This window comes from Gossypium raimondii, chromosome 11 (assembly GCF_025698545.1).
Source record: "Gossypium raimondii isolate GPD5lz chromosome 11, ASM2569854v1, whole genome shotgun sequence".
NCBI lineage: Eukaryota > Viridiplantae > Streptophyta > Magnoliopsida > Malvales > Malvaceae > Gossypium > Gossypium raimondii.
Window position 1 is genome coordinate 16,647,410 of NC_068575.1, and position 72,089 is coordinate 16,719,498.

Sequence of the window (72,089 nt, forward strand, 5' to 3'; positions counted from 1 at the left end):
AACATAATTCTTCAAAAAAAAATTAAACATAAAATATATTATTTTTTATTTTACATTTTTACCCTTTTAATTGTTCATATATACAAAGATAAAATGATACTTTCATATAGTTGAGCGGGGCGGGGCAAGCAATTATCATATCCACTCCATACCCATTATCCAAAAGAAAAAATTCACCTTGCACCACCTTGCATTTTTTATTAAAAAAAATCCACTCCATTAGAAGCTGGTCGATTTAAAATCTATTGGGTGGGTCGTATTTTGTCATCCCTAAGAGAAATAGAGATGGAAATTAATGAGTGAGAGAAGATGAGAAATGAACGAGAGAAAAAATAAAAAAAATATTTATGCCAAAAATTAAATTAAATATCATATAAACTTTTAATACTTTTAACACATAGTTTTAATAAGTTTGGAAACATTTTGGTTTAATTTATTACTTATATTTAATTATATTTAGTAATAAATATAATAATAAATTAATACAATATATTATTGACCAAAAAGTAATACAATATTTAAAGATAAATTTTTATCAAAATTATATCATTTAATTAAATGATATAACCATTTATAAAATTGTTTATATTTATATTTTTTATTAATTATAATTAAGTTAATTTTATATAAAGTTAGAAAATGCAAATAAAATATTATTAGTTTAGTTAAAGAATAATAATGTCATCCCAGTGAACTGAATTAAGCCAATCTAATTGAATTTTTAAGGCATTTTTTTAAAAAAAATTAATAAAATGAAGACTAGTAATCTGATTGTTTTTATTTTGGGTCTGAAATTGAGATGGAGTTTTAGTCGAGCTTCAATTTCACATCAATCTAAAAAAACATAATACTGCAATTTGAGGTCTCGTCTTTTAAGGCAGAAAACTTAAAAACAGAAAAAAGAGTGAGAGTGCAGAATGCTAACATGAATTACAGCTTCTTTTTCCTTTTCCTGAGCTGAAAACCAAATCTAGAAGGCTTGAAAATTACAACACAATACCCTCTACTAATCAAAGAATAATATTGTAAACAAAACCTCAAATCAAATACACCACAATACCCAAAACTGAACACAACTTTGTGCACTCTACCACAAGAATCTCCACCCGATGAAACATTGTTACAAGGCATCCGATGAGATGCCATGCGACCTTAACACCATAAATTTCCATCTTACACTGCAATTCCATCCTGCACACCAACAAAATTAAAGGCATGATTAGCATGGAACGTGACCGTTGTTTCTTAGGTTCAGAGTGCTACTGGAATGACATACCTTGGCTGTCAAGTTTGACATGGCTAGGTTGAACTTTTCTTTGGTTTTTGTACCAGCAACCTGCCCAGCCTTTGCAACTTTGCTGAACGCACCGTTTAGCCAAGCTGTACCGGCAGTTATGTACCTGTCCAGAATAAACCGAAGTACCTCGATGTTATGATAACACAGGGACAAAGCTGGTTAGAAGGATTGTAACCCCCTTTTTCCCTCATTATTGTCTTTGAACTTGCATGGTTTTGGGAAGGAGAAATCGTACCTGCTAGATTTGACGGCTGATCCCGTGTCATTTATTTTCCTCTCTGCTGCAAATATTGCAGCCATTGTTTTATCCGACACCTGCAACCTTTGATCCACTGATTTTACTTTCTCATTAACCACTGAGATTCCTACAGTCAGTTTCTCAGTCAGCCCGACTCTCCGGTCAAACGACATGACCTTGGCAGATGCACTGGCTCTCAATTGATGTTTCTCATCGAAAGCCTTAGCTTTGTTAACTGCATCTTGTCGTATGGCAGAACCTTTGGCCAACATGCTAGCAACAACATCCTGCGCCCTACTAACATACATTCTTCCACTGCCAGGTGGACTCGTTCTGCCCTGCTGAAATAGACCGACAACCCAAGTCGTAAACTAAACTATTAATTTCAGATTCAAACGGCAAAAATCTAGTTAAAGAAACCACTTGCTCTGACTTAGTTAAACATGGCAGAAAGGGTGGGCAAAGACAGGAATTTGATATATCTTCGGTTGACCTCCTTCCGTATCATTGTGGCAGTAGAGGGTTATCAAGTGCACGAAAGTTCCGGATTGCATTTTCTTTAATCCGGTAGTTTTTGTGAGAACTTGAAAGTTAAAATCTACTTGATTCAGCTAAACAACTAGTCACAATATCATATTAAACCAGCTATATACATCAAAACGAATTGAGCACGACACATCGACCTGTTTTTCCTGTCTCTTTACCGTACTTAGCAAGCCCATGCAACTAGGAAATATTTCTATGCAATATAAATTTAAAATCTGTACCTCATCATTTGATGCACTATGCCCAGCAGGAGCAATAGACACAATGTTGTCCGCTGCTCTTGATTCCTAGACAAGTTGCAATAAAAAAAATATATGAATTTCACTAAATGCAATTAAAAATAGAAAGCAAAACCTCTCTGTCAACTTACATGAATCTCAAGTTTTGGTACATAATTTTCAACAGAAATTATCGTCACAATCTTGTCAACGATTGTTGCCCCCTGCAGCAACAAGATTTACAAATGTCACTTCCTACAGTCATTTGTGCAGAAAACACAAACACGGAAAATCTTAATAAATGCACACCATACATCAAAGAGTCATACAGCTGATGGGATGAAAGAGTATGTTCAGAAATTTGAAAACAAGAAGGAAAGGATTTCAATTTGTTCTGACATGGCTAATGTATCCGATAAAAAAGAGGGAACCAATGGGGGACTTGTCTTACTAGGGGCATCCGAATTTATTTATTTCTTATCAAACAAGTTTAGCTCGAATCCAACCATGAAAATGCATCATTATTTCTTATAATATAGATCATCCTGTGAGGAAAAATTAACTTCAAGGATATTAAATCAGGCAACTTTTCCAACTTGACATTGCTTTATTATTTAAGAATTACTTTAGAAGCTACTTATTGCAATTCAACCAGTTCTAATACTTTATTTACTTTAAGAAGGCATAAGCAACCTACTTTTGGGATAACTTCAGCAATCTCGGTTCAAACAACGAAATTAAAGGAAAGGCATTGCTTGATAATGTAACCAATATTTGAGTATTACAAAGGCAAGAAGAAAAGTAAATCCATTCATCAATAGCACTCTATTTAACAAAAGGAAAAGTTAAACCGGATTAAGCACGAACCGATAATAACAAGGCGATTTCAAGAGCTTTCGGATCCTTGAATTTAACATATGCAGTCTTTGATTGACCAGCTTCACTGCAATAACCATAAAACAACACAGCAACCTAAATTAACCAGAAAACCCCTACTTCTTGCCCATTTAGCCTTTAAGAACACCCAAAGAAACCCCAAATTTTGTTTCAAATTTCTTCCCTTGAACTTATCCAAAAACATGGAAAAAAAATTGCAACAAAAAATGAAAATTAAAAAAAAATCCAAAGCTGCCCTTACCTACCAGGTTAGTTGACATAGAATAAACAATAAAAGAGAGTCAAAATTCAACAAAAGTTTTTGTTTTTATTTTTTGAAGTTCAATTTTAAAAAAAACATAAACTTTGGCCCACAAAAGGGAGACTTAAGATCCAAAATTCCAACTTTCTTTCATCTTCTCACATTTTCTCAGCCACCAAACACATTCATTACTCAACAACCCTTTCATAGAAGAAAAACCAGAAAAAAAGAAGAGAAAAGAAAGGAAAGAATGACATACCTTATGATATCAACGTGCTCAATTTCACCAGAGAAAGAAAAGAACTCGTGAATCTCCCTCTCAGTAGCTAGATCTGACAGGTTCTTCACTTGTACAGTTCTTGTCTGAAAAACCCAACATCAGAAACACAACAAAGAAAACATTTTTAATTCAGAATAACGAAAAAGAACCAGTTTTTAGATTCATTAAACACAGAAGACATGAAGAGAAGAAGAAATTTAGCTTACCTGCATTGTTAAAGAAAAGCTGATGCAGAGAATGAGTTGTTAAAATGGTAAGAGAGAGAAGCAGACAACTATGAGAGAGAGAGACAAAAATATGCGAGCAAGAAAGAATGTATATAACATGATTGAGTTATTTTATAATGACTTTTCATAAATGCCCTTCGTTTTTCTTTGAATTTTCCAGCATTTAATTTACCTTATTACCTTTTCTATTATGATAAATTATATAGTTGAGCACCCAACTTTCATAAAGTTTCATTTTGGTCACTAAAATTTTTTGCAAATAGGGCATTGTCGATACAAAATGTTTTCATTTTAGCGCCCGTCGCTAATTTGGTGTTAGTTAATATTATTGTACACCCATTTAGTGACTTAAGTAAAATTTCATTTTAGCCACTCATTTTCTTCTTTATTTTTTCAAAATTAATTTATTTTTTCGAAAAAGAAAAACTTGAGTTTTAAGAAAATTGAGTTAATCAACCACAAAGATGAAACTCCAAGTTTTATCTTTAACTGATTTCCTTGTAAAACTCATTTTCATTTCTGAACTCATGGTTATAAAAGTTATAATATTTTTCCATCTAAAATCCTATGTTTTTGTAAAACTCAATTTAAAAAAATTAAATTTTAAAAATAAGTGATCAAAATGAAAATTTAGTAATGTTAAGTGACTAAAATGAGTATATAGAAACGTTGCTTAATCCCAAATTAACGACAGGTGCCCTATTTGGAATTTTTTTTGTAAATAAAATGAAAATTTGATCACCAAACATTATATAAAATATTATTTTCCTTTTATAATTTTAAAAATAGAAATAAATTTGTTTTGATAAATTGAATTTGAAAAATAACCTAAATTGATATGATTTAAATAAATTTAAAACTTTAATGCTAAAATGAGTTTAAAAATGGAAATAAATTAAAGTAAATATTTTGTTGGACTTTCAATTATAAATATGTGTAAGAAAAAGGAAATGGATGCTTGACCTCACATCACAATGAAGAGTGAAATTCACAAATACACAAAATAATGAAAGTGAAAGAACAACAACCTCATTATTTAAGCAGAAAAGGGTAAAAGAGTAAACTCAGAAAAAAGGTAATATAGATAATTGCCAAAATCCCAAGTGATTCTCTTTGTTTGGTCAAAATATATGTGATCAATGCTGGACTTTGCAAGCGCCGAATATGACCTTACTTGGACTGCCTTCAATTTTTAATTATTATATCCGACATTGCTCTTTTTTGGATCCTTATTTTATGTAACTTTATAGAGCAATGTAATTTGACAGTCAAGCATTCCGTTTTATATTAAATAATAATAATAAATTTAACCTCAAATTTTAAATAATAATATATAATTTCAAAAATATAAGAATTAATTTAAATTTTATATTAATATTAAATAAAACCTCTCACCACCCCCACCCCATCGGATCTCCTCCCAAATATTATTTTTGAAAATATTTATGTATTTATATATATTATTTTGAGTTTTTAGAATTAAGATCAAATTGAGACGATTTGTAAATTTTAAGGTTTTCTTAATAATTGATATAATATATAAAAATTAAGGACCAAACTTATTATTATATTAAATGATATAATATGTGTGTTTAAATTATAAACTTTTTTTTATTTTGAATGCCTAAAATGAATTTTTTTATAATTTGATGATAATATGTATAATTGACCCATAATTTTTGATAATCATATCAACTTAAACCAATTAATTCAACGTTTTTTTGTTGATGGGTTTATCGATGTATAAAGCAAAGGAATTTAAGATTCCCATGTGCATTGTCCTTCAATTTTTCATGTAACATGCAACATGCCCAGTTTGGGGGGTTAACTTTTCATCCTACAAATTTTCCAATCATTTTCTTACAAACTATATTTGGGGGTTAACTTGATAATTTAAAAAAGTTGGATCATCAACGGTCATAATTCATCAATCCCTTCAAACACACATATCTCATTAATTACTATTAAAATGATTCAATTTATATTAGTTTATCTAGTTAAATAAATAAAATGAGCAAAATTTTAAGACTTATTTATTAAACAAACCAAAGGCAAATGAAAATTATTCAGTTTATTTATGTTTATAAATTAATTTGTTTAAAACTCGTTTAAACCTTATTTATTATTTAGTTATTATTGTTTGTGTGCTCATTTTATTTATTTATATTTTTATTTGATTATTTCATATCTAAAAGGATAATATATATGTTTGTTTATTGTTTATTTATTATCCATAAACATTGTTTGTAAACAGAGGTGTGCATTGGCCGGGCCGAGCTCAACTAAAAATTTAGGTTCGTTTGCTAGGCTCAGACCCGACCCGAAAAATGGGCCTAAAATTTTACCCAAGCCCGACCCGAATAAAAATATTAAAACCTGGGCCCGACCTGGCCCGCCATATTAATTTTATATTATTTTTTATATAGTCTTAAATTATATATAATACATAAAAAATACTAAAAACATCAAAACAAATATTTCCCAATAAATTGAAAATAAAATTTTAAAAATATATATTTAAATAACACAAAGATATATGCAACTTAATAAGTAAATGCCTCTAAAATAATAACAAAATTAACAAATGTCTTTAAAATAATAGCAAAATTAACAATAAAATAAGTTTTATACAATATCCAAACAATAACAAAAAAAAAATAGTAGCAACATAATAGTAAAATTGTACCAAAATAGGGAGAAAACAATAAGAAAATAATATTAAAAAAAAACAAATTTTTTGGTCCTTTAGTGAATTCGGGCCGGGCCGGGCCCTTGCCAAAAATGTCTTACCCAAGGCCCGAAACTTTTTAAAACAGGCATTTTTTTTTGTCTAAACTTATTTTTTGGGTCTATATTTTTGCCCAACCCCTCCCACATTTCGGGCAGACCTTCAAGTCGGTCCGAGTGGCCTGACTCATGAATAGGTCTATTTGTAAATATGTTTGTTTAATGTTTACGAACATGACTTAAACAAATAAACATCAACACATAAATTTAAATAAATGGATACGTACACAGTTTAAAATAGTTAACGAGCATGAACCAAACACAAATAAATTTAAAAATAAACAAAGAAAAAAAATTATTTTATCAAACCCAATTTAGTTATAACATTAATTTTCATACAGTGTGACCAATTAAAAAAAAAAACTATTAGAATTCTCCCTATTATCAATCTTAGCCCTTCATTTCTAGTAGCACCTTGAAACATCAATTTGAAGCATCCAATCCAATCAAAATTTCATTCAATGGCTAATTTTGCATCCTCCATGAATCATACAAGATCATCTGGTGCATTTTGTTACCTAAAACACCTATCTTTTACACTTCCAAATATGAGTTTCATCCCATTATATATCAAATATTTTCTTAATCCATTAATTCAACAATGAATCCCTACCATAAAATTTTGACGACAATAACAATTGTGTGACAGCTACTACACAACTATCAATGCTACTCATTAGTACTTTCATACCATAAAAACCCCAAAACACAATCAACTAATAATCTGCATGACTCTACTTCCTGTTATAAGACTCTCATATCTATCAAACTCCATACTAAATCGTCCAGTTACATTACTACTCCACCAATATTCTGCTCGTCTCAATATTCACCATTTTGCTTAGAAAAAAAAAAAGCGAGATAAAAATCTTATTGATAAACAACCTTGATTGATTGTAAATACACCACCGCGCTTTATAGTTTATCATCCACCCATAAGTAGTAGTAGAAAGCAACCTAAGTTTTGGGCCTATCGTTTATTTCTTCTAACTAGATCAATCCTCCCAAGCCGTAGAGACTTTCATTCCATGCTTTGTTGCTTTTTGATAGGTGTTCAAATGGTATATATATTTTAGTTAAACTACACTTGTTTTAAGTAAAATGGCTAGGTTTGATATGTTGGAATGTGTAGGTGAAGAGGACCGCGCCATGGAGTGGTGACGAAGTCAGTAAGTTGAGGCACGAGCCAAGGTTGAGTAAGTTGCGACCATTGCTACTGAGTTGAGACTGAAATTATGGATTGCAGGGAGAATAACGCAACACAATGAGGAAGTCGCTTTGTGTGTCATTAATTCTAGAAGAAGTGAGTCGTTAATTAGTGCATTTTATATTGTGTTTGTGTGGTAAAAGTAACACAAAATTCCATATATTATACCTTGGATTGCATTGATAAAATGGGCAAATCATCTCTTGTATGTTAGATTATTAGTGAGAACAACAGCCCTCCTTTAAAATTAGGTGTTTATATATAAGGTATAATAATAAATTTAGCTTTCAATTTTACACATTTATTCAATTTGACCTCTACAGTTTTATTGGAAGTAAATTACAAAATTTTGAAACTAATAAGACTAAAGGGTCAAAAAGCCTTAGTAACAAATTTAAAAAAATCAATTAAGTCCTTTTAAAATTTAAAATCAAAAATTTATAAAAAATTATAAAATTATAATTTTTATTAAATAATAACAATATCAACTCGATAAAAATAGTAGGGTCAGTATTTTTAAAATTTTATAACCATTAGATTTTAATGGGTCGTTATATTTATTTTCTAATAAAAATTTTAATTTTAACTTTAATTTTTATAACTTTTTAATAAAATTTGTTTAAAATTTTCTTTTTTATCATTTTAAATTTTAAAAGGACTTAATTGATTTTTTTAAATTTGTTATTAAGATCGTTTTGATCTTTTAGCCTTACTAGTTTAAAAAGTTATAATTTACTTCCAATAAAAGTATAAGGGTCAAATTAAATAAACGTGTAAAGGTTGAGAGTTAAATTTGTTATTATATCTTATATATAAACACTAAAATTTAATGAAGGAGTTGTTTTACTCATTCATTTAACGTACAAAGACTAATTTATTCCTTTTTCAATAGAGGTATTAAAATACAATTTAAGATATGGTAAGGGGGTTTGTGTGTTTTTGAATTTTAGTTAAGACTTGTTTGTTGTTTAGCCTGAATATGCATTTTAGATAATTTTGTGCGATTATTGCATATTATTGTGGAAGTTTGCAATAGGTGATTTTATTTGAGTTTTGGGAATTGAGATTTTTAGTGCCATTAAACTTGGAAATTGGGAAAACTTTAAGGTACCTTAGAAAGTCCAAATTAGTGGTGGAAACTTCTAGTCTTAATTTAACCATGAGCCTCGCGATTACGCAAAGCCAAATCTAAAAGGAGTACAAAGTAGCATTAGAATATCTAAACTACCCACTAATAATTTCGAAATTAAGGCAACTATAATAGAAATGATACATATTTGGCTATTTAAGAATTTATTCAAAACTTGAAATTATATGAAATTGAAGGGAAAAGTAGTAGAGGGACTAAAATGGAAAAATGGCTAATTTTTAATTGAAATTCGTTGAAGGACTATAGTTGAGATTTTACCTTTGTGAAAGAATTTACATAAAGTAAGAATGAACATACTATTTTCTACGAATAAACCTTGAGAAGAATTCTTGATTGATTGAGAACTTAAGAGGAGTATTTATACACATACAAGTAGATACAAACTACTACTAACCAACCAAGCTAATAAACTAAATCTGTTACAACAACTTAACACACTCTAATATTCACCCATCTACTATTACATTGTGATTTGGAGTTTCTCTCAGAACCGACAAAAATTAGAAGTGGACAATGGTTTGGTGAGAATATCGGCAATCTGATCACATGCTAGAACTTCACCAACAATCAACGACTCATCTACAACCTTCTCACGAAAAAAGAAAAGATCAAGTTCAACATGCTTGAATTTAGAGTGGAGAATGAGATTGGCCGCAACAACCACTGTACTGGAATTATCACACCAAATAATAGGTCGATCATCAGAAGAAAACTGAAGTTCCCGTAGTAACAATTCAAGCCCTGTGATGTCAATGGCTGCAATAGCTACACCTCGATACTCTACTTCAACCATCAATCAAGAAATAACCTGTTGTTTCTTGGAGCACCATGAGATGGGATTCCCACCAAAGTACACACAATACCCAGTGGTGGACCAATGATCGTCAAAATCTAAACCCCAATTCGCATTAGCATACGCAACTAAAGACAATCGCTCAGAAGGTCAAATCTATAACCCATAGTCAATAGTAGCACAGAGGTAGCGTAAGATGCATTTGATGACAACATAATGTACAACAGTTAGAGCGTGCATGAATTGACATGTTTTATTTACGGTATAGGCAATATCAGGTTAAGTAAGAACCACATATTGTAACGTTCCGGCAATACTTCGATATTCACGTGGATCAATAAGAGGTGTTTCCATGTGTTTGGATAGAGAACAAAAACTAACCATAGGTGTAGGTACTCCTTTAGCTTTGTCCATATGACATCGTTCTAACAAGTCTAGAATGTATTTCCTTTGAAAAAGACGAAAGCACCAGTTGGGAGACAAGTCACCTCAACACTTAAAAAATAGTGAAGAAAACCTATGTCCTTGAGTGAAAACTCAGTGTGAAGTCGGTGAACAAATATATCAATCTTGATGCTAGAGTCATTGGTAATAATAATATCATTTACATAAACTAATATATATATATATATATGAGACTCATTAGTAATACAAATGAATAAAAATGCACCGGACTTGGAAAGTATAAAACCAATGGAAACAATAAAAGCCTTCAAGTTATTGAACCAGGCCCTTAGAGCTTGCCGCAATTCGTACAATGCTTTGTTTAATTGACATACAAAAGATTGTCCATTCTCATCTGTTTGAACATAACCGGGAGGTTGTTGCATATACACCTCTTCGGTCAATTCACAATTAAGGAAAGCATTATTAACATCAACTTGTCGTAATGGCCACTATTTAAATACAACAATAGAGAGAATGGTGCAAATTGTAGTGGGTTTGACCACTAGACTGAATGTTTCACGAAAATCACACCCAAGAACTTGAGAACACCCTTTACCAACCAATCTACCTTTTCAGTGAGCCACTATCCCATTATGATTCCATTTTATCTTAAAGAGTCATTTTCAACCAATTGCCTTCCGACCCAGTGGTAAGAGAACTAAAGTCTAAGTGTTGTTACAAAGCAAAGCATCATACTCCTCCTTAGCAGCCATCATACACTCAATGTTTGCAAAGGCTTTGTCAATATTACGAGGTTCGTGATCGGCAAGTTTAACCTTTAGCACATTCAGTTTAAAAGTACCAGCTTTCGAGTGATTGACCACTGAATAAGTATTGATGGATGAAAGCGAAGAGGATTAATAGGAATGTGAACTTCTTGTGGAGGAGAGAAAGGGCTGGAGCTACTGTGACCACAAAGACTAGTATTATCGGCATCAGGAGTTAAGACCGGATCAGACATGTTCAAAATAAGGTCGAAGGAGAAAATCGACGTGGGAATCAAAGAAGCAGTATTTGAAGATGGTAGATTTAGGGACGAGGTGCAGATGATAGGCAAAACAGTGGTAACCCGGTCTGATGCCGAGAGTCAGATAGTGTACTCAAAGAAGCAAACAAGAAGTGATCCTCATCGAATGCCACATGTCGAGAAATAAACACCCGTCCATCCGAAGTAAGACACTAATAACCTTTATGATGAGAGCAGTAGTCAATACAAGTACACAGTTGAGACCGAAAGTCCAACTTATACTGATTAAATGGTCGGAGATACGGATAGCAATAACACCAAAAAACACGAAGATGGTCATATTCTGGAGGAGTATCATAAAGCACTAAATACGGATATTGATTTTGAAAAATTAGAGTGGGCAACCGATATATCAAATGAACAATACATGAAAAGACATATCCCCAATACTTTATTGGCAAATGGGCTTGAGCTAGTAATATGAGTCCAACTTTCACTATATGATGGTGCTTTCTTTCGACAATCCCATTTTGCTCGAATGTATGTAGGCACTTAACACGATGGAGAATTCCATGCTGAGCCAATAAGGAAGTAAATGAGCAAAATTCACCACCCCAGTCACTCTGAAACTACTTTATATCTTTGCCAAACTGAACTTTAACCTTTTTCTGAAAACGAACAAAACAATCAATAGCTTGAGACTTCTTTTGGATAAAGAAATAGCTATGTAAACCGACTATAAACATCAACAAATGAAACATAATACCAGCTAGTCCCAGAATTAACAGAAGTAGGTCCCTATAGATCTGAAACAACTAAATTAAATGGATGATGATACACAGTGGTGAAAGTCGAAAGTGGTAACTTGTATGACTTCCCTTATTGATAAGTAGAACATACATGTTGTAACTTTTTAGTATCAACAAAACATTACAAGTTTTTAAAACGAATTGACAATATTCAACGATGCCACAACTCAAAAAATTTACACTTAGAAGGAAAAGAAGAGCGAGTGCCCAACTCTGTATTGTGAAGAGACATGTCAGTGCCTCGAACGAATCTCATATTGATGGAAGATAACACTAGAGAAAACCGATACAATCCTTCATGTGTGTGGCCTCAAAGCAAATTTTTTTGGGTCTGTATATCTTTTACAAGACAATGAGATGGGTGAAACTCGAAAAACACATTATTATCCCAAGCAAATTGAGAAACCGAGAGCAAATTTTTTTGAATCTTAGGTACATGTAACACATTTGTTAAATACAATAATTTACGAGAAGTAGAAATCGTGCTATGACCCATACTTACAATATTAGCACACGTACCATCACCCATAAGCAGAGGAATTTTACTTGAATATCTAGTCAAATTATTCAAGGTAGAGGCCTCTTGACATACATGATTGGTGGCACCAGAGTCGGGGTACCAAACGGATATTTCAAGAGAGGCATGTGTCAAAGAAACAGATGGCCCAGCAGAAATTTCATTGTGCAAAGTAGGCCTGACAGAATGAATAGGAGCATTAGGCGACCCAAAAACAGCAGGCCTAACTGAAGTATATGTGGTGGACAGAAACGCAAGCCGAGCAGTAGACACAAAAGCACATGTGACAAATGAGACACCTGATGGACTGAAGATCCAAACAAGTCAAAACGGGAAAATCCAAACACGGGCCCAGCAGCAGATGTATACCCATAGTGTAGTGGCCCATTCAAATAGGACAAATGAGACACCTGATGGACTAAAGCAGATGGGCTATTGAAGAGTAGGGCCCAGCGGACATACCATGAAGTAAAGACCCATAAGGCGAGGGAGTAAAAATTTCATGAGCAGAGAATGGATTAAGGTTCTAGCTAGCCACCGAAACCCTTTCAGAATGCCATAAGAGAGACGAAGCCAAAGGATCAAAGAACGACGCCGGAGGATTGAAAGACGACACCGGAGGACCATTAACTGAGTGGTCGAACCTATAATAGCACCGTTGAGCTAGATGTCTAAGATGACTGTAGATCTGACATTGAGGGCGACCACGATTTCTCCGGCCACGACCGTAGTAAAAACTGCGACCACCATGAGATAATGAGCTCGTTGATCGAGACTCAAATATTGAAACCATTGGAGGAGCCATCGTTGAATCCCTTAAAGTAGGCAAATGATGAACTATATTTGATTGGAGAGGGATCTTCAAAACAAACATTCGCTGCTGACTTTCGCAATCTAACAATATATCCACAAGGTGATCCATCATCAAAGGTTCTGGTGAAAAAGACGCAACAGTAAGGACCGAATTGAACTCTGCTGAAAGATCAGTAAGGATTATAATGACTTGCTCATTAGTGGAGACGAGATGGCCAGAAGCACCAAGGAGATCACGGGTACTCTTGATTTTGGCTAAATATTCCTTTATTGTTATGTGCCTTTTCTTCAATGAATGAATCTCATATTTTAACCAAGAAACCTTGGCATTAAAAGTTGCGGCAAATAAGTGGCACACCTTGCTCCAAACGTCATGGGTGATGTTAACACCTGTAAAACAGGACAAAAGATTGCCACTAACCGTGGATAAGAGTCAAGAGGCAAAGAGTTTATCTTGTTTTTGGTAAGCTACAAAATTCGGGTTAGAGATTAACTTCCCTTCTTGAGCTGGCACAAATTAGGACGGGATTGAAAGAGTAAAAATGGCATAATCCGTAAGAGCATATCCATCAATAATTAGCTTTAGTTGATGCTGCCATTGGCCAAAATTATCTTTGTTAAGCTTTACTGTGTCATGTTTAGGAAAAGATTGAACAATGCGATAAGGCCTTTCTCCATCGGAAAAACATGGCGATGGAGAACTGTGGACAAGAGCAGAGGTTCTTGGAGACATCATGTCATTGGCGGATACATCAAGTGAAGTTGCAGCCATTGAGTACAGTGAAAAACACCCCAGAAAAGGGCAACTGATACCATGAAAGAATTTACACAAAGTAAGAATAAACACATTGTTTTCTATGAATAAACCTTGAGAAGAATGCTTGATTGATTAAGAACTTGAGAGGAGTACTTATAGACATACAACTAGATAGAAACTGCTGCTAACCTAGTTAATAAACTGAATCTGTTACAACAGCTTAACAGACTCTAATACTTTGAAAGTTGAGGATTACTTTATAATCATTGTATGATTTTATAAGTAATTAATGAGGGAGGGTTTGAACCAATGCTATTTGAACTAGATTAGTCGATCGGACCGGTTGGATTGGGAATTGAACGAGGGATCAGTCCGAATAGTGGCTTTGAATTAGTTAGATCGAGATTTGGTACGAACTGATTGAACAGGTTAAAAACCCAGTTGAAGTGGTTAGACCAGTGAACTAGTGGTTTGATCTTGAAAAACATTGGTTCAACCAAAATGTTGAGTGTAGTGGTAACACACATTGTATTTCTAAAAGAAAATATGAGTTTGAATTTGGGAGAGAATATCATTGAAAGAGATAATTACAAACCCCGAATATAAATTGTAAAACAGATATGGGAAATAAAATGATGAACTTTTCACCAGCTTTATTATTAAGATTATTATTTAGAATTTAGAAATTATAAGGTTAAATATAGTCCATTCGATTCACAATTATTTGGTCACTCAAAAACAGAACAAAATAAAATGAGAAAAGGGTAAAAGGGTAAAATCCAAAAAGGTAATATAGACAATTGTCAAAATCCCAAGTGATTCCTTGTATTTAAAATATATGTGTGATAAATGCTGGACTTTGTGAGCGCTGAATCAGGCCTTCTTTTATTTTTTTGCCAATAATAATAATAATAATAAAAATAATAATAATAATTAAACAATACTAGGCCTAGGCTTCAAACATAATAGCATGCATTGAGGTGAAAGAACTAATCCATGTGATAATATTTTGTAATTTTGTATGGTAGGGATACTCAAAAATGCATTGACAGCTAAATCTATGTTTTACTCTCTACAATTAAATGGGATATATTATTAATTTCTTATAGTGTTTGTTCACATTCGAATGGTGGAGTTTTTTTTTTGCTTTTTATTTGTTTTTGAAATTAGTTTAGTTGATATTCAAATGGTGGATATTATTTGGTTTTTTATCCGTTTATATTTTTAATGTATTTTGAAATAATAAATAATTTTATGAGTTTATTTTGATTTATTTAGTTTGTTGATATTCAATGGGTGGTTCTTAGTTGGTCTTTTTATCTGCTTTTTGTTTTGGCAGCATTTGAAAATAATAAATAGTTCTATTTATCAGTTTAGACTCGTATTGTCTTAAATTTTATGTGATTTTTTTGTTGTTTCTCATTGTTTAATAAGTCTTTATTTTTCCCACGAAAGTGGTGAAAGTTTTTTTGTTTCGTTTTGTACAAGTTTTAGTTTTGCTCATGCAAGTAGTCTTGTTTTTGTTAGTTTTTAAGGATGAATTTGTTGTAGTCATCTTTAGTATGGTGGATGCTCAGTTCTTTTGATGATTTTACCTGCTGTTTTGGATCTTTCAGAGTTGGTTTTCTTATCATTATAGATACTTGCAATTATCCTAAACATGTTGTGCTTAACTGTGACAAAATTTATTGTCAACATGCTTTAACATTTTTTTTTTGTCAAAGTTGAAGCGACGAAACTTATCATTTACCATTGTTGTTATTTTTTCACGGATTGTAAAGTACCATTCATGACATTCTTATTTTGTTTTGCCCACAAAATTTTTTTTATTTGTTAAAATCTTTTAAATATATGTTTTGATTACTTTTTGTCCGTATCATAAGTAGCAGGTGTAATGCCTAAAAACTGTGGTACATTTCGCACTATTTTGGGATTGAACACAAGGAATTATTTATAGAAATATGAAAATGAGTCAAAAGAAAAAAAGGAAATTCAATCTAAAAATTGTGAATGTAAAAATGTGGAAAAGAATCAAATAGGAGAATGAAATAGAATTTGATGAAATTAAAAAATATATAAGATATTAATGATTATTTGCAAAGATGTTTGAAATTAGGCAGATAATCAGTCTGGAAAGTAGAAAAAGAATCATTTGAATTGAGAACCTGAGAAAAATCGCAGTTGAACTACAAACCAAAATAATCAGTAAAAATTTGAGCTTCTTCAGGCTGGGCTAAGCCAGGAAAGAAGCCTCGACCCAATTTTTTGAATTCAGCCCAATAATAAAAATAAAAATAAGGGTCCGTTTGTTTGGCAGTAAAATATTTTCCGTAAAATGATTTTTGGAAAATGTTTTACTTTTCTATAAAATGATTTACTGGAAAATATTTTCTGATGTTTGATGAATCTGTATAAATATTTTCTGCTGTTTGGCAGATTTCTTGAAAATATTTTCCAAAAAAGTTGTTTTTACATATATTAATATATATTAATAAATTTTTATATTTTAAATTGTTTTTACATATATTGCAATGATTTATTTATAATAATACTCAATTATTAAGCTACAATATTAATCGTTATAAATTGAAAAAACTAATATCAAATAAATTATTTGTAATTGTGTTAAAAAACAAGTATTGAATAATTATAAATTGCTTCAAAACCACAATGAGTACTAGAAATTAATAATATTATCCAAATACATAATTAGTAGTACACCACATAGTAACAACATTGTCCAAGTGCATAATATTACACCACATAAAAGTATCAATATCTTCAACCTTGAGAAAATTTTTGAAGCCAAATTTTTTTATGCTTCTTACTTTTAACTAAAAAAGCTTTGGCCTCGGATTCATGACTCACTAGATAATCAAACACAGAACACAAGAAGTCATCATCAAATCCTTCTTCCTCCATCGACATCACTTGTTCGTAAAGCTGTGATGTCTTATCGGCAGTAAATTGTTCCAAAGCATTAGCAATTTTGCCAAGTTGTTCACCCACAAATTTAATTTGTTCATCAACGAGACTTTCTTGAACACTTTTTCTTTTACGTTTGGATGTGCCAGATGAAGATACATTTGTTCTTACCTCTTCAGCCTCTTCATTGTCACAGTTTACAGGCATTGAATCTTCATTACCATCAGCAAATGTTCTGGCAAAACTCCCTGTTGCCATATCTTTGCCAACAACCAAAGACATTTCATCATAATGATCAATGCTTTTATTCAAAAATGGTTCGTACTTCTTGTGTGCCTGTTGGATATTATACACAATTAGAATAACAAGTAAAAAAAATTGAAATATACTTAACATATATATACATATATTAACATCACTGCTGCATCATATGTCGCTCTATCACATGTGATCATTTTCATGTTATCATCCTATCCAAAACCACTTTCACCTCGAATTTTGCATATAATCTGCCACTGGTTTTTTACTGTCCTCAAATGATTTTCCACATGCTTCGCATCGCATTGGACTTGGAATCTTTCAAAAATGGCGTCGACAACTCGATTAATAGAAACTGTTTTGAAAGTATTAAAAGGCTTATTTCCTTTTCGAGCCTCCTTTGCTAGAATTTCAAGGAAAACATGTTCCATCGGTTTTGTCCACCTGAATTGCTTGGAGGTCCCTTCTTTGTTGCCCTTACCCATTCTACATTAAATAATTATCATTGTCAATCATTTCAATATCCAACAAACTTAAAACATAATAATAAATTTAATATCCAACAAGGTTAAAACATAATCAATATCTAACAAATTCAAGACATATATCAAAATCCAACAAACTAAAATTTCAATATCATTATCCAACCAACATTTACAAAAAAAAAATTTAATACTAAAACATACATAACATAGAAACAATAACCCTAAGCCCTAAATCTACCTAATATTTCTAGCCATATAATCAGTCCACATAGTTTGTGCAATTTCATCTCTCTTAGCAGACCATTCTCTTGCTTCTTGTCTTTCTTCTCGCTCCGTGAGAGTTTGTATTATTGAATCAGACTCAGACGCCCGTATAGTCCTTGATTATGTAAATCACTAGGATTAACTCCCATTATATAATTATGAATGATACAACAAGCCAAAACTATATCTACTTGAGTTTGAAAATTCCAAAATGGTTTAGCATCTAATACACGAAACCGTTTCTTCAAAATCCCCAAAACACGTTCAACAGTGATCCGTAATGATGAATGACGAAGATTAAAGAGTTCCTTTGTATTTTCAAGCCCTTCAGCACCAAACTCTTTTAAATGATATCGGACACCATGATATGGGGTAATACATCCAATTCAGATGCCATATCCAGCACCAGCAAGATAATATTTACCTACAATTTTACAATACATAATTAATACTAATAAACTATGAGCTTACTAGAACTATTTGTGATAAATATTACCTTCCGGAATTCTTAATCCTCCTGAGCATGAAAGTGCATCACTTAAAATACGAGAATCATGTACACTACCTTCCCAACCAGCTAGAACATAGGAAAATTTCAAATCAAATGTAATAGCAGCCAATACATTTTGTGTCATTCCCCCTTTACGGCTACGAAATCTTCCTTGCATGCTAAGTGGAACAGATGCACGAATATGAGTTCCATCTAATGCTCCAATACAATCTTTAAAATAAGGATAAAACCTTGGATTGTTTCTAATTTCACTAGGAGTTGACTCATTAGGTAATCTAATAACTAGTCTATACAATTTCAAAATAGCTCTCAATACAACCCTAAAGTAACGGTGAACTGTCTGAGTTGATCTATAATATCTAGATCCAATCACTCGAAACCTTACATTATGACCAATTATATGTAAAAATATAACTACTTGCTCCCTAATATTGACAGATTTAGATGATTGTAACAAATTATTCGTACTAAGAATATCACATAAATTAAAAAAGCCGATCGGTCTCATCCTTATCACATCAATACAATGCTGGTCACCACTATATAAAATACTATTAATATAATTTTCTCTTTCATAATCTCGATTCACACAAGGGCGAGAAGCAATTTCCTTCCTAGTTTCTAATTTTTTAATCCAAAGATCCCCAAAAGCTAAAATTGAAGCCACGACTCTGGCAATTGCCATTTGATGTTGATTACGATCCATCTACACAAAATTATGCCACACAAATATATGATCACGACAAAAAAGATGCAAGATTTTCATAAGATCACATAAAGTTACCATGACTAAAAGTGCATACATACATATCAAGCTAATTATAATTGCATAATAATTTTTTGAAAGTACCACTTAAAATATATTGATCATAGTTAATACAATACTTCAATAAATGATTTGGTTAATACAATACTTCAATATATTTGATAAGCATATGAAAATGAAAGCATGACAAATGAGTTTTCTTGTAGGAAATTGCAATTGGTGCATGATTTTGTTATATATTATTAGGTTATCTTTCATGTATAATTAATTAATTAATCCTCATTATATATTTAATCAAGAATTTGAATGGGAAATTTGAATGGAATTCATTTAAAATCAATATATTATTAGGTGCAATACTTTAATATTTAACATATTATTTATAAAAAATATACATTAACAGTAAGTATTATTTTTATTACAAAACATTATTAAAAATGGTGATGCCTCTTTTTAAAATATAAAAATTAAATTATAAATTGCTATCAAGTGTGTTTTATTTTTTATTTGAAATTTAAACAAAAAAATGGAACAATGTTATAAATTTTTTATTTCTATTTTATAATTTTTAAAATAAAATTGATTAATTTTATAAAAATAAATAATTTTAAGTGCCTTTGCTATAATTGCTATAATCTCAAATGTCCAGCATAAGTTTGTTTGCTCCATTTTCAGCATGAAAAAAGCAAATGCCTCCACTTACTTAAATGTCCAGCATGATTTTGTTACCAAAAAGCATGAAAAGTGTTATTTAACTGTTTATAACAATATCAACGAAAAGAACAATCCAAGACCTTTTTAATGTGTGTAAAACATCTGATTAATTGAAACCAAACTTTAGCATTCAAATTTTTAATTAAGAATATTCTCAAAAAACTGAAACAGATTTAACAAAGGAAGTTGGCAAAAGCCATGTGGGGATGGCAGACTCAAATTCCAGATATCGAATGAACATTCTGATGAAACACAAGCCAAATAGCTCATTCTGGTGAAACAGAGGCATCGATGTTACTTAAGGACCTTCCTTTGTAGTCAAACATGCTAGATATCAAATGAACATTCATCACCCCTTTTCTTTAGCATCAAATACTAACAGATCATTAAGTGCTAACAAATACTAACAGATCAGTAAGTGCTAACCAGAGAAAGGCACATATGCCAATTCAAACATTAATCATACATTGCTCACTTGACAATCAGTCCACATTTGGATGCCATATGCTATAAATCATGCCAAAATTACCAAAATTCATGACATAGTCACATATGTATTTACCTACCATCAACCAAATATAACAGTTCGTCACTGCCATTTTGCAAATAAAACGTAAACAAATTACAGTAAAAATAAATCAATAATAAACCATACCCAAACACATCCAACAACCATGCTTAATTCACTTGAACTGAATTATAACAACCACAAATGCATATTATACCAAATCATATATCAAGCACACCACAAGCATATAACAACCACAAATGCCATGCCATTAGCAGACCAGAATCAAGAAATAAGACATTCCAAAGACGCTTAACACTAACCTCTTATGAAAATATCAACCAAGGCCACTAACAGGAGTAAGAATGCTGAGGTAGAGGTTAGGATAATAAGAACTGTAAAGCTGGAGGTCAAGCATAGAAAGAAATTAAAACCGTGTCAGCAAGAACCTATGCGTACACAAACTGCATGTGCCTCAATGAAAGTTGGCTTTTGCAAGCTCAGTATTGCCATTGGCGCCTAAATATGGTGCTTGACTACACTAAAATAACTGTCCAAATAAGATCAATCCAGCAAGCAAGAAATTGATTTATCACAACTCATATTACAGCATCTCGCTCTTTAACAGAGAGCGTTCTATTATTCAGGAGTTAGACAAACAAGGCTTGTGTAAAACTTCCTATTGTGAGAAGCCTAAGCATGACCAAACGCAACAAAAAGGGTAACTGATACCCATAGACTTCGACAAAACTTGTCGAGAAATTCAGAACATTTCTACCCTCTAAGAACATTTTGAGGCTATTAATTTCTAGTCTCAAAAACCAATTCTTTAGTCAATTGAATATGGTTAGCATACGAGAAAATGAACGAACAAAATGGATCAATATCAGTGAAAGCAAGCAACACATTTTCAAACAGTTGAACAAACAAACGAATCAATATTAGTGAAAGCAAGTGGAACAAAAACATAATTTAACAAAGATCTTATCACTGTTTCGTTTTTCCTTACAATTTGAAGGATTTGAAGGATCATAATCTCGTATCTATATGTGTGGGGTAAAGAAAATAAACAAAAACACCTACATTTGAAAAGGGAAATTCAGATAGAAGGATACTAGGCATTCGAAAATGGTGTAAGAGGAAAATCAATTTCAGTCCATGTCTTGTAATTTATTACTGTAATAGAATAACAAAACCAGGACAGCACATGTCAAAAGAATTATCTCATTGAATATGATTACAAGTCTTCGATAAAATATCTGACCCCATATAGAGAAAATACTAAACAAAAAATGGATCGGTGGCAAAATGAAGAAATTTCCTTCCTAAAAAAATTGGATCGGTGGAAAAAAATGGATCGGTGGCAAAAAATGGATCTGACCCCATACAGAGGAAATACTAAACAAAAAATGGATCAAACCGCAAATGAAGAAATTAAATGCATCCGCTTGCCTCTTCGCTCGATAAAGGCTTGCATGCAGAAGATTGCGATATCCGTTCGTCTAGGTTCCAATACGAGTTCGAGCCCACAGAAAACCACGGCGATAATCGACAGAGAGGAATGAAGGAAGAGAGTGGGGAGCTACTAGAAAAAGATGAGAATCTCAGTGAAGTTTTCTAACAGAAATGAAGGAATGAAGAAAGAGGGACCGGAAAAATCGATAGAGAGGAAAGCCAGTAAAATTTCTTACGGAAATGGAAAGGGGAAGGCATTTTCCCTAAATTGTAAGGCATTTTACCCGTGTTTTGGAGTTGATTTTCCAAATGGAAAATGTTTTCCGCCAAACAAACACCAGAAAAGTTGGAAATGATTTTTCGGAAAATCAATTCCGTTAATCAAACAGACCTTAAATGAAAACAAAACTACTAAATATATAACCCGTGGCCCCCCCATCTAGGCACCCTCCCCCATCAAGCCTTTAGCCTTTAGATCTGCTTCTTCCACTTTCCCTCCACCTAAGGCGAGATTTCTTGTATCTCTTTTGTAGCACAAAAATTGAGTTTTGGGTTATGGTCTATTTGTTAATATTACTTATGTTATATTGTTAGTGTAATTTAATAATAGTATTGTGAATTTACAATATTATTGTTATTTAAATGTGTTTATAAAATTTTACAAATTTTCTACATTTTTCTTATTTTCTAAATTTTACCTCTTTTTTCTTTTCTTTTGAACTTTTTTTATACAATGAACTAATCAAATCAGCAGACAGACTAATAATGTAACATCCTCAAAACTTCTTTGGTTATAATAATGTTACTTTGGACAAATACAAGTCAAGTTTTTCCTAATAACCAAAATAAGAATTATTAGTATTAACAGAGAAGGTAATAGGAGATCAAAAAAGAAGTTAAAAGACTAATATGTAGGGGTCAAAGTGTAAAATTTAAAGTATAAAAGGATTAAATTGAATTAGTGAAAATGTATGAGGACATAGAGTGTATTTATCAACAAGTGATAAGACAATTATTGAAATTTTAAATAAAAAATAGTGAAATTGTTGTCATGATTTCAACCATTGAATCTAATGAGAAATTGGTGAATTGATCCTAGCAATAGAACTTGATGGACTTCTTCGCATTTCATCTTCCTCTTACACGTCATTAGACCTCATTATGGGTCGGACCGGGTCAATATAAAGTTTTAGGTTCGTTTTTAGGTTTGGGTCTGGTTCGGCCCGAAAAATGTAAACATTTCATATCATATATCATTCATGTCAATAACCAATCAAAATCATACATATTGTCCCTTATATTAGCCCTCGAGGCTCAAATTACGCATCAGAAACAAATCAGGACTAAATCGAAAACTCAAATTTTTTGTCAAAAACCATTTAATATTTTAACAGGCTCAAATTACGCATCAGAAACAAATCGGGACAAAATCGAAAACTCAAAAAAATTTTCAAAAACATTTAATATTTTCAATACTGTAGGGGTCACAATCTCGTGTGGTCAGGCCGTGTGGCTCACACGGTCAAGGGACACACTTGTGTTTCAAATCGTGTCCAAAATTATGGGTTTACTGACTTGGATCACACAGTCGAGCCACACACCCGTATGCTAGGTCGTGTGAGCATACTGACTTATAATATTAGGGTGCAGGGGTCACACGGTCAAGCCACACACTCGTGTGCTAGGCCGTGTAAAAAAATTTTAGCATACTGACTTATGAAAATTAAAAGATATAGGGGACACACGACCATGTCACCTGGCCGTATGTCACACGCAGTTGAGACACATGCCCGTGTCTATGCCTGTGTGGATGAAAATAGGCCATTTTACAAGCCATATTTCTCACCCAATTTTGTGTCAACCTACAGTCAACTTTTTGCATATCTACAAACCAATATTAGACATAAAAAACAAGTCAAAATCAAGCTTTAAACATATAATATTGTCACTTACAATCAATATGCTTTTAGGCACCTTAGATATCAGATTATATCAGGTATATTCATATTTTCAATATATCATATGTATAACTAACTTATATGCATATTTGTACCTAAAGTTTACCAAGCTAATTTGCATTATTTCTAACTAAGTCACTTACCTACCAAAATTTACCATTTGATGCTGAAAATGTAATTCAAATACTAATATATTTAGTTATATATATACCTTACATATCATGGTACCGATTCATGATCAATTCATTGCATTCCAAAAGACATGTATATAAATGCACTTTTATCTAACATTTTGCCTTTCACCATACAATCATAAACCAACTACACATCAAACATTTAAGACAAAAATGCACCAAACCAATATGTGCCAAAACACAAGCCAAATAAGTCGCTAATATTAACAAAACTCATATAGGCCAACATTAACCAGAATACCTATACATGACATTATAACCAAATCAAAACATTTAAAAGTACCGATAGATAGTGTGATATAACTCCGACAAAATTCCAACCCGGTCGAGCTTTCGATAATCTGAAAAGTAAAGGACAACAACTACGTAAGCAATTAATGCTTAGTATCAACATACTCATAAAGCTTTAGATAATCCTGATACATATCAAGAATAACCCAATATTGATACCACAATACTCATCAAGCTATATTCATCAATTCACAAGGTGAATAAATCCACAGTATCACATATACATATTATCCCAAGCTTAGTAGGATTTTATATAACTTTAACTTTTCCAAATTTCTTTATTTTCATTTGCATTTCTTTACTTGCCACACTTATTCTACATGCATGACACACAAGTCATAAACATATCATTCAACCATGACCATAAGCTAGTGCATTTAACCAAAGCCTTTTTCGAATTGATCACATGATAAGTCATTTCATAAGAAATTGCATAATTTAAACCTTACCACTCTTTCATGAGCACTAGCATATTTTCACTTAAATACTTACCATTTCAATGCATCATTGCATCATATAAATAAACATATTACCATTCAACCAATAGCTTGACACTTGCCTAAGCATCAAACTACAACATTGGTTAGCGTACTTGCACATATTACATATAATTTAAACATTGATAAACTTATTTTCTCAACATGTTACACTTGCGTTTGTTACTCGTCACAACATACATAATTTCCTTGTATCAACATATCAAAGATAATCACATATTTACATGTCATGGTACATATCATTCTCTTGTCGTTTCTTCATAAACATATATCATTCATTTCATTATATTAATATTTCATGTACCATCATTTTCATGAATTTTGTGTATATTTATTCCAATAATAGTTCATAATCATGAATATACATAATTCTCAAGCAGGTTTCATATACATGTATTTTCTATGTCATGTTTCAATATATCAAGTAAATATCATTTCCATGTATTTCAGGTATATACCGGTAATAGTTCATTTCAAACTCATGTTATCTCATATCAGAACTTTGCCCATTGAATTTATTAGAAATTTTGATGGATACACAGGTAGTACACTTGAAGTGTACAAACTATAAACCGCCAATTCATATTTGGGAGTGCTCCTTAGAGCACATAATCAGGAAGCCCTCTCTCGAGCCATATAACAGGAAGCTTCGGAGAGCCATTAACGTGAAGCTTATTCAGACTGTATAATGGGAAGCTCATGCGAGCTAATAATGGGTAGCTCCGGATAGCCATAAATCAGGAAGTTCAAGCGAGCCATATTGGGAAGCTCATGAAGAGCCATATATCGGGACGCTCATAAAGAGCTGCGGTATGTCCGCAATATATGCAGGATCAATACCGATCATATAACAGGACACTCACAAAGAGCTGCGGTATGTCTACAACACATGCAGGATTAATACCAATTGGGATGCTCGCAGGAACCATGTAACGGGAAGCTCAAGAGGGCTTATAACAGGACACTCTTTCAAGCTATGGCGTGTTTGCAACATATGCAAGACCACAACCAATACGAGAAATCCTGTATCCATTAAATTTCATTATTCAAACGGGACTTATTATTTATCGGGCATAATCGGACATGTGATCAGTTTCATACATAAGAAATTTATACATTTCACATATACAACATTCAATTCAAGCATATAAATATACACAATTTAGTTACACGAACTTACCTGGCTAAATTGCAGAAATACCAAGATTTAGGGGCATTTTGATAATTTTCTATTTTTTGATTTTCCACCCGATCTTGATCTAAATTAATAATTTCATTCAATTTATTAATTTAGACAATAAAAAAATTCATTTCCTGCAATTTGGTTATTTTTGACATTTTTACAAAATTGCCCCTAAAGTTTTACTTTTATTCAATTTAGTCCCTGAGCCGAAAACATGCAAATTAGCCATTTTTAATGTAAACCCATGCTAGCTGAATATTCTTATATATTCTCCTCCTCCTCCTCTCCATTCCACATTCTTAATGTCTATAATATGCTTATATGTAACATTATCTATAATTCCACTATTACTTATATGTTCATATCAAAGCTGTCCACTTGATTCTTGAACTACAGAATTCTAAATTAAGATCCGCTTGATATTTTTTGAAACTAGACTCAAATATAGTTCTACCATAAAAATTTTAGAATTTATAATTTAGCAAATAAGTACAGTAAAATCTTCAAATTTATCACTGTTCTGCTGTTTGATAGCTTCGACTTTTCTTTACTAAAAATTAATTATCTCTTAGTACGGGGTTTGGATGATGTCTCTGTTTGTTTCTCTTGAAAATATACTCATCAAAAATTTAAAAATATAAATTTAAACCCATAATTATTTTTTTACAATTTTTTTATGATTTTCCAAATTTAGAACAGGGGAACTCGAAAGCAATATGACCTTGTCTCACAAAAATTCATATGTCTCATAATATGAAACTCTTTTACTTACATCGTTTCTTATTTGTGAAACTATACTAAATAGGATTTAATTTAATATTTTAATTAACCTCTAATTAAATTTCTACAATTTTTGGTGAATTTTCAAAGTCAGACTACTGCTTCTGTCCAAAAACTGTTTTAGTGCAAAATATTGATAACCAAGTTTATAACACCCTTCTTTCCTTTCTCTACAATATTTTCATCACTTCCTCTTATTTCCTTTCACTAGCATATCAAGAACATAGAACCTTATATAATAAAACTCTATTTTAACATCATTTTCATGCTTTTTCAATAATATCAAACTTAAAAATATATTAAAATCTTAATGTTCTTACCTTGTTCTATTGATTTCAATCTTTAACTTGATTTTCTCTCTCCTTTAGCTTCTATTTTTTGAATCTAATTTGATATTCTAGCTCCCCATAGTCTCTTTACTGTTTTACTCTCTTGGTAGCTATGAAAATTGTTTTGATTTTTAAGTGAAAATGGTGATTTTTTGGTAAAAGGATCAAATTGTAAAGAAAAGAAAATTTCTTTCTTCTCTTCTCTTCTCTTCTCACATGGGTGCATGGAAAGATGAAGATAATTCTTCATCTTTCTTTCCTTATATACTAAATAAAATAATAATAATAAAATAATAATAAAATATCTCATTAAAATATTAAAAAAATAATATTTATCTAATTAAATAATTATAAAATATCATCAAAATATCTCTAATATCATCGTTGCCTTCTAAAGTTCTCTCTCTTTCTAATTGACCATTTTGACCTTTATGATCTTTTAAAATTCGATCCTTGAGTCATCACTTAATTTGGTAAAATTACAATTTTAGTCCCTCATAATTCTTTAGCTATTCAATTTGGTCGTAATTCATCCATTTTCCTTAGTTTCTAGATCATTCCACCCTTAAAATATTTGCACTATTGGTCCTTCAAAATTTTCATATTTACACTTTAACCCTTTAAATTTTGAGTATTTAATAATATTAACATGAATGTGGTTTAAACTTTATAAAAGAATTTCATTACAAAGGTAATTTTCTTTTCTTACTTTTGATTGGTTGATTTAGTCCTTTCTTGAATTAATATATCATAATATACTTTCCAATGTTGACATAACTAAAACCATTTTCAAAGGTATCATTTCTTTATCGATACACTTTATTTCCTTATTTTACTATATATCTTGAAAAATTAAAATGATTAAGAAATGTTTTTAAGAAAAATTGTGCCAACCAGTAAGCTCCGATATTGGCCAAAACATACCAAAATTTTAACCGAAAGGGAACATAAAAGACTTGAGATCGACTTAGGACCAAAGTGGTATGTATCGACCAATATAGACGGTATCAATATAGTATACAAACAGAAAAACTCATAAAATTGCAAAATATTAAGAAATAGTTGTTGTAGATTTTTGTGTTTTTATTAAAATGTTTGAGGAATTTAATAAATTTGAAATTTAATATTGTATTCTTGTCATATCTAAAACCGACCGAGAAAACCAAAGAAGCAGAAAAGGGATGAAGTATAAAGGGAGGACACATATAATTAGGAAAAGAGAAAGCAGGAAGATGGTGTAAAGTAGGAAAGCAAAACCAAATGCTTAGAATTTGAAAAAGGAATGATTCTTTTAGGAAACCCAGAAAGAAATATAGCATGTTAATTAAGCAACTGTTTCTTATATAATTAAGCATGTTAAATCGACTTTATGCATATATGTATTCAACCTGTCTTCCTTTACTTCACAAACAAACAGTACTATTTCTTTCAAAACTTTGCTTAATATTTTTGTTTCTTTTGCAATATGTCCCGTTCTTACCAAGATTTAGAGCCTGATTGCCAATACAAAGAAGGAGAAGCTCAGGACCTTATCGAGTTTCATGTCAAACGTAATTTAATATAGATATATATATATTGCATGCCTTTGTTTAACTCTCTTTGTTTGTTATTCAATGTTACATTTCATCCTTTCTATTCTATTTTATCAGATTTTAGAAAGGACCAGCTGAAAGTTCACTTCGGCAGCAACAACGTCCTAACCGTTTCCGGCGAACGGCCCCTGGAAGGAAGTAAATGGACCCGATTCCGCAAGGAATTCACCATTCCCAAAGACTGCAAAGCGAACGAAATCCGTGCAAGGTTCAGTTCCGGTTTTCTTTATATAACAATACCAAAGAAAATCGCTTATTCGCAACAGGATTCACTTACACCAATGCAGCGTGGGGAGTCAGCATCGTCGTTGCCGCCGGTTGAAGACAAAGGAAAACTAAAGCAAGAGAACAACATTAGCCAAAGTAGAGAGGCTGCCGGCGAGGGTACTACAGGTGCCCCTACCGAGAATGCTATATCGCCCCAAGCTCGCCCCAAATGGTTTATTTCAAAGCTTAAAATGGAGAGCAAGACAGCAATGAAGATTGGGGCAAGTTTGACAGTGGCGGCACTGCTGTTTATTGTGTTGTTTTATGCATTCAAGCTTTGTGATCCCATGATTATGAATGTTTAGCACTACCCAAATCCTTTGAATTGATTCGTTTTCCAAGTAATTGATGCAAAACAACCTGTGATTGCTCAATGGAACAAAGCTCAAAATAAATTAAATGGATTGTCTTAACATGTTAATTCGCCTCACAATGATTTATTGGTTTGCATTATGAAAATTTGTCGAAGGCAGTCGTGATTGAAGTCTTTTATTGTACACCTTAATCATCAAAACTTTAATTCTCGAAAATGGAATCCTTTAATTGTAAGAGGGACGTACGATGGATCTTCCAAAAACTAAAAACATTACTTTTTTTTTATTATTGCATTGAAAAGGAAACCATTTTGATTTCAACATATGTTTTTTTAAATATTTTATGGTGGATTTGTTATGTTGTTGTTTCTAAGATTAAAATTTAAATTTTTTAAGGAGTTCAATTCATTTTATCACTGCAATTAATACTTATTTATAAGTTAACCTGAGATTGTATTAAATATAATTATTATTTATATTTAGATTGCTTTAGTGGTATGTGTCAACAGGATTTAGTATAAACTAGTTTTATTTTTGAGCGATGGACGGATTAAATATGTATTAGTAAATTATTATTATTTTTAAAATAAATAGATTAAAAAAGTTATATGCTATGATAAATGATCATAAATTAAAAGCTACCTAATGGTCATAACTATGAAATGCATTTTGGGAAATGGAATCAAATAAAACATATTTTTAATTTTGTTTTTCATCTAATCAACTACAGTTTCCAAGTTATGTTCGGCAATTTTTATATTTTGTTGATTTGTCTTGTGTTTTTATTTTATAATAATTCTTGATTTGGTCTTTATTTGATTTTATATAATATTTAATAACAATATAATTTAAAATTCATATAGCATAGATATAAATATTATATATCATGCAAAATATAATTACATTAACTAAATTATACAATAAATTGAGCATTTATTAAATTAAAAATTAAAATAGCATCACAATCAAAATTAAATTTAAACTTATAAAGTTATCTTTAAATTTAAAATAAAATTAAAAATATATCATAGAAAATGACTTAAATATAATAATGTAAATACAATAAGATATCAAAACAAAATTACGTGAATGAAATAAGGAATTAAAGTATTAAACATAAACGTATAAAAATAACTTTTGACTCTTGTATTTTTTTTTTTTCGTTCTCACTTTTCTCTTTATTTCTTTAGAAAAATCTTTATTTTCTATAAAACTCTTCCTTTCCCAAAAAAGCTAACCATTGCGGTAAACCATCGTGTGCAACATCATCTTCAACCAATAATGTATTTGAACAATATCAAGTTCTCATCTTTTTGTGGATTTCATAATAGACCTTCCCAAAATCAAATCAAAATCTAATAAAACTTTTAACAAATTAAAAATGACGGTATTCCATTCAAAGGAAAAAAAATTGTAATTAAAAGGAAATCTAATACGTTTTTGTTTCTTGTTGCTCATGTGTATTTCACTAGTAGATATTATAAAACAAAATAATAAAACAGTAGGAATTAGTGTGCTGCACATAGGAAAGAGAGTTTCAAAATTGAAAGGCTTAAATCTTTATCCTATTATTTTAACAACAACTAAGAGCTTTGTATAAGATATCTAACAAAAATAAAAATTATAGTTATAATTTAAATTTGGTATGTATTGCCCAATTATGTTATTTATATTATAAGATATTTTTTATAATTTCTATATAGTTTTAATATATGTGATGTGATTCTGATTTCTTTTTAAAAACAAATTTGGACATGTAATTATTTCCGTACTTAGAAGGAATGAAAAAAAGTAATTTATATTTAAAAGTTGACGGAATTAATTTTGTTTTTGTCTTGCATCGGGAAATTTTTATTTAAAATGGAAAATAATTAATCAAACAATGACGAAAAGTATGATGATGTCATTGTAAGTGTAAAATTAAAATTGAATATATGACTTGTTTTAAGTATATATGAAATGTGACACGTAGCAATCATTAATTTAAACAAAACATAGTAAGGATTATTGTCATCTAAAATCCTTTTTATATAAAACCTTTTCAGATTAAAATCTCATTCTCGTATAATTATAATTACTACATATTATATAATAGCCAATAGCCACCCACTAAAATAGCATTTTACTATAACAATTAAGTTTCTAGAAGAACCATTTTTTATGTTTTATTTTAACCCTTTATAATAACTTTTCACTTATAACGGCAACATACATAGTTATGAAATAAGTTTTTATTAAATTAATTTTCTATAACAACATCTGGTCTGAATTTTTAAGTAAATTTATAAGTATTTCACATAAGCAAACTTATTAATTATCATTTATTAAATGAAAATTATCATAATGAAAATATTAGTTCAATAAAACGATTAAATTATTAATCATATTTTATTAAATGAAATTATCATCAATGAGTGGAATTAAAAATACTAATTTAAGAAGCTATTAAATTCCTAATTAAATATTCTACCATGAATTTGAAAAGTTATAAACTTAACAAATTGGTTACTTGAATTTAGTAATTGATATGCTATTTCTTCTTTGCATGTGTTTCGCTAAATAATTCCTTAATTCGTTTGAAAATAAACCTCTAATTCTTATGCTTAGTTTATTTAAATAATCGGGTGACTCATGAATAACTATTGCTTACTTGATCAATAAATATTTTGTAGAATTGAAAATGTTATGGCTTAGTCAATATTTCATATAAATTGTTGGCTCTTTTGAACTTCCTAATGAAAGTACTCATTTTAATAAATAAATAAGTAATCTGTTAATAGCTTCGTTAAGAGTGAAAGGTTGAAAATGTGACCAAATTGAGTAACCGGGGTGAGGTGCTTGAGTTGTCATCTCATTTTGCGTCAAAAGATTTGGTGACGAACCAAAACTTATAACACTCCACTGATCAAGCTGCCTTGAGAAAAGAAGAAATAAATTGATTAGGGACGAGTGAAATTGAGAAACCGGAATGAGGTGTTTGGGTTGTTATCTCATTTCACATCAAAAGATTTGACTATGTCTCAAATTTGTTCTCAAAAAGAAAAAAAAAGTTAAGTATCCGGCGTGAGGTGCTTGGGTTGTATCTTATTTCACGTTAAAAGACTTGACTATGTCACAAATATATTTGAAAAAAAAGAGAGAAAAAGGAAAAAAATACTAAAAGTATATATTGTGTATTATTGTTTCGGAAGTTTGATTAAGCATAACTTTAGTGAAGTAGTTGAATTGATATACTGTTAAAGATTTTATAAAATGCTTATTGGTTGAGTTTAGCAATTGTTAAATTTTTTATTCACCTAATTGTTTGTATTATGCTTGACTTGTAACACCCCTTACCCAAGACCATTGCCGGAGTCGAGAATGATGCGTTACTTGACTTAACTTAAAAGTTCGGGACATAAAATTTTACTTTTAAAATTAATTTCACTATTCACAACAAAGCTGTCTACCTGCGCAGCAGTTACTAAATTAATTATAAATCGAGTTACGAAACTCGAAATTTAGATCCGTAAATTTTGCCTGAAACTAGACTCATATATATTTTTACCATAAATTTTTCAGAATTTTTTGTTTAGCCAATTAGTACAGTTAGTTAGTTAAAGCCTCCCCTGTTTCACTAATTGACTATCCTGACCTCTCGCCACTAAAATTTAATTATCTCATTGTACAGACTTCATATGGTATTCTCACTTATTTCTACAGAAAATAGACTCAATAAGGGATCTAGAAATATAAATTAATACTCATAAATATTTTTGTAAAATTTTTAATGATTTTCCAAAATCAGAATAGGGGATTCCGAAAACCACTTTGACCTTATCTAACTAAAATACAAATATCTCAGAATACATAATTCCTTTGTCTACACTGTTATTTTTCTATGAAAATAGACTCAATAAGCTTTAATTATATATCTCATCCACCCTCTAATTAATTTTCTACTACCCTTGGTGATTTTTCAAAATCACATCATTACTGCTGTCTCAAAACTGATTCACTACCAATTTTTACTTTTTCATGATTTCTATGCATAATTTATCACCTAGACATTTATAACAACAAACACCTTCATACTTAGCCATTTTAATAACTATTCATCATAAAATATTTACATATCATCTTTTGGTCATAATTTAAGAATATACAATCGAAATGATTAAGTCCCTATACATGCCATAGCTCGAAACATTTATCGTCTTAAAATACCAAGTTGTGGTGGTTGATAGTGTGAATGCTCTCCGATGTCTTCAAGATCCCGACTATGCTTGATAATACTATATGAAAGAAAAATAAATAAAAGAAGTAAGCATAAAGCTTAGTAAGTTTACAAGTAAATAAATAACAACATTTAACACAAATAATGATATGCAAGTATCATGTTATTAAGTTTCCTCTTTACTGACTCTCATTTACTTGTTTATTTACTTACCTATTTAGATAGCTTAAGATTACAACTTACTCTCCTCCTGCTGAAATATTGGTTCTCACTGATATCATAACATATTCTTAACTTTTATAACTCACCTGAAGTTGCTAATTATACTTTTACTTGAACTTCCGTAGAACATAACCTGTTTTCTAGCCCGTTGAGCCACATTGGAATAATAAGGATACTTGGGTCTCTTTTCTGATAATAACATGCCAAAGCCATGTCCCAGACATGGTCTTACATGGGATGTTTCTTGTACTGCCAATGCCATATCCCAGATATGGTTTTACATGGGAGTTCTCATATCGGTGCCCATACCATGTCCCAGACATGGTCTTACAGGGGACCTCTCATCTCGATGCCAACGCCATGTCCCAGACATGGTCTTACATGGGACATCTTTACCCAAATGTCATGACACTTGTATCCAATACACTCTTAATGTTTCAACGAGGCTTTTATTATTGATTCTCTGTCATCTCATACTTAAGTCAACATTAAATAAATACATAATTGCTGGAAAATAGCAAATTAATAATAATTATTGAAATATTGCATTTATTTACCGTAAACTTACCTTGGTACAAAAATGTGATCAAATCTAACATTTAGTCCTCAATCTTTTTCTTTCCCGGTTTAGCTCCGAATTTCATTCTTCTTGATCTATAATAGCAAATTTAGCTTATTTAATACTCACATTCATCAAAACAGTCCTTGACTCAATTTTGGCAAAATTATAATTTTGCCCCTAAACTTTTGCATATTTACACTTTTGCCCCAAAGCTCGGAAATTAAACTTCATCTCTTATTGTTATGTTTTATAACATGATGAACATTTTTCCCTTCTATGACAACATCAAATTCTTACTCTAACACTTACTTATGAACATTAGGTATTTTTGCTGATTATGTCAATATACTTGTTTTCACTTAAAATCGATTAGAAAAAGTTGTTTAACATAATTCCTAACTTCATATTCTACCATAAAACATCAAAATAAACTTATTTCACCTATGGTTATTTTTCCAAATATGAACCCTAGGTTAAATTATTGCTAAAATAAGCTAAATTAAGCTACCGAGATTCCAAAAACGTAAAGAACATTAAAAACGGGGCTTGGAATCACTTACTATGAGGTTGAGAAAGTGAAGAAACCCTAGCTATGGCTTCCTTCAAGTTTTGGCAGCAAGCAAGGATGATGAACACAATTTTTACATATTTTTCCCTTTTAATTCTATTTATTTACTAAATGACTAAAATGCCCTTACTTAAAAAAAATCATATTTCACTTATCTCATGTTCATTTTTGTCCATCACTAACTAATGGTCTAATTACCATATAAGGGCCCCTAATTTATAGTTCCATAACAATTAAATACCTTTAACATATAAAACTCAATTTTTACACTTTTTACAATTTAGTCCTTTTGACTAAGTTGAGAGACCAAACGTCAAAATTTTTGAACGAAATTTTCATGAAATCTTTCCGTGAAATTGTAGGCCATAAAAATATAGTAAAAATAAAATTTTCCTCATCGGATTTGTGGTCCCAAAACCACTATTCCAACTAGGCCCTAAATCGGGATGCTACATGACTGAGGAAGGGGATTTGATTTCTAAAAGGATTATCGAATGATTTTTAGTAGACGTCATACTTGGGGACAAGCATCGGCGAAGTAGGGGGAATTTGATAGCAAGATAAATTCGTATTTTTAATACATTTATTTTTGGCTAATTATCGAATAAGATGATACTAAACTTGGGTTTTTCTTTTCATGAATGAAATTGGTGTACCAAAATTCAAATTCATACAAAAAAAGGGGGCTGAATTGGTACAAAAAGTAAATAAGAGGGCTGGATTGAAAGGTTGAATATTTAAAGTTGGTTGGATAAAAATTGAAGGATTGAAGATTAAAAAAAAAACAGTGGCTGGATAAAGATAAAATTATTTTTGATAGTGTTAAAATTTTGTAATTAGTTTGAATTTGATTTTTAAATTTTGATTTCTCTAGTGATAATGTTTAGGAAAAATCTAGCTAAGTTTTAGCATTAGAAGTATGTATAAATACCTGGTGGCTATAACCACTGGGTCGACTTGGCTTTTGAATAAAAACAATTCCTTTATTTTTTTTCTCTTCATCTCTGCGTCGGTGGTTCCTTTTGGCATATTGCCATTGTTTTTTCATTTCAACATTTTGGGGAATTTGCTTCCTAAGTCCCTTTTACTTGTTCCATCAAAAATAATTTTCATACTCCATCTAAGCATGATTAATTTCGTGTTTAACTAATCCCCTTTGGCCTTGGCCCGATAAATGCTCCAACGAAACAATCGTGAGATACGAACCCGTTGAAAAATCTCTCAACACAATATTCACTATCTCTTCGGTATATGGGATAGTACAAATTCGTCCCTTAAATTTGATTCAACTTCGACTTAAAAAGTGCATGTTGAGTTGGAGTTGTTTGGCATACAGTTGGTAAGCCGAGTCAGTCGTGCTATATTCAAATTCCCACGAACAAATTGGTGTGTCCAAGTGGGAAATGGCCAGTTGGCCTCCGATAAGGGAGAAAGTGATCGGATCTAAACGACCCAAGCGGTTGAGGTCATTGACTTGAGTTGGGCTTTTCAAATCGTAAGGCTGTTGAAATCTTGAATCATGAACATGTGTATCGCGGTTAGAAATTTGGCAAGGATCGGTTTGTAGGTCGTACCGAGACTAACTACACAAGGAAAAGTTGGCGATCGAGACGTTTTTGGTCGCTATAACCAGCTTATCACTTGGAAAGGGAAATCTAGTTTTCAATGATCGGATAAAGTTTGGAGTATACCGAAGTTAAGACTAAGCTTTAATATATTTTATTTACTAATTTATTTTATTTCGCTTAATTTATTTTGCAATCACGATTATTTTATTTTTACTTTATTTTATACATTTTTTATATCATTATATTTATCAACTAAAACCCTCCCTTTTCATTTTTCAGCATTGCTACGCACAAGTCGTTGGCACGACTGTAACCATGATAGTAAATCTGGTAACGGAAAAAGGCAAAATTGAATAACCAGTCCCTGTGGATCTGACCCTACTGCTCTATACTGCTATTTAGTGTTATCTTGTTGTAGGAATTTATATTTGGTGGTTTCAACGCTTATCAAATTTTGTGTCATGCTTGGCACAAATCCCGCACAAACAAGTTGGGTTCGATCCCCGACAACGGCGCCAAAATTTAATGGGTGTCGAAACCACCAAATTTAAATTCCTACGAAAAGATAATACTAAATAGCAGTATAGAGCAGTAGGGTTGAATCTACAGGGACTGCTTATCCAAGTTTGCCTTTTCTTGTGACCAAAATTACTGTCGCGGTTATAGTCGTGCCCACGACCTGTGCGTAGCAATGCTGAAAAATGGAAAGGGGGTTTTAGTTGATAAAGATAAAGATATAAAATAATGTATAAAATAATGTAAAAATAAAAGAATCACGTTTACAAAATAAATTGGTGAATAAAATATATTAAAGCTTAGTTTAGCCTCGGTATACTCCTAACTTGAATCAAACCTTGAAAAATAGATTTTCTCTTCTAAGCGATAAGTTGGTTATAGAGAATAAGAACGTCTCGATCGCCAACTTTTCCTTGTGTAGCCAGTCCCGGTATGACCTACAAACCAACCATTGCCAAATTTCTAACTGTGGTACACGTGTTCACAATTTAAGATTTTAACAGCCTTGCGATCTGAAAAACCCAACTCGAATCAACGGCCTCAACCGTGTAGGTAATTTAGATCCAATCACTTTCTCCCTTGACGGAGTCTAACTGGCTGTTTCCCACTTGGACACGCTAATCTGTTTACGGGAATTCGAATACAGCACGGCCGACTAGACTTCCCAACTACATGCCAAACAACTCAACCCAATGTGCACTTTTTGAATCGAAGTTGAATCAACATTAAGGGACGAATTTGTACTATCCCATATACTGGAGAGATAGTGAATATTGTGTTGAGAGGTTTTACAGCAGGTTTGTATCTCACGATTGTTTCGTTGGAGCATTTACCGGGCCAATTAGTTAAACATGAAATTAATCACACTTAAATGGAGTATGAAAACGATCTTTAATGGAATAGGTGAAAGGTGAAAGAGGCTTAGGAAGAAAATTGCCCAAAATGTTGAAATGGAAAAACAATCGCAGTATGTCAAAAAGAACCACTGACGAAAAGATGAAGGGAAAAAAAAGGAATTGTTTTTATTCAAAAGCCAAGTCTACCCAGTGGTTATAGCCACCAAGTATTTATACATACCTCTAATGGTAAAACTTAGCTAGATTTTTTCCTAAACATTATCACTAGATAAATCAAAATTTAAAAATCAAATTTAAACTAAAGATCAAATTTAAACTAATTATAGAAATTTAACAATATCAAAAATAATTTGATCTTTATCCAACCACTTTTTTTTTAATCTTCAACTCTTCAATCTTTATCCAACCAACTTTAAATCTTCAACCTTTCAATCTAGCCCACTTCTTTACTTTTTGTTCCAATTTAGGCCCCCTTTTTTGGTATGAATTTGAATTTTGGTACACCAATTTCATTCTTGATAAGAAAAACCCAAGTTTAGTAGCAACTTATTCAATAATTAGCAAAAAATAAATGTATTAAAAATATGAATTTATCTTGCTATCAAATTCCCCCTACTTAGCCAATACTTGTCCTCAAGCATGACGTCTACTAAAAATCGTTCGAAATCAAACCCCCTTCCTCAGTCAAGCACAATACAAATAGTTAGGTGAATAAAAAATTTAACAATTTCTAGACTCAACCAATAAGCATTTTATAAAATCTCAAACAATTTCAACTACTTCACTAAATTTAGGCTTAATCAAACTTCCGAAACAATAATACTCAATATATACTTTTATTATTTTTCCCTTTTTTTTTCTCTTTTTTTTTTTCAAATAAATTTGTGACATAGTCAAGTCTTTTGACACGAAATGAGATGACAACCCAAGCATCTTACCCCAGTTTCTCGATCAGAAGTGCAAAGAATTTCTTGAGCTTAAATAGGGTCGTATGACAATATCTGAGTATGAAAGAGAATTCGTCAAATTGAGCAAGTACGCCCGAGAATGTATTCCAACCGAAGTTGCTATCTATAAACAGTTTGAAGACAGATTGAATGAGGATATAAAACTTCTAGTAGGGATTCTCGAACTAAAAAGGGAAGGAGGGGGCTCAAACCTTGGCTTCTAAAGAGGATACACTAACGCTTAACCATTTAGCCTATGTCTTATTTCTTGCTTATTTTTATTTCTTAACCATATATATTTATTTTGGGGTGTGACTTTACCCTAGTTTTCCGAAAATGGGAGAAAGGGAGCTCGTATTTAGGACCTCTAGGATATGTGAGTAGCACTTAACCATTAGGCTTGAAGCCTATATCTTATCTAATAAATGCACAATGATAACTTTATACACCGGGATGTGACTACTCTCAGTTTCACAAACTTCACCAAATGTGGCGTCCTATACCTGACCAGGACAGACCAACCCGCATCTAGAACGTTACATTAGTCACTTACGTGACCTCCATAAAACCACCAACCACACCACAGAAATTTATATACATGCATATTCATCAATCATATAGTTCAAGGTGAACATACAACTCAAAAAAAAAAAAAAAGCTTCTGTACCGCTACTCTTGATCAGACCAACATCGGGGGTAAAATCATCATTTAACATTCAACATAAGTAACATTCATAATTCAACAATTAAATCATATGTACAATATAAAACAATTTAATAAGGACAATAATTGAAAGAAAATACTAGAACTGATAAGTAAAACTCATTTAATTTTTAAAGCAAAGTTTAAAGACTAAATCATAATTTTAGTAAAATATTTAGTATTATTTTTGTAAAATCGAGAGTAAAATTACGGAATTATCCATATAAGACTTAAGTCATGAAAATTTTCATGTCATTTCATATAATTTAAGGACTTGAAATCATAGCATAAAAATCGAACTCAATTGCAAAGATAACAAAACATGTCCATAACCTACATATGACACTTTGACACCTATCCACACATATTATTTTTTTTTCTTGCCAATTTTCCTATTCTAACATATCGTATATCATACATAGATCATAAAATCATGCTCAGTTACACTAAAACATACTTTAACACTCTAACCAGTTAGTTATATTAGCATGTAAACCTAAAGTCATAATTCATATTACTCAACATGTTAAATTTGCAGCTTATACATTTCTAGGTGCATTATAGGTTCATATCTTACCATTTGGTCATTTTAAATTTTGTCTCAATGTTCAGCAAGCCATTCAAGCATGTATTACAATAATTCACTAAGTACATGCATATGATCCATCATGCAACCAAAACCTAACAATCATGCATAATCAAGCTTAAATCTAATCAATCAATCAACCATAAACCTAATTCTTCTAATCCCATTTTTGAGATGTGACAGGGTTGATTGTTCTTTTCATTCTAAATTCTATAGCAAACAAAATTAAAATTGAATTCTATTTTAGAATATTTTCCCATAATCAGTGTTTAGATAAAAAAATAGTAGGGATTAATATAAAATCATTGAGGATTATTCAATGTAATGTTAGGCTTTAGAAAATAATTTTATTTTGAAATTTATGCTCCGTGTAAAATCAATAAATAAATTTAATACTTCATATATCAATTTATTTTTATTTTTAACATAATATTATTTTTAAAAATTAAAACATTCAGATCAAGTAATCTTACATATATATATTTAAAGTATTACACGTATAAAGTTTTTCAAATTTGTTGATACATTAAAAGTATTACTTATATTCAACTCAAATTTATTACAATAATATTTAATATATTTAAATTATTAGACTTGCAAATTTTAATAAATCTGAATTTTTTTACTCCCGTAGCAATTTTATATTAAAGATAGTCTAATATTTTTATTATACAAAACGAGTGCAATATTCTAAGTAAAATGTAATTGATAAAATATATATTTTCTCAAAAAAAAAAAAGAGTAAGGAATCTTGAAACTTTGAAGCCGAATTTTTTTATTAAAACATATAGTTTATTATTATTTAGTTATGAATATGATTATTAAAGAATTTTTATTCTAAATTTGATAATATATATAATAAGGAATTTACCTTTAATAAATTTTATTAAAAATAAGATAAATAATTACACAATTAGTAAAATAAGATAGTGACGAATGGCAGATTTAAACACGCCATATAGGAATTGTTTTTAAAAAAAAAAACTTGAAATTGATAAAGTATGTATATACATATGCCAAATTTATATAACAAAAAAATATATTAGTTGAATTATATATATAGATAATTTAATTTTCTTTTAAAATAGAATAAAAAAATCACTTTTTCTAACTACTTTAATTTAGATGTGTTAGTTAACGAAGCTTTAGTATTGATGGCAAAGGTAAAGATGTTGCATGGTTAATATGCGTACTATACAATTACTAGGTATAGGTTTTATATAGTTATATCTCTTCGTTTGTATTTTGTATTGATTTGGATCTCTAATCCTACCACACCATACGCAGTTATATTTATCTATTTGTACTTAGTATATTTATTTGGATCTCTAGTCTTACCTACACTATTACCATATATGATTTTGTTTAGTTATATTTTTATTTTTGTCGGGTTGTGATTTGTATTGATTTGATTCTATTTTATAATTGATTAAACATACATTTATAATTATAATTTATTATATTTGTATTTGTAAATTTAAAAAAATTCCTAAGTGCCTTGGAAGCTAGAATCTCAACATCACCGATATAACTAAAATGTCATTTACAAAATTATTAATTTTATTATCTTATTAATAATTATTTTCTAAAAATTTCATTCCTTCAATTTTTTAATATTTTGTATTGATTTGATTATACTTTGTAATTGATAAAACATATATTTTTAATTATATTGTATTATATGTTCAAAATTACTAATTTTTATTATGTTATTAATAATTATTTTTAAAAAAGCTCATTGCTTAAACATTTTTATTGTTTTATTTTTTCTCATCCACACATATAGTGAGGAACCATAGGAATATTTATAATAAATTTCCTCTCGGAGTTACATATCATGAGTCAAGTGATAATAATAATATTAAATTTATTAGATTAAAAATATAATAAATTATGTAAATTAAAATTTAAATATAAAATTTTATAGTTTTAGAACATTAATTCAATCCTTTTAAACTACCTATTATCATAAAACTACTCATCAATTAGTCCCTCATCTAACTAGTTTTTGAAAATACAAATTATACATATAAACCCATTTCGGAAATGCCCCTTAGAAACTTTTTATATGCATGAAAGAAAACAAAATAATACAGATTCTAATTCGAAAACACAGGCAAAAGTTAGGGGGGAAGTAATTTTTTATGGCAGATGGGAATGAAGGAATCATTGACTTAATTAGCAATTGATTAACGAAACGATTAGCATTAGAATTAAAAGTGTTTATTGAAGCACATCTAATTAGCTAAAATCAATAAATAATTCATAAAAGATGTCAAACACAAACAAATTTTGGTATCTGAGCATCAGTTCAATTTGAATAGATTGCCTGGGTTGGACTCAATTCTGAATACTGATGCACTCCAAATATTTGTACATAAAAACCCCAAGAAGCAACAGTAGAGCAAGAGCCATTGCAGAGCTGGTTGTTCCCTTGACAAATTTGTGGCTTAAACGTAAAATTAAAGCTTTGTAATTAGGATACTTCCCAATGGTGAGGAAGGTGATAGGTGGATATGTACAGGGTAGCCTTAGTTGAAGTTTCCCACCTTCGAACTGCGCTTCAATTGCTTTGATTTCATACTTGGAAACATCAATCTTTTTGTTGAATCGCTTTATTTGATTCTTCCCCATCGGATGTTCTCCACTTATATATAACATCCCATCCTTTCTCATTTCGCTCTTCACGTCTTCCTTCTTGAATCCTGCTAAATATTCCATTATCCAAACATTAATATTTTATTTTCTCTGCAAATAACAAAGAAGGAAAGGGTATTAATTTTTTGTACCCTGTAAGTGGATTTCAAGAATATCAACTTCGTCGAGAATGGAAGCTCCGTTTTGCTTTTTCCACTCGCAGCAGGGTTCAAAATCATCGTACAAAGACTCATACCTTCCTTCATTCTTCATTTTCCAAGGAATTTAACCCCCCCCCCTTTTTTTTGGATTGAAGAGAAAGAAGAAAATGAATTATTAAAAGACGATGAGTGCATGAAAGTTGTCTTTATGCCTTCTCCTTTTTATGGAACTCCTTGAGTTGAAGGAAAGAAATAAAGGTTCTTTCGTTTTAATCAAAGCAAAGAAAAGTAGCAATTTTCTCCTCAAAAGTATATTCTTTTCCATTCAAGCTTGCTTGAATTTGTATTAACATTCAAGTTCTACTCAATAGACCAGAACTGGTTGGTATGTCAATCCAAACAGAGATAATGAACTAAATTTTGACTGAATCATTCAGAAACATCATTGAATCGGGAATCAAAACTCATTAGTCCAAATTGAATCCAAAAAGGAAAAAAAAAGAAAAAAAAGAAAAGCTAAAGCAGCTTAACATATCAAAACCCACCCTAAAATAAACAAATAAAATCTAAAGACACTAAAGAAGAACAGTTTAAGAGAAGAAAATGGTATTTTGAGAGAAAGACCGAGAGAGGAGTGAAATGAAATAGAAGATGAATGTAAGAGATGCAGAACCGATCGACCTTGAAGAGATAAATGTAAGATGGCAAGGCTTCTTCTTTTGATAAGTCATTAAAAAATTTTAACATTTAATTTTTTAATTATATTAAATTTCTACTTAATATAAAATTTTCAATTAATTAATATTTACTTACTTAATTTGGAAATTATTAAATTGAGTTTATTTTTCAAAATTTTATTTTTGAAATAAATTACTTTTTCATTTTATTAAAATTTAAAATTTTATCTTTTAACTTTTATTCAAAACTATTCACAATAAAATAATTAATAATATATTAATAAGACTAAAATTGTGAAATAATGAACTTTTAAAAATTAAAATTATAATATAAATTCATGTTTATAAAATTCAGTAGATGACTTTTTCAATTACGGAAATGGGTCATTTTGAATGATATTTACTGGAATGGCCTGTTTTTCCAAAAACGCACTAAGCTAGAGTCGTTTTAGGGAAAACCGAAAAGCGCCACTCAATTTTTTTCCTCTAACTCGTAAAAGTGCCCACATAAGTGCGCTTTTTCCCGTGCTTTCTCAGTGGTTTAATTGCTAATTAGGGCTTAGGGTTTATTAAATTAGGGTTGTGGGAATTTTAAATTAGGGTTTAAGGTTTTTTAATTTGTAAGTTTTTAGATTTATGGTTTTATTTATTTTCAAGTGTTTATTAATTATGGGTTGTAGTGTTTTATTTAATTTTTAGGGTTTAGGGGTTCTGAAAAATAATTTTGACAAGATAGGTTCTGAAGAAATAATTTTGAAGAAAAACGCTCCAAGCAGAATGCACAGTCAGCAAAATTATTGAAAACACTTCTAGTTGGACGCCCTTTTAAGTACTCTGCTTCTGAAAAAATAAATTTGAGAAGATGGTTTTGAAAAAATATCCTACGGTTCCCGGGATAACTGAAAGGTTTTTGAAAATGCCTCGAATAGTGGAGGTTAAGATTTGTAAAGGAAAAACGCTCCAAGCAGGATGCACTATCAGCAAAAGTACTGAAAACGCTTCCAAGTGGACACCCTTTTCAGTACTGCTGCAGATAGTGCGTCCTGTTTGGAGTGTTTTTCCTCTACAAATTTCAACCCCACCATCCGTGACATTTTACAGAAATGAGTGAAATGTTATCCCTTAGGCTATAAATGACTCATATTTCAGCATATGGTGGCATAAGTTGGAGTAATAGAAATTGAAGAAGTTCAGAAGAATAGAAGTTCGTAGGGAAGGTATAAGTTGAGTTTTCGTGTTAATATTTATATGAAGCATTATATTTTTTGCATAATGTTTTTGTTTTGAATTTCTCTCAACAGAAAATTTGGTTGAAAATGAGTGGACGGATTAGTGTTATTATTTATTACGATGATGAGGTCCATGACACCGAGAACGACATGATTTTTTTATCGAAGAACACAACGTGACTAGCTTTTAACCAGAACATAAAGTTGATAGAACTTCGTAAAAGAATTAGGTAAAAAATCTTCAGATCTATGGAAATGAGAGTTTTGTCTATTAAGTATCAATTTTGTGCTTCAATCGATCCCGTTAGATATGATTCATTTGATATCAAAGGTGTTCGGGGCTTAGAGGTGATGGTGCAGATACACCTCGACAGTGGATCACCGTTTCTTGAGTTATATGTGGAATTTTCAGGGCTAGGTGAAGGACATGTGACTTCAACATCTCCTCCCGTTGTAGAGGAGAGAACGATTGAAAATGTCGATAGTCCAGCTACTTTGTTAGAAAGATCTCATTATGATATCTAGGAATCATCTATAGGAAGACACTTATTTGTCTAAGCCTTAGATTTCAATCATGAGAGGTAGAACACCAAACTATCGTGTTTTGCTAGTAAAACAGAATACACAATCCCTACACGACACTCGATTAGTGGATGAGACATGCACATTGGTGGGTCGATGTTCAACGGTTGGAATACTTAATGGGGAATGGCATAAACTTCTAGTGGTTGGTAATCACCATGTGATTTTGGACGTTTCGAAATGTGCATGAGAAGGAATGGTATTCTCCCTACGACGTCCACCAGTGAGGCCTCCAACATGACAGATGTTGATGGGTTAGGGAACGAAGATAGCAATAAATCCAATGTGGATCCACCTTGGGAGCTTGGTGTTAACAGTTCAGAAGTTTCTAAATTGGAGTCTGTTCGAGAAGAAGATCCACGATTCACGGTGTACTCGCCTCCAGCTCACATGCATAACGTCGATCTTTTAATAGAGGATGTGTTGAAGGTTGCAGAACTACCACACAGGAGGCCTAGCTATGGAAGTGTATCGTTGGGTTCGGGTGATTTGGAAATGGGCAGGGAGCTTTCCAATAAAGATGGTTTTATCGTTGCATTGAAGTGACACATTATAAAAAACGTGGTTAACTTCCACATGGTTAAATCTGAATATAAGAAATTCGAAGACAAGTGTGCAATGCGAGATGATAGCTGCGCATGGAAAATCACGACTTCTGTTAAGAAGAAGACGAGGTTTTAGATGATAAAAAAGTTCACCGATCTGCATACATGTGTTGCCTTTGGTACAGTATCATTAGGTTAGGGTTTTATTAAAGGTTTAGGGTTAGTTCCAATTAATTTAATGTACTCGTGGGGTTGCAGGTGTTTCACGGGATCATCTAAAGTTGGCTTCAGATATGACCAAGGGCCTAATAATACCAATGGTGAAAGTGAATCTGAGGACTGCTATGTCGGTTTTAATTGCTAATATTCGTAGCCAATTCAACTACACGTCTTCGTATCGCAAAGTGTGGATATCTAAGAAGAAGGCCTTGGAGAAGATGCACAGTGGGTGGAAAGCGTCATATAACATGGTATGGCAGTGGTGTTAGGTGCTGAAGAGGTATGTACCATGTTACATATAAAATCTTGAAATGTGTCTCGCGTATACAACGATAGCTTGCTCCGTGGGTGCCGAGTGTCCAAACATCTATTTTGGATCATCAAACAATGTCAGGATGCATTCCAGTACTGCAAGCCATTGGTACAAATAGGCGGTACCTTTATGTGTGGTGGATATACGTATCAGCTGTTATTGGCTGTGGCACAGGATGAAAATCGGAGGATCCTTTTAATTGTGTTTGCAATAATATTGGGGGAGAAAGTAGACGATTGAGATTTCTTTCTATCTAGGTTGAGGAGGCATTTTTGCCCCCAACTTGATATGTACGTCATCTCAGATCGGGGAACTAGAATAATATCCGCAATTGAACGATAGGGCAGTCTTTAGGATCACACACACCATCAGTATTCTCTAAGGCACGTTGCATCCAACTACTACCAGTAATATCGGTCTACCAGTGAGCGCCGACAAGTGGCCAACATGGGTATTTAATCGTCACCAATATTATTTGGTTTGTAATATTCCGTTTATTTTTTTATATTTTTTATTATGTAATTATCGCTATCCACTTATATTGACAGGGTACGAGATCATGAAGGACCATTTTCATGAGATGTTGGAAATATTGCGGTCAACTGACTCGATAGGGGTAGCATACCTCACTAACATACCCTTCGATCAATGAACACAATCATACGATGACGGGCTACGATATGGTCACATGACCTTAAACCTAGTGGAATGCATCAATTCCATTTGAAAAGGAATGCGTCATTTGTCGATAACCTTAGTTGTGAAAGAGTCATACTTCCGTTTGGCAAAACTGGTCCCAAAGCAAGCGATGAGTTATGTCGGGCAATTGCAGGGAGGCCATGTATCGTGCCCGGCGGTTAGGGGTGTTCATTCGGTTAACCGACCAGTTACCCGACCCGAAATTGTTATAACCGAATTAACCGACCTCTCAAAATTTTTAACCGTTAACCGAACCTAATTTTTTTAAAAAAAATTAACCGAACTGAAATTTTCTCGGTTAATAAGGTCGGTTAACCGAATTAACCGAAAAATATGTGTTGTTCATTTTTGGTTTAAAATTACCCGAATTACTCGAATCATTTTTGGTTTAAAATTACCCGAATTACCCGAATACCCGAATTACCCGACTTACCTGAATTACCTGAAAATTTTAGTCCAAACTACTTTCCAAAACACTTTATATCAGAAAATCTTAGTCCAAACTACTTTCCAAACACTTGGTATCAATCTCAAAGTGATATACTGATATTTGCTAAGCTAAAGAGAAGTACAAATACTTTTGTGGCCTAAAAAGTAATAAACCAGGGGAGCTTCAATTCCCTGTTTGACCAATTTCTAAGTTCTAACTATTTGATTTAGTTAATTAATTAAATTTTCCAAAAGACAATAATTGGGTGAACTTTCCAGGGTAGAAGACTTGGTAACCAAGCTTTTTTTCTTTTCTTACATAATTAATTTTAATTAATTAATTAATTAATAGACAACGAAAAGACCCCCACTGTATTTTTTTTGTCTCTCGTATTATTATTGATCCCGTATTTTGGATACTCACCACCGACATTAGATTTGGTAACCAAACGGTTTAATTACGTGTATCTCATGTATCTAAGAACACAAATAAAGAGAAATAATAATAATAATAATAATAATAATAATAATAATAATAATAATTCACAGCACAATTTATGTAGATTTTTTTCTTTCTTTCTTTTAAGGGACCATAAATTAAAGTTGAAGCAACCTTTAAGGTCTTCACAAACATGAGTTGTTTTAAAGCAAAAAAACAGAACATGTTTTGTTCTGTTAAACCCCAAAAGATTGCTTGTAATTTAATTTTGTTTTATTAATTAATTCATTCATTTATTCCATTAATTAGTTGTAAATTTGAATTTGTGACAGTAAAATACATTATATTCAAAGATTTTGAGAAAGCAAACCTGGCCCTGGGTGTTGTTAAGACTTAAGTGTGACTGTGTGTGTGAGTGAAAGTGAAAGTGAAATTGGGGGGTGTTGTGACTGTGCACATTTCCAAGATTAGTCATTTTCTTCTTTGAGAAATTAGAAATGGGCAAGATGAGCGGTGTTCTAAGGCTCTTGGGCTAGGGGTGTTGAATTTGGGTGTCCTAATTGGTGAGCCTAAGAAAAAATTGGGCTGGGTTTATATTGGGCTGGGTTTAAATTGGGAGGGAGTAGGCCTACCCTGTAAATTTCGGTTTACCCGAATTTTTTTGGTTAACTGACTCGTTTCAAACTAATTTAACCGTTAACTGAACAAACTAAAAAAACTTAATCGACCCCCGACCGAATTTTTTCGGTTACCTGACTGATTAACCGAACTCGGTCGATTAACCGAAAAAATTCGGTTTTAACCGAATAATACACAGCCCTACCGGTGGTACTGGAACAAATTAATAATGGTAAGACATGAGCGAACTACATGATGGTATTTTGTCACTTGCATAACGACCTATGGTTTCGGGTGACGGAGTTCAACAGATCGGACCAAGGTATCGCCGATGGAGTGTACTGGGTACACTTGAGAAATATGACTTACGACTGTGAGATATTTGATTCATTTTGTTTTCCATGCGTTCATGCAATTGCATGTTGTATGAATCTCCGTTTGGGTTCAATGAGCTTTGTCGAAGAAGTGTACAAATTAGAAAACTTGTACAACGTGTGGAGACACGTATTCCTGCTAGTCTTAGATGAACGTAAGTGGCCGTCTGTATCGCTTGCTCTATTTAAATTTTTACTCGATAGAGAATTGCGTTGTAAACTAAAAGGTTGACCGTTCTTGACTCGAATATGCGGCAACATGGATATTCGAGAAAACTCAAACCAATAAAGGTAATTATACGGGTGGTGTAGGAACCCAGACCATAAAATGACGTCATGTCCACATTGAATGTAAACATTATAATATATGTCTTCATGGAAATTGTTAGCCATTGTTAATCCAAAGTAAATTTCATATTTCTTCTTGAGAATTTTCAATAAAAAACATTTGATATTCAAAATAAAGTAAAATTTCATTTTGATTAAGGTTTAATAGTATAAAAATCAGACTGTGTAAAAAAAAATATTCAAAATAACTTTTATTTTCTTAAATGATACAATATACAATTCATCAGTGCATATGTCAGTCAGAATCTGTGCCACATTAAAGTGGTCAACGGTTACGCGTTGGATTCCTTCTAGGTTTAGCTTCAGAGCGGGGTTGTGGTTGTTGGGGTTCGCCTTCTGTCGATACAGATTCTTTTATTAGCAGTTGCCATCGTGCATCCTTTCGTCTATAAATAGGTGGTTGGGAAGATGACCCACCTTGATAGAACAAAGATCTTAGAGGTGTTTGTGTCACCTATGACAAATAAACGTAACTATGTTGAGTTCCATAAGTCGATGTAATAACGAGTGGAATCTTCATCGATGCCTCATGCATAAATGGCCTATACATCATTGTAGGCATCGCCGCCATTGGGAAATGAGATGGCCCGAGCATGTATCGTATCGGGGATGGATGACCAACAGTTCAACTTGACATAGAACTAGAAACAGAAAAATATGGTGCAACATTTTGTGCTTGTGTGAAAAGAATAGGGTTAGGATACGAACTAGAATAAGATGGTACATATTGAAAGGGGGTGGTGTGGGCATCGGTGCTAAGGTCATCGGGGTCGGTTATTACGTGGGCACTGATGATGGGCCCACTTTGTCACCCATTAGATTCAAAGGGCCTTGTCGTGGCCTACTTATATGGGGCTCTGACGCATCGCCTCGCTTTTTTTCTGTACAAATATGGTTTGCCATGGATCCTAAACCATGACATTTAGTCCAGATAGCATGCTAACTCCGGAATGATAATATTTTCGCTAGTAGTTAAAAAATCATATTGATAATTCCTCATGTTCATATACTGCTAGTGGAATACCGACCAATTCGTATCCGATTGTCGTAAGTCAATACGATGCAGATCATCAAGCTCCTGAGGTGCCACATGAATTGATTGTTGGAATCTGAATTGCCGCAACACTCAATCCGCCTCGTGCATCTCCATAGTAGCATACACTATCAATGAGACCTTAAAGTGTCAAGCACTGGGATTCACAAAAAAATTCCTTAAGAATTATTGCCTGAATTATCGACTCCCCGTATAGTGTCCATTCAAACTATATAAACGTGATAAAACATTAGTTATATATATACTACTAAATACTAAATACGAAATCGACTACGTTATTTGTATCTTCAAGCTTGGTAGGTAATCCCACATGACTTGGGGCATGGTTCCACCTATTTAAATAACTTATTAGCATAATAGTTTTATTTTAAATCAATTTGATAATGGTAATATATACTAAATTTTACTTTGTTACGAGTGAGAATGTATACGAGTAATTCACTCGAGGACGTAAAAATGCAAAGCGGTACTGAGCCCATAATTGTAGTAGTAAAAGGAAATAACCAATTTTGATTTTTTTCTAATTACGTCGCCCCACATATCTCCTGGTACAATTTCGCCAACACGACGAACCCCCAACTGAGTTCGTCAGCTTCTCTAAAATTGACGAGTTTTAGCAGCCACCTTAGATGTACGAGGTTTCATGACTTATTCGGCATCAGCATACCCTCGATAATCTGAAGGATGTACACCTGAGCGTATTGTTCTCTTTCCTCTTCAGTAGAATCCTCTGCCAGCTCCGCAAAATTATTTCGTAAATAGGCCATTTCGATTTGAGCTTCGTAAATCGTCTCTGGAACCACACCCAAAAAATAATAAAATACGGTTCTCCAATTAGCAAACTGAACAGACCTAGTGAATACCGACCCGTCCACGGGTAACCCCAACTGTAAATGCACGTCCTCTAGGGTGATAGTACACTCACCGCATGAAAGATGGAATGTGTGGGTCTTGGGTCTCCACCTCTCCACCAACGCGCTTATGATTTTCGGGTCCAACTTACACTGTCGGCCTACAAGGGCCACTTGCAAAAAAGGGCTTCCCTCAGGTATCGATCAGTGGTGATGGAGGACTGGGTAGATTACGAATATGGCATTGCAAAATTCGATCTTCTAGTTATTTACATAAGAATAATGAAAAACATTAATGTCAATTATAACTATGAAATTAAAAAAATAAAAAAGATGAAAAATTATTAAAATTTATTCTTACCATTTGCAATTGGTTGACGGAGATATGCTTATTATCAAGACGGATTAGAGACCTGACCATTGCTAAATATATAATAGAACACAAACAAATTTTTAATAAAAAAACTATTTCTTAAAAATACTAATAAAAAATAAAAAAGTATAATTTAGCTAAAAATAGAATTTAGGAAAAAATTTAAGAGACTATTTGAGAGATTTTTGAGAGTTAATTGAGAAATTTGAGAGATTTAGGAGAGAATTATGAGAAATGTGTGTGAGAAATATGTTGGGGGTTATACTTTTTTGTTACCGTTGGAGGGCCAAAGGCTATTTCAAATAGCCGTTGTCGAAACCATTTTTGAAAATCAAAAAATTAGTTGTCGACTTTTTAAAAAAACAAAAATTAGAGTCGCCACCGATCCTTTATTGAGGTGTGCTTGGCTCACCTTAAAAATGATTCTAGTCTGCGAATTTTAAGAAAACAGGTTCGGGAGTCAGTTACGCACGAGGAAGGGTTAGCACCCTCGTAACGCCTAAAAATCGGTACCAAATTGATTATTTAATGTCTTAGTGTCAAGGGTAAAAAGATTTAAAAAAAAAACTCAAATGATGAAATCTAAAAAGGATAATCAAATGTTTAAGTCAGACGAAGAAATCGAGACCCAATACGTTAGGGTACAATTTCTCAAAATCCCCAAACTTTTGAATATCGCTTTATTTTATAAGAAAATCTTCATTTCGAGAAAGCAATATGTCATGCCCAATACATTAGGACACAACAAATTAAATTCCCGAAAATGATTTTTATACCTATGCATTTTGAATAAAGAATATTCTCGATTATTTAGGATTAATAAAGAAAATCAGAACCCAATATGTTAGGGCTCAATTTCCTCGAAAATCCTGAATATCGAGTATTGCACTATTTTTTAGAAATTCTTATTTCGAGATGACAAAACGTCGTGACCAGTAAGTTAGGACCCAACATTTTTGAATTCCCGAGAATAAGCCTTTTATTTGAAATATGTACAATTGTAAAAATAAATACTTGGCCCTCTAAGTTCATCGAATAGAAGCGAAGCCCAATAAGTTAGTTCATGATCCTTCTCGAAAAACGTGAATGCCAAATATTTAAAAAAAATACGATTTTAAATACTTTGATGAAACCAAAATATATTTTAAAAGAATGATAAAAAGAATTTAACACACAACATGAAACAAATACTTTAATTTAAACTATACATGTACATATATTATAGAAAATGCGTGTATATGTGCATGAAATATGAAATATAAAAGATACATATGTATTATAAAATGTCAATGCGTATATATATAAAAGTCATGAAAATAAAATAATAATAAAATTTATATAAAATGTGTACATACATTTTAAAAATAATAAAAATAAAATGTATAAGCATAATATATTAGTAAATTATGAAAATATGGATATATAGGTATATATAAAAAATGCAGAAAATATATTTATAATAGTTTTGAATAGAGTATGTATATATATATATATATATGTAAAATATGTATGTATATAAATATATATATATAAAATGAAAAAATATATGTATATATATAAAATATAGGAAATGTATATGCATTATAAAATGTAAATGTATATATATATATCCATGTACATTATGAAAATAAAATAATATATATATAAAATATGTACATGTATTTACAAAATTTTAAAAATATGTATATATATTAATATATAAAAAATACGTGTATTAATATAGAAATAATAATACTAACAATAATAATAAATAATAAATAATATAATACTATTGAAATTAACTAATTTAATAGCAATAATAACAAAAAAATGCCTAATTTAAACTTAAAACAGAAATTTGGGGCAAATTTGAAATAAAGAAAACACCAATGGATCAAATAGAACATGCAATTAACAGTGAAGGATCAAAAGGGCAATTAATCCCTCCCTCCAAAACACTGCGCAACAACACGGATTAAATTGAAATAGTTACAAAACATATTGCGAAATTTAAAAGAAATAAAGAACTAATTTAAAAGAACTGTAAAAAAAGGACCAATTGCGCAAATGGCCCAATTGAGAGGAGCGCACGGATCCTTCTTGCGCGGGTCGGGTCACATGGGCACAGGCCTATACTGCACCATTTTGGAGCCACCAGGTTTGGCTCTAAACGGTGCCATTTTGAACAGTTAAAAAAATGCAATTTTTACCCTCAATCAGAAAACCCTAAGTCACTTTTTTTTCTTCTGAAAACACAATAGCAGACCCCTCCCTTCTGCCGCCTCCGGATGTGAAGCCCCTCCAACTCCGATCTGAACGGAGTAAACAGGGCCCCGTCGGCGCCTATGCTAAGGTAAGATCCTCCTCTACCCTTTCTCAGTTTATTTATTTTAAGAAACAAATCGAAAAAAAACAATAAAAAAAAAGAAGGAAAGAAAACGAAGCAAATTAATCACCTTCAAAAATTGTTTTTTTTCCTTTTCTTTTTTATTTCATTATTCTTTTCAATACAATATTGGTTAGTTACACTCATTTCTTACACTGATGCCCCCCAATCGGTTTTACCATCCGCTCTTTATATCAAAAACAATAATAATAACCCCCATTGTGATGTGGGTCGTGGTTTTATTTTGCGGTGTGGGACGATCAGTTGTCTTTGGGTGACGTGCGACGTCTTGGGCAACGTCTTGTGACGTCTTGGGGACTCTTGTGGCGCCAGCTTTGTCTTTGCAAAGACTGAGGCGAAGGGGCTTTGATGGGTTTATTGAGCTAGTTAGATTTAGTTTTAGGCTAATGTAATTGGGTTATGATTTGGGCTCGTTATTTGTTTTTTAACCAGGCTAAAATTGGCCTATTAGAGTTGCCCCTCTTTACTCATTATCGTGTAACGAGAATAGAGCAAATACTTTAAAAATGACCAATTTTGCCTGGTCATGTTAGACTTTGGTGCGATTCTTCTTCAAGAAGCCTCATTCCAACCTACTACTTCTTCAGAGGTATAGGAATTGGTGCTTCGATCCACTCCACTGCAACATCAGGGAGACAGGACTTGTGCCTTGTAGCTTCTCAAAAGAACAAAATTTGCTATCTTTAGTCTGCTCCACTGCAACTTCAGGGAGATAAGACTTGTGACTTCAACTTATTTTATTGCAACTTTAAAGATAAATCTGGATATTTTAATCCATTCCACTGCAACCTTAGGGAGATAGGATTTAGGTCTTCAGTCTGCTCCACTGCAACTTCAGGGAGATAAGACTTGATGTGATCTGCTCTCTGCAACCTTAGGGAGATAAGATCTGATTTTAATCAGCTCCACTGCAACCTCAGGGAGGTAAGACTATTGGCTTTAATCTGTTCCACTGCAACTTCAGGGAGATAAGATTCGCCATCTTTAATCTGCCCCACTACAACTTCAGGGGGATAAGATTTGCTTTCTCAGTCTGTTTAACCGGGGAAATAAGATTCGTCGTCGTGAATTCAATCTGTTCCCTTACACCAATAGGGAAGTAAGATTCGTCGTTGTGGCTTCAATCTATTCCACTGTAATGCCAAAGAGATAGGATTCGCTGCCCACAGCTTTAATTCGCTCCACTTCAGCTAATCCAAGTCTTAACACCAGAGAGATAAAATTCGCCGTCGTGGCTTCAATCTACTCCGCTACAACGCTCGGGAAATAAGATTCGCCGTTATGGCTTCAATCTATTCCATTGCAACGTCAAAATGATAAAACTGGTGTCTTCGATCTGCTTCACTGCCAGTACAGGAAGGTAAGATCTGCTATATTCAACCTACTCCACTGCTGCTCAGGGAGACAAGGCTGAGGTCTTCGATCTACTTCGCTGCCAATCCAGGAAGACAAGATCTGCTATTTTCAACCTCCTCCGCTACTGCTTAGGGAGACAAGGCTGAGGTCTTCGATCTACTTCGCTGCCAATACAGGAAGACAAGATCTGCTATTTTCAACCTACTCCACTACTGCTCAGGGAGACGAGGCTGAGGTTTTCGATCTACTTCGCTGCCAATACAGGAAGACAAGATCTACTATTTTCAACCTACTCCACTACTACCTAGGGAGACAAGGCTGAGGTCTTTGATCTACTTCACTGCCAATACAAGAAGACAATATCTGCTATTTTCAACCTACTCCACTACTGCTCAGGGAGACAGGGCTGAGGTCTTCGATCTACTTCGCTGCCAATACAAGAAGACAAGATCTGCTACTTTCAACCTACTCCACTACTACCTAGGGAGACAAGGCTGAGGTCTTCGATCTACTTTGCTGCCAATACAGGAAGACAAGATCTGCTATTTTCAACCTATTCCACTACTACTCAGGGAGACAAGGCTAAAGTTTCACCGGCTTGTTCTCTGAGGAATATGACCTGTATAATTCAATTTATTAACCTAATTATGCCTAGTGATTAGGAAGACATGATCATAATGAATCGAATGCTCCTAACTAGACATGTATGAATGACATCTGAATGAATGTAGAATATTATTCTTTCTGAAAATGATCCCGCTTAGGTTATCATTACTCAAAGTTTATTAAGACCTTATCACTAACGTGCTACAACGCCTTCTTGCTTGGCTGGCATCTCCTAAAAAACACTTAATCAGATTACCCCCCACTGTAAACTTCAATGTTTAATCCACTGGGACACAAAATTTGTATCATCTTTTCAGTATAACCCAATGGTTGAAAAACATGACTTCTCGATCTTCACTTATCGCAATGTGAAGCACTTTTGTCCTCTATACCATTCTCAGGGTGTCATACCAAATGCCTATACACAAATGAATGATTTTTCCTCCAAGGAAACCTCTTCTTATTGCAAGGTGATCATTTCTTGTTTGTTCATTGACGCTTTGTCACCAACACGACATCTTGTCATTTTGTTCAATCAATGCTTTTGACAACAAAAATCCAAAAAGATAGTCTGAATTTAAACTCTTCCTTTTCAGATTTCCCACCTTTAAACCAGGTGTGTTCTAAATAATAGTCTTGTTTCAGGTTACTGTACTATTTAGAAACTTCTAGAGTAATATGCAAAACTTCCTTTGTGAAAGATTTATTGGTCCATTAATCATTATTCCAATACAACATGTTTGCAAAAGATCATAACAATAATAAAAATAGAATTGATTTAAGAGCATGGCTCGAAATGAATAGAATATCAATGATAGTAAAAATAAAAGAAGAATGGATTGGGAAAACGTATCTTGAAAAAGAATGAAGTATTCCAAGAACAAGCAATTCAATATAAATAGTATGAAAACCAGGTGCCCCAGATATCGCAGCTTGAACTTCTCTGTACAAACTTGCTAAAGATCATTCTAAGTTTGACATGTGTTTAGGAGATCTACAGTACTCTTTCGATGCCTCAAGATGTCACATACCCTTTCCTGCTGATTCAGGTATATCAAGTTCACCATATGCCCCATTCTGATCAAAATCTGAGCTACTCTGATCACTTCCTGCCCTATTCTGATCAAAATTTGAGCCGCCTTTTTCAGATTTTCAACTCAAATCCCCTTTGGTCTAAGCCTCCCTTTATGGGTTTTCACCCTAGCCTTTCCATTTTTACTTTTTCCATTTTTCATTTTCATTTTTTCGTCATTTTTTACGACTCAAAGTGCCCTTTGCAGGTTTTTACCTTGTCCTCTCCTTCTTTAAGTGAAGTATTTCTTGACTAAATCTGAGTTTACAGGATTAGACAAGTTTTGTACTATCCATCTCACTCAAGATCAGTGCTCCTCCAGAAAAGGTCTTCTTTACAACGTAAGGATCTTCCCAATTTGGCACTTATTTTTCTCTAAAATCCTTTTGTAGAGGAAGGATCTTTTTCAATACCAGGTCTCCCTCGTGGAATTCTCTGGGACAAACCTTTTTGTTGTAAGCTCGTATCATCCATTTTTGGTACATCTGACCTTGACGAATAGCTTTTGGCCTTCTTCCTTCAATTAGGTTCAGATTGGATCTTCATCCTAATTCAGTTCAGCCAATATCTGGAGAGAAAAAAAATTCAACTTTAATGGAAAAACCGTGATAAGCTAAAAAGAAAGGAATTACCTCGGTAGAGGTTTTTGTTTTTTATTTTTTTTGGATTGAATCTGCACTCATAGGATTAGGCAAGTCCCAGTCATCCCTTTCGATCAAAATCAATGTTATTCCAAATAAGGTCTTCCACATAAAATCTTCCACTTTCATTTTGTATGCGAAAGATCTTCTTTGGTATCAGGCTTCTCTCATAGAACCTTTTGGGGCAAATTTTAACTATGACAAAAAGAACTTTGAATCTTCCTCTTCAATTAGGATGGGATCCAACAAAAAAATAGAGCGATGGCAACTCGACTTCAGTGGGCAAATCTATGATAAGCCAAAGCGAAAGACATTGCCCCAGCAAAGCATCGTTCACGATGTTAATCTTAAACATACTGCAAATTTTTGACGTCGTGCTGTTGCTTAGATTACAATATCAGTGCTTAACCTGGGCATGTCCTGGTATGACCATGCGAAGACGTCTTTGAATTCTTGAAGCAACTCAACAATGTCTTGCATTGTTTCTTCGGTTGTGCATGTTCCCTCAAGGTCACAATCTATATTGTCTCCTTATGAGATAAATTTGTTTCTCTTCTTGTTGTGCCATCCTCAACAAATAAGGAGATAAACTATAATCTTTGTCATTTTCAAAGTTATGAAATCTCTCTAAACACATACCTCGTTCAAAAGGAAATTCTGAGTCTGTAGCAGCGCCATTCATGTCATTGATATCTGGGGACCCATAATAAATATCAAAGAATATACAAAAGAATGTATAAATTTATGAATAACTATTTTTACAATTATGATTATGAATGAATGAATGATGTGGGAAAAAAATCCAAAAGAATGAAAGAATAATTATTCAAAAAGATCAAAAGTATATTGGTTCGAAAAACAGATCGCAATGATGCATTTCATTAAAATAACGGCATTCAGACATGAGCCTATTTTCACAAAGGAATTCTTATTGCCTCTAGGCTAAAAGCAACAAGTGTATTTTGAACATTGCTCTAAATAAACTCTAAATGCTACAGAAATTTCTTCTACAATCTGATTATTTTAGAACACTCCCAAGTTTATAAGAGTGGATATCTAACAAGGTCCCTTTTCAAGTGTGTATTCATATATGGCATTGATGTGAGCACTTCCCAACATTGTGTGTATATTTCTCTCTTCTTTAATTTCCTCACAAAACTCCATCTCTTTGTCATCTATCATGCATGGAACCAAGGCCTTGAGTTCCACACTCTCTTGGGTCTCGTATTCCTTCTCGTGATGGAACTCACGATGGTTCATTGTCTTTCCATAGTTTCCTCTTGAATCAGAATTAACTAATCCCCTTTCTGCCCTCACTCTTACCCCATTATCAACATGATTGGGTAGCAGATTAGATGAGTCATCAAACTTGACAATACCCCTATTGATGAACCTTTCAACTAGCTTCTTGAAAGCGGTGCAGTTTTCTATCGAATGCCCCGTGATTCCTGCATGATATTCGCACTGGACGTTTGCGTCGTATCCTTTAGGAAATGGGGGCTGCATAGGTTTCAAGTAGAAGGGGGACACCACATGTGCATTAAATAAGCTTTGATATAGCTCGCTATATGACATTGGTATAGGCGTGAACTGAAGCCTTTCTATATTTGTCTTCGTGTAAGATTCTCGCTGGTGGTTTCTGCCTTTGGTCAGCCCATAGTGATTGGTTTTGAGTGGCCCTTGTTATATCTGCCTTCATTGTCCCCCTTATTCCCCTTCTTCCTTGGGGCTCTTATAGTATCTGAGTACTCTACCCTCGTTTGTTTTATTTTGGCTAGATTTTCAAGAGCAACAAGATTAGCTAAATTGTTCCTCAAATTGGATCCTAAGCCAGTCAAGCAACTCACTGGTGTCGATGTACCAGTTTGATATTGTTGGGATCTGATAGTAAAGAGTGCCTCTTGTGGACGCCCATCTGGCTAGACCTGGACACTTATTGGAGTACAACCTAGGGAATAGGCGAGATCCTCATCATCCACCCTAGAGTGAACCATCGAGTCTTTCCCTTTTTCTAACTCTCCAGCTAGCAACCGAGTTAACTGATTCCTCATAGCTCTCTATAATTCTATTATCATATCTCTCATTTCCTGTTGAAATTTGGTCAGTTGCTCCTGCATCTGTATTTGCATTCACTCTAATTTCTCCAACCTTTGGTCCATTTATCTAGTCTTTGCTTGGGTGCCAAAAGGGTGGCGATTTTCCAAATTAACTGAAATAAGTTTACTCAATTAGGCCCTTTTAATGGATTTTAATGCATATGATGCAATGTAATGCAAATGCATGAAATGAATGCATAAAGAGACATTGAGGCACGAAGTGAAGCCATGTATTCCCCCATCACCTTTCTTGTGTTTCTCGGAATATATTCAGGCAGCCGTATTATTTTCCACTTTATCAAGAAATCTATTTTCCATAAGAAGCTCTCTATTTAGCAGCCGAACGTGAATCAACACTTTTTTTCTATAATGAAATGCCATGCAGTCAAAATGTCTTGCATTCAAAACAAAACACAATAAGTTAGTATCAGATATAAACATTAAATCCAATACAATCAAGAAATAATAAAAACTCCTAGTCAGGTATCTACTAAGGTTCAGAGTAATTCTACCTAGGGTACCTGAACCAGCAGATTCCTCGATCCTCACCCATTATAGGCTCATATGGACCAAGTTCGGTTCAGGGGAATACATTTCCCTATAGCTGCACGGAGATGAAAATCTCACGAAGACATAGGTACGGATGTATTCCGAAAGCGATCCACTATCCTGCACGGAGGTGAAAACCTCACGAAGGACTAGTTTCTCGCTCCCACTTAAAGGGGGTAAAAATGACCGACTTATGAAATGAAAAATGCAAATAAGCTAGCAGACTTAAGCCAATCAAACAAACATATGACAATGAAAATCAATGAATGCAAAGGGGAAATCATGAATTTTAAAACAAAATTTAAGTTTTCGACCAAAAGACAAAAATTAATCAATTTACGGCTCGACTCTCTAACCAGTCCCCAGTGGAGTCGCCAAGCTGTCGAAACCATTTTTGAAAATCAAAAAAATTAGTTGTCGACTTTTAAAAAAAATAAAAATTGGAGTCGTCACCGATCCTTTATTGAGGTGTGATCGGCTCACCTTAAAAACGATTCTTGTTTGCGAATTTTAAGAAAATAGGTTTGGGAGTCAGTTACGCACGAGGAAGGGTTAGCACCCTCGTAACGCCCAAAAATCGGTACCAAATTGATTATTTAATGTCTTATTGTTGAGGGTAAAAAGATTTAAAAAAACTCAAATGATGAAATCTAAAAAGGATAATCAAATGTTTAAGTCAGACGAAGAAATCGAGACCCAATACGTTAGGGTACAATTTCTCAAAATCCCCAAACTTTTGAATATCGCTTTGTTTTATAAGAAAATCTTTATTACGAGAAAGCAATATGTCATGCCCAATACATTAGGACACAACGAATTAAATTCCCGAAAATGATTTTTATACTTATGCATTTTGAATAAAGAATATTCTCGATTATAAGGATCAATAAAGAAAATCAGAACTCAATACGTTAGGGCTCAATTTCCTCGAAAATCTTGAATATCGAATATTGCACTATTTTTTAGAAATTCTTATTTCAAGATGACAAAACGTCGTGACCAGTAAGTTAGGACCCAACATTTTTGAATTCCCGAGAATAAGCTTTTATTTGAAATATGTACAATTGTAAAAATAAATACTTGGCAGTCTAAGTTCATCGAATAGAAGCGAAGCCCAGTAAGTTAGGACACGATCCTTCTCGAAAAACGTGAATGCCAAATATTTAAAAAAATATGATTTTAAATGCTTTGATGAAACCAAAATATATTTTAAAAGTATGATAAAAAGAATTTAACACACAACATGAAACAAATACTTTAATTTAAACTATACATGTACATATATTATAGAAAATGCGTGTATATGTGCATGGAATATGAAATACAAAAGATGCATATGTATTATAAAATGTCAATGCGTATATATATATATATAAAAGTCATGAAAATAAAATAATAATAAAATTTATATAAAATGTGTACATACATTTTAAAAATAATAAAAATAAAAATGTATAAGCATAATATATTAGTAAATTATGAAAATATGGATATATAGGTATATATAATAAAATGCGTAAAATATATTTATAATAGTTTTGAATAGAGTATGTATATGTATATGTAAAAATATGTATGTATATAAATATATATATATATATAAAATGAAAAATATATGTATATATATAAAATATAGGAAATGTATATGCATTATAAAATGTAAATGTATATATATATCCATGTACATTATGGAAATAAAATAATATATATAAAATATGTACATGTATTTACAAAAGTTAAAAAATATTTATATATATTAATATATAAAAAAATGCGTGTGTATTAATATAGAAATAATAATAACAATAATAATAATAAATAATAAATAATATAATACTATTGAAATTAACTAATTTAATAGCAATAATAACAAAAAAATGACTAATTTAAACTTAAAACAGAAATTTGAGGCAAATTTGAAATAAAGAAAACGCCAATGGATCAAATAGAACACGCAATTAACAGTGAATGATCAAAAGGGGAATTAATCCCTCCCTCCAAAACACTGCGCAGCAACACGGATTAAATTGAAACAGTTACAAAACATATTGCGAAATTTAAAAGAAATAAATAACTAATTTAAAAGCACTGTAAAAAAGGGACCAATTGCGCAAATGGCCCATTTGAGAGGAACGCACGGATCCTTCTTGCGCGGGTCGGTCACACGGGCACAGGCCTATACGGCACCGTTTTGGAGCCACCAGGTTTGGTTCTAAACGATGCCGTTTTGAGCACTTAAAAAAATGCAATTTTTACCTTCAATCAGAAAACCCTAAGTCACTTTTTTTTTCTGAAAACACAATGTAATACCCAATTTTTGCCCGGGCTCACAATAATAAAATAAAGTCTAAGTCCAGTACAAAATTATATCCTTTGGCCCGATCGGAATGGCCCATTACTTAAAAAGGTTGAAGGTCCATCTACAAGCTTATGGAAACATAATCTTCAAGGATATGCAATCTTAGATATGATATGCAATCTTAGATATGATATATGCAATCTTGGATATGATATGCAATCTTAGAAGATATGATTTTGTAATCTTAGAGATTTAATTTGTAGATACCCTTTAATCTTAGCCGTTGATGTAATTGATCTGTACCGTTGGATTTGGAGAGGCTCAATTATAAATAAAGGCCTCTCCCTTCATTATGGCAGGAGGAAAAAATCAATAAAAAAAAGGGGAGAACGATTGGCAGTTTTTTAAAGGTGGCTTACTTTTTTTTACGTACTTATTTACGATTTTAAAAAAGGGAGAAGGTGATATCATTGCGAATTTTATTTATTTATTTTAGCCCTAATAAAGTGACGCGTTTCAAAGGATGAAGATATTTTCCCATTTGAGCCCTATGAGTTATTCGCGCCTTTTAATTGGGCCCTTCATTTTTTTTCCTTTAATTCTGTTTGGAGTTCAATTTAAATCCTTGTTAATTCAATGTGCTTGATTTCTTACACCACTATTTTTAAAATATATATATATATATATTTAATTTTGAATCTAATACTATTTTAATGATTAAGCTTAGTATTTTCCATTTTATTTTACGTTTTATATGTATTATGGCTATAAGTTTATTGAATTATATGTATATATTACCCTTTTAAAAAATTATAATATATCATTATTTTGAAATTCAATATATATTGCTATTATTTCGATTTATCACACTTTTTTATATTTTAGGTAAATTCAACATGATTTGTATATATTCTTTGATATCCCTATTTTGTAATATATTTTCAAATTCACTTTACATATTTATATGTCTTAAAGATTTATATGAAAATGTTTTATACAATACTATTTTACATATACATATATAATTTGTAATAAATTATTTTTATTCTATATATTATTGATTTCATATTATTTTATCTATTACCTTTAAATTCTCTCTTAAATAGGTTTATGTATTTTCTTTCAATTCATTTATTATTTATCATTCATTAGTGTATGTTTTATTTACGACTTATCGCTCCATGTTGTATAATATCATTTATCGCATTCTATTCGCTTAAAAGGCTATGTTCGATATCATTCAAGCATCAAAATCATTTTATTCAAAAATTTTCAAAATTAAGATAATACTCGTATTTAGGATTTTCAAGGAAATTGAGCCCTAACGTATTGGGTTCCGATTTTCTTCGTTAAATCTAACGATCGAGAGTTGCTCATTAATCAAAAAATAAAATGAAAAGCTTGTTGTCGGGAATTTAGTATGTTGTATCCTAACGTATTGGATGTGACGTATTGATTTCTCGAGACAAATATTTTTTTAAAAAATGATAACAAAGGAAATATTCCAAGTTTAGGATTTTGAGAAATTGTGCCCTAACGTATTGGGCAGCGATTTCTTAAATCTTAAATAAATGGATATTCTTTTAAATTTTTATTATAAGAGTATTTTGGACTAAATCATTTTTGAGGAAATAGAATGTCGTGCCCTAACGCATTGGGTGTGACATTTTCTTTCTCTGAAACAATAAGAGTCTTAATAAGTAACGTTTTTTAGTTTTTATAAAGGATCATATTTTTAAATTTTTGACATTAAGACACTAATTAATTAACTAGGTCCCAATTTTGGGCGTTACGAGGTTGCTAATCCTTCCTCGTACATAATCGACTCCCGAATCCATTTTTCTAAAACTCGTAGACCAAAGCTATTGTTTAGGTGATCCAATCACACCTCAATAAAAGATTGGTGGCGACTCCCAATTTTTGTTTTTTTTAAAGTCGACAACTGATTTTTGTTTTTTTTTCCAAAGTAAAAAATGGTTTCGACAGCTTGGTGACTCCACTGGAGACTTTTTTATAAGAGAGTCGAGCCACAAATTTGATTAATTCTTGTCTTATCGTCGAGAAAATTTTGTTTCTAAAAAAATTCATGGTATCCTATTGCATTCATTATTTCTTACTTAATGGATTTAAGTATTGTTTGCATTACACATTACATGAGTTGAATAATTTTACCCTTTTAAGTGGGAGCGAGAAACTAGTCCTTCGTGAGGATTTCACCTCCGTGCAGGGTAGTGGACCGCTTCCGGGATACATCCGTACCTATGTCTTCGTGAGATTTTCATCTCCATGCAGCCATAGGGAAATGTATTCCCCTGAACTGAACTCGGTCCATATGAGCCTATAATGGGTGAGAATTGAGGAATCTGCTAGTTCGGGTACCCTTGCTCTAGAAGCCAAACCTCATATAATGAACCTTAGGAATCCACCCTAAGTAGAGCTACACTGAACCCTAGTAGACATCCTATTAGGTGTTTTATTATTTCTTGATTATATTCTATGATACTGACTTTTAGTGTTTTATTTTTATTGCATGACATGACATTTCATTTCATTATAAAAGGCGTCAGTTCATATTCAGTTACAAGATAGAAAGCTTATCATGGAAAAATGGTTTCTTGATAAAGTGGAAGAAATACGACTGCTCGAATATATTCCAAGAAACATAACAAAAGAAGGGTAATGAAGAAGTTTGTGAATTTACTTCATGGCCCGAGGATTTAAGATGATTGTCTAAGAGCTTTCGACGTTCCAATTCCCTTAAAGAAGCTGATAAGCATTACGAGGATAGGTAAATGATTGATCATGACCAGGATCAAGGAAAAGGGAGCTAGCAGTGGCATCTTTTGGAAATTTGCGGGATTTATCTTAAACGGGCGGATGAAGAAAAAGATCGATGTTGTCTCTCGGAATATAAGGGCGAGGCCGTACATGCATCTACTTTATGTAAAAAAATTTGCCTTCTAGTAAAGTTTTCTAAATGTAATTGAATCAGAATCAACGTTTTTTTTTGCATTCATGCATTGCATTGCTTCATATGCATTTAAAAAATATTAAAAGAGCCTAATCGATTAAAATTATTCCTCAGTTAATCTGGAAACCGACCAACTCGCCAAACACTGCTACGGTACTCGATCAAAAACTAAAGACATGGACCAAAGGCTAGAAGAGTTCCAAAAAAAATGCAAGATCAGCTTCAACAACAAATGAATGAGCAACTTGAGAAGATTCAACAAAAAATGATGGATAAAATGATGGATTCTCAGGGGAATATGATGGCTAAGTTGACTCAGTTGTTGACTGGAGGATTTGATAAAGGAAAAAACTCTGTGCTTAATGTTGAAGAAGGAGATAGTGAGGGACCTGTCTATCCTCCAGGCTTTACCCCTCAGCAAGTTGAGATAGATCCGTGCAAATCCTCTGTCACCATTAAGCCTCAGCAGTCTCAGGCCAATGTTACAACGCCAATGAATTTTCAGGCTGGATCAGGCTCTAACCCCCGAGACAACCTTGTTAATCCTGCTATCCCTGACTTCGATGAAATAGCTAGAAAAGACAAAGTGAAGGATGAGTTGCCAAAACAGTTAGAGGAAAAGTACAAATGGCTCAAGGAAAAACTTTGGGCAATGGAAGGTGTTGAGAGCTACCAGGGTTTGATGCTAAAGAATTGAGCTTGGTTCCGGATTTGGTACTCCCTCACAAGTTCAAAATGCCAGAGTTTGGGAAGTACAATGGAACTAGTGGCCCTGAAGTTCATATTACTATGTTTTGTAGACGGATGACCGAGTATGTTAATAACGACTAACTGCTAATACATTGTTTCCAGGACAGCCTCACATGGGCAGCATCCAAGTGGTACAATCAACTGAGCCGTACCAAGATTAATTCATGGAGGGATTTAGCACAGGCGTTCATAAAATAGTACAGTCATGTGACTGACATGGTACCTGATAGAATCACTCTACAAAACATGGAAAAGAAACCCGGTGAAAGTTTTAGGCAATACGCACAAAGGTGTAGGGAGGTTGCCGTCCAAGTTTAGCCATCTCTTTTAGAGAGAGAAATGACAGTGCTTTTCGTTAACACATTGAATGCCCCATTCATTATGCATATGTTAGGAAGTGCTACTAAAAGCTTTTCTGACATAATTATGAATGGTGAAATGATAGAAAATGCTATCAGAAGTGGAAAGATAGATGCTGGAGAAAGTAGCAGAAGGTCAGCCTCGAAGAAAAAGGAAAATAAGGTCAATAACACTAGTTATTCAAAGACGATTATGGTGAATTAGTCGAGAAAGGTGGCTGATAACCAACAAGGTTCATTGAGACAAGAACTTGGAGTGAAACAAGGTACTGAGAAGCTCCAGTTCACACCAATCCCGATGACGTATAAGGAGCTATATCAAAACTTGTTCAATACACACATTGTTGCCCCTTCCTACTTAAAACCTCCACAACCTCTGTACCCCAAGTGGTATGATGCGAACGCACAATGTGATTACCGTGCGGGAACTACGGGGCGCTCAATAGAGAATTGCATTACCTTTAAAAAGTTAATTGAAAAATTCATCAACATGGGTATTGTCAAGTTGGATGATCCATCTAATCCGCTACCCAATCATGATTGATAATGGAGTGAATGCAATATATGAATAGGTGTTGGGAAGGGTTCACATCAATGTCATATACGAAGACAAAATTGAAAAGGGACCTTATTAGATATCCGCCCTTATAAATTTGGGAGTGTTCAAAATAATTGGATTGCGGAAGAAATCTCTGTAGTCTTTAGAGCTTATTTAAGTAATGTTCAGAACATTCTTGTTGTTTTTAGCCTAAAAATGATAGGAATTCCTTTATGAAATAGGCTCATGTCTGAACATCATTATTCTAATAAAATACATCTTTGCATTTATTTTTGAGCCAATATTATTTCATTCTTTGCGAGTAATTATTCTTTCATTCTTTTGTATTTTCTTCCATTCTTTCATTCTTTCATTTATAATAATTATTCTTAAATTCACACATTCTTTTGTATATTCTTTTGCACTTACTATGGGTCCCCAGATATCAATGACATGAGTGACGCTGGTACAGACTTAGAATCTCCTTTTGAGCGAGATATGTGTTTAGAGGGATCTCATAACTTTGAAGATGACATAGATTATACTTATTTCTAAACTTGTTAAGGATGGTAGAACAAGTCGAGAAACGGATCTTACCCTAAAAAAAGTTATTGGGATACATGACTTCTCCTTATGTAGGGCATGAAGGTCATTTGGTCGATCTCGCCAAAAGAGTCTGACGGTCATCGATTCATCATTGTGATCATCAATTACTTTACTAAATGGGTGGAAGCTGCTTCGTATGCCAATGTCATAAAGTTGACAGTTAGCAAATTTTTGAAGAATCATGTGGAACGCCAAAAGGATCATATCTGACAACATAATATCAAAAGTTTGCAGTCTGTTCACGATCAATGCCATATCGCCAAAAAAGGATGGTGCAAAAAAAAGAAAAAAAAAGAAAAAAAAACTCTTCCAGGGCAATACCTTTCTCTTGGGCTCATCGCGGTTTTACCTATTGAAGACAAGATTCTTTCTCTTTGAGTTTTTGGATTAATTCTGATTGAAGAGGAACGTTCAAAGTTATCCATCATGGTCAAATACGCCAAAAGCAAATGATACGAGCTCACAAAAAAGGTCCGCCCTACAGAATTCTTTAAGAGGGACCTGGTATTGAAGAAGATCCTTTCCATACAAAAAGAACTTCATCCCAAGCTGGGAAGGATCTTATGTGGAAGGCCTTATCTAGAAAAACGATGATAGCAAGTGCATGCCTAATCCTATGAGTTCAGATTCAATCAAAAAATATTTCAAAAAAAACAAAAACAAAAGAGAAAAAGAAAAAGGAAAAGGGAGAGGCCAAGGTGAAAATCCGCAAAGGACGCCTTGAGACTAAAAGGGATTTGAGTTGAAAACCCGAAAAGGGCGACTCAAATAGTGATCAAAATGAGGCATGAGGTGATTAGAGCAACTCGAATCTTGATCAGATTGGGGCATGTGGTGATCTAGTCAATAGGAAAGAGTAGGCAATATCTTGAGGCATTGACAGAGTACTGTAGATCTCTCAAACACATGTTAAACTCAGAAGGGTCTTCAGAAAGTTTGTACAGAGAAGTTCAAGCTGCGATATCTGGGGCACCCAATTTTCATACTACTGAATTTGTTGTTCTTGGAATACTTCATTCTTTTCAAAGATACGCATTCCTAATCAATTTCTTTGTTATCCTTCTTTGCTGTTTTTGATAATTTATTTCTTTCGAGCTTTGCTCCGAACCAACTTTTTCTTATCTATTATTATGACCTTTTTTGCAAGCATTTTGCATTGGAATAATGATTAATGGACTAATAAAACTTTCACAAGGGAAGTTTTACATATTACTTTAGAAGTTTCTAAATAATACAGGAACCTGAAACAGGACTATTGTTTAGAACGCCCTAAGTTTAAAGGTTGGAAATTTAAGAAGGAAGAGTCTAATTAGAACTTTCTGTATTCTGTTGTCAAAAACATTGATTGAGCAAAGTGACAGGATGTCAGGTTGGTGACAAAGCTAAAATAAACAAGCGAGCAATGGTCACCAGGTAATAGGAAGAGGTTTCCTCGGAGAAGAAAGACTTCATTTGTACATGAGCCTTTGGTGCGACACCTTAGGCATGGTGTAAAGGGCCAAAGAATTTTACATTTTGTATCCTTGAATTGTGATAAAAGTGGATTGAGAAGAAGCCATATACTTCTACCCTCGGGTTGCAGTGGGAGAATGATGGTACAAATTTTACGTCCTAGTAGATTGAACTTTGAGGTTTACAGTGGGGGAAATCTGACTAAGTGGAGACGCCAACCAAGTAAGAAAGCGTTGTAACACGTCAGTGATAAAGCTGTAATAAACTTCGAGCAATGATAACTTAAGCAAAAAAGGGGATCATTCTTAAAAATAGCATTCTACATTCATGCAAACACCATTCACACATGTCTAGTTAGGAGCATTTGATGCATTTCGATCATGCCATCCTAATCTTAGGCATATTTAGGTTCATTATATAGGTCATGTTCCTCAGAGAACAAATCGGTGAAATCACAAAGCCTTGCCTTCCTGGTTTGCAGTGAAGCAGGTTGAAAATAACAGATCTTGCCTTCCTGTACTGACGGCGAAGCATATCGAAGATACCAGCCTTTCCTCCCTGGGTTGTAGTGGAGCAGCTTGAAGATAGCAGATCTTGCCTTCCTGCATCGAGAGTGAAGCAGATCGAAGATACTAGCCTTGCCTCCCTCGGTTGTAGTGGAGCAAGTTGAAGACAGCAGATCTTGCCTTCCTGCATCGACAGCGAAGCAGATCGAAGATACCAGCCTTGCCTCCCTAGGTTGTAGTGGAGCAGGTTGAAGATAGTAGATCTTGCCTTCCTACATCGATAGTGAAGCAGATCGAAGATACCAGCCTTGCCTCCCTGGGTTGTAGTGGAGTAGGTTGAAGATAGCAGATCTTGCCTTCCTGCATCGACAGCGAAGCAGATCAAAGATACCAGCCTTGCCTCCCTGGGTTGTAGTGGAGTAGGTTGAAGATAGCAGATCTTGCCTTCCTACATCGACAGTGAAGCAGATCGAAGATACCAGCCTTGCCTCCCTGGGTTGTAGTGGAGCAGGTTGAAGATAGCAGATCTTGTCTTCCTGTACCGACAGTGAAGCAGATCGAAGATACCAGCCTTGCCTCCCTGGGTTGTAGTGGAGCAGGTTGAAGATAGCAGATCTTGCCTTCCTGCATCGACATCGAAGCAGATCAAAGATACCAGCCTTGCCTCCCTGGGTTGTAGTGGAGCAGGTTGAAGATAGCAGATCTTGCCTTCCTGTACCAATAGTGAAGCAGATCAAAGATACCAGCCTTGCCTCCCTAGGTCGTAGTGGAGCAGGTTGAAGATAGCAGATCTTGCTTTCCTATACCGACAGTGAAGCAGATCGAAGATACCAGCCTTGCCTCCCTGGGTTGTAGTGGAGCAGGTTGAAGATAGCAGATCTTGCCTTCCTATCCGATAGTGAAGCAGATCAAAGATACCAGCCTTGCCTCCCTGAGTTGTCGTGAAGTAGATCGAAGAAAGTAAATCTTGTCTTCATGTATTGGCGTGAAGTAGATCGAAGATAGCAGATCTTGTCTTCCTATACTGGTGGCGAAGTAGATCGAAGAAAGCAAATCTTGTCTTCATGTATTGGCGTGAAGTAGATCAATAATAGCAGATCTTGTCTTCATGTATTGGCGTGAAGTAGATCAATGATAGCAGATTTTGTCTTCATGTATTGGCGTGAAGTAGATCAAAGATAGCAGATCTTATCTTCATGTATTGGCGTGAAGTAGATCGAAGATAGCAGATCTTGTGTTCCCATACTGGTGGTGAAGTAGATCTTGTCTTCATGTATTGGCGAAGTAGATCGAAGAAAGCAAATATTGTCTTCATGTATCGGCATGAAATAGATCAAAGGTAGCAGATCTTGTCTTCCCATACTGGTGGCGAAGTATAAAATTGTATAATAATTAAATATAAAATTGTAAGAAAAAGTCAATCATTAGCGGCGTTTATGTGAAAAACGCCGCAAAAGGTAAGCAATAGCGGCGTTTTAATGAAAAATTACGCATTGAATTTTTCAAAACATGAAGTTTCACAGTAGAAATTTAATTTTATTTTTAGTGGCGTTTTTATAAAAACACCACAAAATTCATTTTACTTAAAAAAATTCGCGCTAATTTTTTCCCAAATTTCCCCCCTAAAACCCAAAAACGAAAAAAACCCCAAATTTCCCCCCAAATTTTTTCTTAGTTCTCTCATCCAAAAGCACAAATTTTGAAGACCAAATGGCAACAATTTCAGCATTTTCAACTCCTTTGCATTTAATCTCCAAAACCCAATTTAAATCTCCCAAAAACCTCTTCTTTTATCCAAATTCTATCCATTTTCAGACCAAAGTTTCCACCTTTTCTTCCAACAACTTAACCTTATCCTTCAAAAATAGCAAAACTCTTTACGGTACTTGGAAACTCAAGTCTGCAGAAGAAGAAGAAACAACTGTTGTTGAACAAGAACGAGAAGAAACAACTGTCGCCGAACAAGAGTCTGTTTCTGTTCCTGTTTCTCCTTCAGACACTCTCAGAATGTACTTCCAGGTATGTTCCTTTTTTTCAATTATTATAATGTTTATGTTATTTTGGTCTGGCAAAAGGAAAATTGAACCATTGTTCAGAGCTGGCTTCTTTTATTAGTGAACTATCAAA

At 32.8% G+C, this 72,089-nt stretch overlaps 4 protein-coding genes across 6 annotated transcripts in view; 2 read left to right on the forward strand and 2 right to left on the reverse strand.

Annotated features, from left to right (window-relative positions):
- Positions 1-794: 794 nt before the first annotated feature.
- LOC105804441 (binding partner of ACD11 1) lies at positions 795-4,067 on the reverse strand. 2 transcript variants are annotated; one of them, XM_012637065.2, is made up of 8 exons: positions 3,924-4,067; positions 3,697-3,800; positions 3,167-3,242; positions 2,452-2,523; positions 2,303-2,368; positions 1,533-1,876; positions 1,277-1,400; positions 795-1,191 (listed from the first exon to the last, which is right to left on the reverse strand). In XM_012637065.2, the coding sequence occupies exons 1-8, from the start codon at positions 3,927-3,929 to the stop codon at positions 1,174-1,176; spliced, it is 810 nt and encodes a 269-aa protein (XP_012492519.1). In that variant the 5' UTR covers positions 3,930-4,067; the 3' UTR covers positions 795-1,173. The 2 variants fall into 2 exon arrangements, with proteins under 2 accessions (XP_012492519.1, XP_012492520.1); XM_012637066.2 differs by having other exon boundaries at positions 1,533-1,873; positions 3,924-3,987.
- Positions 4,068-28,675: 24,608 nt separating this feature from the next.
- On the forward strand, positions 28,676-29,589 carry LOC105804440 (inactive protein RESTRICTED TEV MOVEMENT 2). The gene is made up of 2 exons (XM_012637064.2): positions 28,676-28,859; positions 28,959-29,589. Exons 1-2 carry the CDS (start codon positions 28,775-28,777, stop codon positions 29,471-29,473), a joined length of 600 nt encoding a protein of 199 aa, XP_012492518.1. The 5' UTR covers positions 28,676-28,774; the 3' UTR covers positions 29,474-29,589.
- Positions 29,590-42,428: 12,839 nt separating this feature from the next.
- On the reverse strand, positions 42,429-43,197 carry LOC105801589 (inactive protein RESTRICTED TEV MOVEMENT 2). Its single transcript, XM_012632822.2, has 2 exons — positions 43,017-43,197; positions 42,429-42,932 (listed from the first exon to the last, which is right to left on the reverse strand). Exons 1-2 carry the CDS (start codon positions 43,135-43,137, stop codon positions 42,568-42,570), a joined length of 486 nt encoding a protein of 161 aa, XP_012488276.1. The 5' UTR covers positions 43,138-43,197; the 3' UTR covers positions 42,429-42,567.
- Positions 43,198-71,564: 28,367 nt separating this feature from the next.
- The window catches only part of LOC105784818 (uncharacterized), a 2,632-nt gene continuing 2,107 nt past the window's right edge, over positions 71,565-72,089 (forward strand). The window contains exon 1 of one of the 2 annotated variants that reach the window (XM_052623328.1): positions 71,565-71,981. In XM_052623328.1, the coding sequence (XP_052479288.1) occupies positions 71,673-71,981 (309 nt within the window). In that variant the 5' untranslated portion in view covers positions 71,565-71,672. The remainder of the gene's footprint in view (positions 71,982-72,089) is intronic. The other variant, XM_012610739.2, reaches the window with a different exon arrangement.

What these genes read in the sequence shown, in the direction of transcription:
- LOC105801589 (XM_012632822.2), bottom strand. Translation starts at nt 43,137, where the DNA reads ATGAAGAATGAAGGAAGGTATGAGTCTTTGTACGATGATTTTGAACCC. An exon ending in TCTTGAAATCCACTTACAGG is followed by an intron (nt 42,933 to 43,016) that starts GTACAAAAAATT and finishes AATATTTAGCAG; the next exon opens with GATTCAAGAAGGAAGACGTG.
- LOC105804441 (XM_012637065.2), bottom strand. An exon ending in GAGCACGTTGATATCATAAG is followed by an intron (nt 3,243 to 3,696) that starts GTATGTCATTCT and finishes TGGTTATTGCAG; the next exon opens with TGAAGCTGGTCAATCAAAGA. An exon ending in TACCAAAACTTGAGATTCAT is followed by an intron (nt 2,369 to 2,451) that starts GTAAGTTGACAG and finishes CAACTTGTCTAG; the next exon opens with GAATCAAGAGCAGCGGACAA.
- LOC105804440 (XM_012637064.2), top strand. Translation starts at nt 28,775, where the DNA reads ATGTCCCGTTCTTACCAAGATTTAGAGCCTGATTGCCAATACAAAGAA. An exon ending in TATCGAGTTTCATGTCAAAC is followed by an intron (nt 28,860 to 28,958) that starts GTAATTTAATAT and finishes CTATTTTATCAG; the next exon opens with ATTTTAGAAAGGACCAGCTG.